Consider the following 72,089-nt stretch of genomic DNA (forward strand, 5'->3'; position numbering starts at 1 on the left):
AATTTGTCAAAACCTTCCGGAAAACCCCTACACATTCACGGCCACCTAGTTTTAAAAACTCAAAACTCTCTCTCAAACACACATAACACACACGACAGCACACACAAATTTGAGAAGGCTTTTTCGAAGGGTTCAAGGGAACAAAGCCAAAGTTTCGATCCGTTCTTCGTCGTCAACGTATATTCGAGCGTAAATTACGCAAAGGCACACCTTAATCTCTCTTTTCTCATCCATCATGTCATATTATTGTTTGAATTGTGTACGCAAGAGAACATGAATTATTTTCAAAAAATTTCGGTACATGGTGTTTATGCATGACAAATCTGTTTTTTGTGAACCCAAAAACATGTATATTGCTTAGTAAAGGGACTGCCATGATTAGGAAGTGATATGGTATTGTTTTACACGAAATTAAGGTGCCTTAGAACCACACAACACGCTGCACCACAAGCAAACCCAACTGAAATTGGTTTTCTGTCATGGGACTTGCGGGTGATCGGGTTTCTTGTTTTAGGGGCCAGGCAAGTTTTGGCTTGGTTCCAGGGCTAGCCAGGGCCGCGAGGGGTCGGAGTAGGGGTCCTAGCCACGCTAGGACTCGAGCTAAGTGGGCTGGGGAGGAGTCCACACCAGCATGGACTCCACCCGAGAGCCCAAGGGAAATAACGCACAGGTTGTACCAGCTTGGGCAGGGAGAATTGGCTCGGCCAGGGGGCTATGGGCTGGGTTAGGTTAGATCCCTAGGGTCCTTAGAAGGTGCACAAGGGGCTGGTTCAGGGTCTGGGTCGGTTGGCTAGGCCCTAGCAACTGAAACAAGTGTTATAGTGCATGTGGGTTTCTCGGCCAGATTAGGCGTGGGTTGGGGCAGCTTGTTTTCGGTTTAGGGGTGGATATCTTGACAAACTTAGAGTCCAGTAGGGTACTTTGGCATGTTGGGCAAGATTTGGTTCGACATGGCTCGAGAGTAACTCGTGGAAATTAAGAGATGGCTCGCGGTTGAAATATATGTGCCAAATAGGGTTTTTAAAAAGAAGAAAAATTGGAAAACGGCTCACGGGGGTCGAGTCGTGGTCCATAAGAACTAAAATAATATAAAAAGACTAAATTTAGAATTTAGGAATTTTATATTAAAGTTTAGTATTTTTCGGGATTAAAACACCGTTAAAACAATTAAGAAATGATAATTGAAAAAGTCTAACATTTAAGCAAAGTAAAATTAAGAAAAAATTCATGTAAGCTTAAATAATTATTTGGGACATGTTAGAGTCATGAAATCAAGAAAAAAGTCGAAAACGTAAAATTTCGAGCCCAGGGGTAAAACGGTCTTTTCACATCTAGAAATTAGTATAGGTCATGGTAGTGCCCTAAATGCTGTTTTTATGAAATTACGATTATTTTTAAATGTTTATGAATTTTTCATGATTAAAATATGATTTTTGAATGTCTAAATGATTTTTATGATTTAAGAAGACATTTAAAATACATGTTGCATGCTTGGTTTCAAAAATGAAAAATGTAAATATTACTCATGATTTTTCTAAGTGATGTGAATGTAAAATGTTGAAGGATGTGAAGTGATTGTGACTAATTCGTTAATGTTGGCGACGTCGTGAGGGTTATGGTCCCAGTGGGAGCCCGACGATCGTGTTTCCATCATTGCGAATATGTGGTAACGGTCATGTGGTAATGGTAAGAATGGGAATGTCGTGAGGGAAAAAGGCCCCAGAGGGAACCCATTTATGGGAAAAGGCCCCCGAGGGAACCCCGACGAGCGTATTTCTATTCGATCATGATAGGCCAGGGCCCAGTTGACCGGTGAGAGTGTTGCTGGTGTCCCCCGCCGCCCAGTACTGAGGTTTCACGTAGATGGATCCATCGTCATGTCATGTCATGTCAGGAAAGTCACAATTAACGATCTGAATTCAACAAAAGAAAAAAAAGGAAATGTTCATGATTATGTTTAAGGTTTTATGTCATGTCATGTTGAGGAAAAAGAAATTCATGTTTGCATGTCATGAAAATGTTTATGTTTAAAGTTTTATGCATCATGAAAATGTTTACGAAAATGTTTATGTTTATGTTTATGCATCTTCATGAAAACGATATTTTAAGTACAAGTATTTTTCACCGTTATATGTTGACTGTATTACGTATTACTCGTTATAAAGATTACGGTGTGTTGAGTCTTTAGACTCACTAGATGTAATGAATGCAGGTGGTATTGAGGGAGGACTTGATGAGTGATTTGACTGGACTGAAGGCGCACACAATCCAAGGACCAGCGCTACATTTTCCGCAATATACTTTATGATTTCATTTAAAGATTTTAAGACTATTTACTTATGCTTTTGAGAGATTTGAGAGGTTTAGTATGAGCTTTACTTTTCAAATTATTGTTTTTTTGGGTTTGGTAAAACATTAGACGATTTTATTTTATGAATATTTCACTTGAATTTTTATATACTAGTGGGTTGAGGTTTTATTCTAGAAGGGCAAAATATTTTATTAAAATATTTTAATAGTTGGCCTTAAAAAAAAAAAATTCTAGTACTTTTAAAGCAATAAAAAAGGCAGGACGTTTCACGAACCATCGCTGGGTTGATGCAAATTCTTGTATTCAATTTCTCCCAAGTCTGTTGGTAAACTTGGAATGGAGAAATTACAGTTTCATTAGTACCAACCTTAGCTTTTCCCCTGTCAGTATTGGGCCTAAGGTTGATGTCTCTCTCTTCAATCCCCGAGGTAAAGGGTTGACTTGAAGACTCGATATTGAAATCTGGAGTTTCAATTTTTGTTTTGGTCGACTAATTAGAAGATGATCCCGGCTTAACACTTGTGCTAGGGGTAGTTGAATCCCCTGCTCCAGATATAGAGTCATGTACTCGAAAACTCTCCATTAGGGAAACCAATGTCTTCTCGATGCCTTGGAGGATAGGCCTTTGTGTTACAGACCATAACTGAGTATATGCTTGTAAACATCCTGTAATTCGGTCAGAGACAATTCTTTTATCCGCTTGTTGAAGCCTTCCCTCAATTTCTGCGTTTAGTGATAACTTGTTAAACTCGATTTGAAGCATTTCATGGTGTTCCATCAAATGCCTCTGCATCTTGATAATAACATCAATGTCAATGCTGTCCATTTCTTGTTAAAAAATCTGCAAGAATATTTTTGTGAGATTTAATAATAATTATATCAAAGATATAGTTTTGACATAAAGCTTGCCATCTTAAAAGTCTAGCTTTTTTTGGTTTGGATTCAATCATGTTTCTCAGAAAAGCTTTTACCTGTATATTATCAACTTTCAAAATAAATTTCTTTGCAAGTAAAAATAATTGCCATTTTTCAAAAGCCATTTTTACTGCATAGAATTCTTTTTCGTTGATATGTCATCTTATGACTTCTGCATCTGAGTCCACTGCAATATCTGCATGGCAGTTCTCCATTTGGAGTGAGCTTTGTTAAGACTGCTGCCCACCAATGATCACTGGCATCCGTATATAATACCAGACCATCCTCATCTTGAAGAATAGCCATTTTCGGAAGATTTTTACAAATCTCCTTTAACTGGGCATGTCCTTCTGTGTGTTTTTTTGTCCATATAAATCTTGCATCTTTCTTTAATAACGGACTAAACACCTTCCTGTGTTTTGCTAGGTTTTTTATAAACATCCCAACAAAGTTAACAACTCCCGCGAAACTCTGAAATTGTTTATTTTCTTTTAACTCGTTTGGAAAATTTTGCACCTTTTCTACTATATGATCTTGCAAAATTATTCCAGACTGATCGATTTCTATTCCGAGGAATTCAATCTTTCTTGTGGCAATGACTGCTTTCTTTTCTGATAGAACCAATCCTTCCTTTTTACAAACATTAGAGAAAACCTCTAAATGCTTAATATGTTCTTCCATATTTTTAGATGCAATTAAAACATCATCAATATAGACAAACATAAATTTGAAATAATCTTTAAATAGATCCATATTTCTTTGAAATATCTGTGGTGAATTAGCCAATCTCATTGGTAAAACTTTCCAGATATAGTGTCCTTGTGGTGTGGAGAAAGCTATGAATTTCTTGCTTTCTTCCTCCATTCGAATCTGATAAAAACCAGACTTACAATAAAACTTTGAGAATATCTTTGCATTGCGTATGCAACTGATTAGATGTTCTCTGCTAGGTATAAAGTACCCATCAAACTCCAAAATCTTATTAATCTCTTGATAATTAATAACCAGTCTGGGTTTGTTCCTTTCTATTTCACCATAATTTCTTACCAGGATTGCTGCTGTATGGTGAAATTCCTGCTTTGATTAAACCAAGGTCCAAATGTTCCTTGATTATAATTTTCATATCCCTTTGATCAATGATATTCATTGGGATAGGCTTACAACGGACAAATTCATACTCTTTGCCCTCCTTAATTTTAAGGCAAGCTTTGAGTTGATTTTTATCCTACCATGCCAAGGGATCTTCATTGTAATTTTCTTTGATCCTTTTCTTGACATCTTCCAATGATACCTTAGATTCAAACTCTACCTTATTCTTATGTAGAGCTATCTTAAGCTATTCTATTTCCTCTGGTTGGAGTTTTTTATCTGCTCTTAATTGGAGCATTGTTTCTCCAAACTTTCTGGAATCCTTCCTTTTTGGGTTCAGAAGTTTTCCTTCATCACCACGCTTGCTGCGAAATTGAATAGGCAATTTTCTGTAAAATGCTTCTCTTAATCGCTGGACTATGATTTTATGATCACATGGTGTTGTGAACATTAATCTTCTAGTCTCATTTTCTTGAATATAGGATTTGAACATTTGTATAAAATTATTTCCTAATAATATGTCAGCTCCTGTATCATGAAAATAAATCGGTGGTGTTTTAACCTTATACCAAGCTGTTTGTCTCGCACCTCCGATCATGATTTCAGTCATTTTAATCCCTTTACATAAGATTAAGATTCTCCTGGAAAAATCTCTTCCAGCAATCTTTGGTAATTTTTCTTCCAAATTAGTTGGAAAAACTACTCGTTTTGCTGTACAGATTCCAGCTCCTGAATCAATATAAGCAGCAAAATATTCTGCTATATATTGTTCATACTAGAATGTATATGGAGAATGGGCTTGTGGTCATTGGATTTTTAACATTCTATCATCTGCCATAAATTCCATATCATACTCTAGACGTTTCCAAGGTTTGTGTTCCTCGAGAAACAGTAGTCCAAGAATCAGTCGATCTGATTCTTTCCCTGAAATTCCTTTGATATGAACTTTCAATTCTCCGATATTGATCATTCCTTGGTAAGTTTCTATCATAGATTGTTCCAAATAGTATATGGTATTACAAGGAAATTGATTCCTTTGTTTCGTAATATCAAATACTATTTCTACTTCCTTCCACCCTTCTGGGCATCTAAGCTTTCATATTGTAGAAAAACTTTTTAGCTCCTGTTGGGTTTCTGGGACAGGCGTTTTTCCCCACCTGTAACTTGTAATTCTATCTCCCTGGAAAGATAGTCTTCTTGATTTCAATCTAAGACTTTGATTCCTTTGTAGAATCGGTTTGTCTTGTATTTGGATATCTGTTTCCTGTATTAAAGAAAACTCAACTCTTTCTGGATAAATTGTCTGGGCAACTTTTCCAAATTCTCGGTTATTTCAATTAACTCATTTCTAATAAACAATTCTGAATGATGTGTATTAGATAGAACATATGAAATTTGATAGGTAATAGAATATGGTCTATTACCTTCTTTCATCAGCCTTTTTTCCTTGTAATTTTGGTGCAATGTCAAAACTCGGCTGAAATATCGATCTGCCAGGTTGTAGGCAATTCTCGGATAAATTACTCCTACAATCTTTCCTGCGCAGAGATTTCCTGAGATAGTTCATAGTACTGAATCTTGAAGGTTCCCCATTCTTTTATCACATATAGCAATATCAATGGGTGAATCTATTCTTTCTTTAAAAGTAGCTTTTATCATAATCTGGATTGCTCCGATATGAATCCAGGACATAGTCCTTGCTACCTCTATCTTGAGTTTTTGTAATTCCTCCTTAATTTCTTCAAAAGGAATTAATTGCATCTCCATTCTATTTCTTGTAAGTTCCATAGGAATTGCCATTTCCCTTCTGGAAACTTTATAGATTAGATGATGCTTTCTGTTTCTTAGGCCCAGACTTCCTAAGAATTTTTCTACCTGTCCTGCAGAGAATCCTTGATATCTCTGTAGACTAGGATTTTCTCTCATGATTCTTTGAACCATATTATGAGATATTATTGTCTGGCTAAAGAATCCAGAAAAATCTTCATGTGTTTCGTATCGAAACACCTCGTCTTCAATCGGATTCTGATTCAGTTCCATCTGATTCTTCCTGACTCAAGACTTTTTCTTCTTCATATATACTTTCATCTGAGGCAATATCCTCAAATCGGTATACCTGAATAAGATCTTGGTAAAAAAATGCTTCTTCAATATCCGGGGTTGGATCGAAGCATTTAATACCTCTTTTTTCATTTTCTGGACAGTTGGTCGAGATATGCCCTCTTGCTCCACATGTCCAGCAATTACAATCTTTGAAACTTTCATCAGCTCGAGTACGAGTTCTTCTGAAAGTTTTCTTCGCAGATGTTCTTCCTGTGCTTCGAGATGTACTCTATGCTTGGATGATATCCTACTTCTTGATGGTCCACTTCTTTGTCCAAATTTGTAAGATCTGGCTTTCTGTCTAGACCAAACTGTTCTTGGTTTCCAAGAACTTCTTCCACTTCTAGCATAAGGATGAGTTCTAAAACTTTTCCTCTTATGCTTCTGTGGTTTACTTCTAATAATCGTTGGAAGACCATTTTCCTTACAACACAAAGGAGTTCTTTTATTGATACCCCTTAAGCGTTTGTAATTCTTTTGTAATGCTGCCATATGGCACAATTCCGCAAATTTTCCTTTAAGGAAAGAAGCTCTTCGTGCCAATGTATCTGAATTTCCAGGTACATATTCCCTTATGAGCATTTCTCTCTAGGGACTTGGCATCTTGGCGAAGAATAGCTGTATCGCTCTATCTTCTTCGACCCCTGAATTCCATCTATATTTAGTGAATAACATAATGTATTCGTCTACTAAACATATATCATGTAATTCAAGACTATATAGAGCTTGAGTATATTTTCTTCCTCTTCTCTGTATCTTGACTGTTAAAATAGTATACCCCTATAAATTGCGGTTTAAATAGGGTAGCCATTTTTCCGGCTATCTCGATCAGAGATTCTCCGGCCAGGACTGACTCTTTGGTTTCTATCGAAGTCATATCCGAAGCAAATTTCACTGATCTCATAAGACTCATTTCCAGTAGTTTAATGAATCCTTCTCTGTTGAGATCAAGCGTTCCTGCTGCTATTCTCATAGCTGATTTCCAATCATCTATGAGATCTTCTCTGTTTTTGAAATCTAATACATCTAGGCTAAGCATAACCCCATAAGGATGTATTGGTTCTAAAACAGATTTCCCATAGGGTATTTGGTGCAAGGGAATTTGACTTTTTCTTGTCCTTGTTCCCGCTGGGTGTGATGCTTCACCAGTATGTAAATCAGGTTGAGATTCTCTCATATTTATATTCTGAGATCCCACACTTTCCCTTGGTCGCTCCTGAGAAGATGATGAACAGGTTATAGCAGGTGGTTCATCTCCTGCTGTGTTCATCTTTAGATCTACCACTTTGAGATTTGCAAAAGATTCTGCAAATTCTTGTAGATCTTCTAGACCAATCCTTTCTAAAGTTGTCATCAGATTAATTTCTTTTCTGAGATAGATTTAATTAGATTAATCATTTTTTCTTCTTCAGTAAATGGTTTTGACACCACTTTGGCCTTTCCTTGTTGATGTAACAAAGGTTCAGTACCAAATCATGGTGATAACCTTCTTCCTGAAGTTCTTTTACTAGAACTTGATTGTCGTTCTAGTTTTGAATTTTTGTTTGAATATCCTTTAATATTCCAAGAATTTCTTCTTACTTTTCAAGGATTTTTTCAACTCTTTGATGTACAAAGTATAGCATAATGCCATAATTTTGTACCGTTTTCTGGATTTCCCTAAGATCTGAAAAGAGCTTAGAGGAATCTGATACTATCTCCAAAAACTTATTAGATTGAATCATATGTTTACCTGAGGGTGCTGTAGCGTCCCTTGCTTCTCCTGATATCTAACCAAGGTTAGATGCTCTTGTATGTATTCCAAAATATTGGAATAGTTCTTGTAAATTATTTTTCTCGAACCCGAGTTCGGATTCATAATTTTTTCGAAATTCTCCTCCTCAAACATTTAATTACATTGTAATAATAAATTTGTATGTTTGAAATAATTTTACCTCGGCTCTGATACCATTTTCGGCCCAGAAAATAAATCATTAGAAATTACACTTCTAAGGGGTATTTTTGTCTTTTTTAACCTTTTAGGGAGTTTAAACAAATTTTTTTAGGTGTATGGAGTTGGAATAAATTTGAGTTGAGTTTTAGGGATTTATCTACAATTTACCCTTTAAACAAATACAATACAATATTGAAATAAAAAAAAATCTTATAAAATTGTACGTGACAGAGAGAAATAATGTTTTAAATCTTCAACCATTTAGTTAAATGCGTTTTGTCTATGTTAGATCGAAAATTTCTCAGCTGTCTCTGGTTCACATAAAAAAATTTCTTCACTCCCTAGGTCCACAATTATTTTTTCCGATGAAATTCGGTACAAAATTGTAAATGGTGTATGGTATTTTTGAAAATGTAAACTTTTGAGGTGTTTTTACGTGTCGAGTCGTATTTTAAACCAGTATTCGATTTTCGATAGAAATATGAACTTTTCGAGGACTCAGTTAATAATTTCACGAACTTTTCTAAAAAAAATATTTTAAATATTTACTGATGGGCTGTTTTTCATACAAAAATTTTTTTTGAATTCCCGGATATTCATTGCCTTCCTCCTCTGACTCTGACAAAAAGGCAGTTAAGGAACAGAAGGTTAGGCCGACGACTTTAGTAGAGATACACAACTAAGTTATTCAGTAATTCCTTTTAGCTATCGCTTTCGCTACGGCTCCGCTGGGTTCCCTTAACCTCTTTCTAGGAGAACATAATCAAGAGGATCAGAGCGAACAAAATCCACTTTGGAGCGTAGAACACATTATGAGAGATGTTGAAGGGGGCTGAATGAGCCTATTATACCACATTAATGAGTCTAAGCTTACACCATGTGTTTTATTTAGAATAAAAAGCCTAAAAACCTCACTTTACCTCACATAACACACGCACACAAGCCCCACAAGGACTCTTCCCTCACACACCACTCGGATGCACACACCACCCTTGAGAAGGAAAGTCACGTTTTCTTGAAGGAGATCAACAAGGGTCCATCCCCGCCGACGTTCTTCGCATCGCAAGTCGTATTTCGAGCGTAATATACGCAAATGCATGCATTAATCTTTCTTTTCTCATCGTTCTCACCATAGTACGTGTGAATATATATATAGTTGCATGAAAAAGCTGATGCCTCGTTTCTAATTCTCGTTTTTATGATATATACATGGAAAAGCTTGGTTTTGAACATGAAACTCATAGTATGGTTCTTGCACAAGGGGATGCCAAGCTAGGACCCTTAAGGGCCCAAGTTAGGGACTGTCTAGGAGCGGTAGGACAGGTCAAATGAACGTTGTACGACCGGGAGACACGGCTCGAACGAAAATCCTAAGTTGCATGTGTTACGATTTCGAACTCGGCTACATGGGAGGAAACGGCCTGGGTGCAGTTTGGGCGTGACCAGGAGACCAAAGGAGGCTGTGTGATGGTCCTAGGGTGGCTTCACAATGGTAGGAGCAAGGGGCTAGGGAGATCGCGGGGATGTAGAACTGCACGTGAGAGGATGGCTGCGGATGTTGAGGCTGCGGCTTCTAGGATGGTTAGATTATGTCCAGAAGCTTACATATGGTTCGATTAGGGTCCTAAGGGGGTGGCCAAGGGTCTGGACGTGGGGCTAAGGGTATGGGGTCAAAACTAGCCTAGGTTAGAATCCTATTAGAACTAGGACACCTATGCAGAAAACCAGCAGCTGTAGGGGACGTGTTCCAGGGACTTTGTGGGCTTGAATTGAGTTCGACAAGGCTTAGTTATGTGCTAGGAAGCTTTGGTTCATTTTTGATAAAATTTGGTTATGTTTCGAGTCCATATGAGGCAAAACCGGGACGTACGTCTAAGTTTAAAAACGAATTGAGAAACTGTTGGAACATTTAATGTTCGCAATCTTGATTTTCATGTTAACAAAACTTGCTATTTTGTTTCTACTGATCTACCTTAGTGCGCACGTAGCTTGAACTGATCATGTTTCTAACTGATCAATTAAACAAGGTAAAACTGAAACTAACAAGACGATCAACTGACGAGACCCAGTGATCGACCAAACTTAATCAGCTCAACTGATATCTCAAAGAGCGGTTCAACTGATTGTCCAGCTGATAGATAGTTCAGCAGAAGACCTTCAGAAGCCCGGCCAGCGGATGAAGAGCTCAACTGATGAAGAACCTAGCTGACCAGTTCAACTGATGAAGAACCTAGCTGACCAGTTCAACTGAAAGAGTGAAATTAGTTCAACTGACGAGTCAACTGATTTCAGCAGCCCAACTGAAAATCAGTTCAGATAACCAGTTAGGAACACCAGTTAGGGACCATTCAGTTGCAGATCAAGGCAAGTTTATCTCAGTGGACTCCAGCTACGCACAAAGATTCAAATACCAGTACAATCAAAGGTACAATAATAGACATTGCAGCAAAGATTAAAGCCGAGAGATTCCTGGAGGCATGACAGAAAAGTCAAGACACATATACCAAGGAACACATTCAAAGCTGCAACCATCACATGTGATGAGTCTTGAAGTACGGTCTCAATACCTCTATATATACACGCTCAAGACCATCAGCAAAAATAACAAGAGAGAGCACATACTAGAGTGTGTGAAGATAAAAAAAAAAAAGGGCACGCATATTGCATATCAGCTTACAAGAAGCAATCAGCCCAGAGGGAACACTTCATCGTGTTATCAGCTTAGTTTAGAAGCATATTTCCTTCAGTGTGTGAGAATACTTTCGGGTAGTTTTCGGAGATCAGTTCTTACACACACACACACACAAACCACCACTCAAATACAGTATTTCACAAAGACAATAAACTTGTGTATTTAGTCTTGCTCACATAGATGTTAAAGAAGTGTTGGCTGGAAGGTTCTGCCTTCAGTCTAGTCTAGGAGTTCAGTTAGGCAATAGTGTGAGTTCTAAGCTGAGTGGGTTGGTACAAAGAGTTGTATAAATCAAAGTCTTCTAGTGAATCCTATCCGAGGGGGTCGAATGTGTGACGTAGGAGTAGTTGAAGTCTCCGAACATCCATAAACATATCTTGTGTATTTTTCTGATTAATTGTTGTTTTCAAACTGTTTAGATCAGTTAGAGTATTTGTCAGTTCAGTTGTCACCATAACTGAACTGATGAATGCAAAAGCTAATCTACCCTTTTTCAGTTATTCAATTACACAGGATATACAAAATATATCAGTGTTTCTTAACGAAGGATTATTTCGAGTGTTTTCCGCTTGGTTTTAACTCCAAACTCGATCTAATTCATCGGTGTATACATTCTTAATACTCGAGCTATTGCAGCTCTTGGAGAATATTTTGTTTGAAGCACCTCAAGGTGTTCTGCAAACGATCCTTCAATTGGTATCAGAGCCAGCTGTTCTAAGAAGGACATTTGAAAACTGATATTTTAAAATATGTTTCAAAATGTTATTTAAAATGGATTTCAAAATCTTCTTAAATATTTTATGCGTTTGTCATGAGGACAGAGAAGGTTCTTGGTTCAACAACTAACATTGTAGCCACTTCTCTCGATTCATTAACTTTGTTGTTTTAAGTAGCTTGCAGGGCTTTGAGTTCAGCTGACAGCAGTTCAACTAAACTGCTCAACGGACAAAATTTCAGTTGCCAGTCTACCAGTCCAACTGATCAACAGACGAAACCCAACTACCAGCTGAAACTGATGAGTTAAGTGGAATTTAATCATCAGAAGTACTGCCGTTTCATTGCCATATCAGATCAAATATAGATAATCAATGCGGTTCATCATCAGTTGAGTCCAGTTTGAGTCAGCTCGACCAGTTAGCCAGCACAGAGATCAAGTCCAAAGGCAAATTAGCTGATCTTCTGGCAAAAGAAACTCAAAACTTTGCAACATTAAAAGCATTCAAGGCAACCAATTGTTAGTATATTAAGTTCTATTATGTGTAAACTAACTGATGTTTGATGTTATTTAAAGTCTGCCAGTGAAGTGGCAATTTCCCTTACACTTGTTGATGTGCGCAAAAGTATAATACAAGGGACGCTTATTTGATTAAATAAACATCTTGTTCATCCAGTTAGCCTTTACATAATTGAACTGCTATCTCAAGATTTGTTGGCCAAAGTGCTTGATTGATACTAAAACTTCATTAATCGCGTAAATGATTATAATTTTTAAGGGGAGTTTTTAATTCAGTTTCTGAGGGGGAGTTTTGTTTAGAATTATCCCTCGAACAGAAAAACTGTTTTCAAATCACTTCATTCAGTTGTTGAGGGGGAGCTTTTATTTCAGCTATTCCACAAACTAAAAAAAAAAATTTTTTTCACTTTCTTCAAAATTGTTTTAACTGTCCAAGTTTTGTGATCATCAAAAAGGGGTAGATTGTTAGAACATTTCATGTTTGCAATCTTGATTTTGATGTTAATGATTTACCTTAGTGCGCAGGTAGCTGGAACTAATCAGGTTTCTAACTGATCAGTTAAGTGAGGTAAAACTGAAGCTATCAAGACGATTAACTGATGAGACCAACTGATCGACCAAACTGAATCAGCTCAACTGATATTTCAAAGAACGGTTCAACTGATTGTCTAGTTGATAGGTAGTTCAGCAAAATACCTTCAGAAGCCCGGCCAGCTGATGAAGTGCTCAACTGATGAAGAACCCAGCTGACCAGTTCAACTGAAGACTCAATTGATTTCACCAGCCTAACTGAAGATCAGTTCAGATGACCAGTTAGGAACATCAGTTAGGGACCATTCAGTTGCAGATCAAGACAAGCTTATCTCAGTGGACTTCAGCTACGCACAAAGATAAAAACACATGTACAATCAAAGGTACAACAATGGACGTCGCAGCAAAGATTAAAGTCGAGAGATTCCTGGAGGCATGACAGAAAAGTCAAGACACATATACCGAGAAACGCATTCAAAGCTGCAACGATCACATGTGATGAGTCTTGAAGTACGGTCTCAATGCCTCTATATATACACGCTCAAGAACATCAAAAAAAATAACAAGAGAGAGCACATAGTAGAGTGTGTGAAGATAAAAAGAAATGGCACGCATATTGCATATCAGCTTACAAGAAGCAATCAGTCCAGAGGGAACACTTCATCGTGTTATCAGCTTAGTTTAGAAGCATATTTCCCTCAGTGTGTGAGAACACTTTCGGATAGTTTTCAGAGATCCGTTCTCACACACACACCACCACTCAAATACAGTATTGCACAAAGACAATAAACTTGTGTATGTAGTCTTCCTGACATAGACGTTAAAGAAGTGTTGGCTAGAAGGTGCTGCCTTCAGTCTAGTCTAGGAGTTCAGTTATGCAGTAGTGTAGGTCCTAAGCTGAGTGGGTTTGTACAAAGAGTTGTATAAATTAAAGTCTTCTAGTGAATCCTACCCGAGGGAGTAGAAGGGGTGACGTAGGAGGAGTTGAAGTCTCCGAATATCTATAAACATATTTTGTGTATTTTTCTAATTAACTGTTGTTTTCAAATAGTTTGGTTTAGTTAGAGTATTTGTCAGTTCAGTTGTCACCATAACTGAACTGATGAATGCAAAAACTAATCTACCCTTTTTCAGTTATTCAATTACACAGGATATAAAAAATATATCGGTGTTTCTTAACGAAGGATTATTTCGAGTGTTTTCTGCTTGGTTTTAACTCCAAACTCGATCTAATTCATCCGTGTATAAATTCTTAGAACACGAGGTATTGCAGCTCTTGGAGAATATTTTGTTTGAATCATCTCAAGGTGCTCTGCAAACGATCCTTCAGAAACCTATCGGCAAGCTAAATTTTATGCCTAAGAAATATTTATGGGAGTATTTTAGGGCATTAGGATAATTTTGGGCCGATTTGGGACGTCGTTATGAGGTCTAGGGATAAATACGAGAAAATATGCTAATAGAGGTAAAACGATCATTTTACACCCAAAATTTATTAGTCGCCTTTGCAGTGCCATGAATGTTGTAAAATATGTTAAGATGTTTTTTTTAATTGTATATAAAATTTTTATAATGAAATGTTAACGCTAAAATACGTGGTGGATGATTTGTTTCAAAATTGATACATATATGATTAAATTTTTATAAATGATGAAAATAAGAAAAGTAGAAGGATGTGAATTGATTGTAGCTAATACGATGATACGATGATATGATGATATATATGGCCAAGGCTCAGTTGATGGGTGAGAGTGTCGCTGATGTCCTCACCGCCCGGTACCATGGTTAATACGTAGATGAATCCATCGACCTTCAGCTGATACGAAAGTCACAATTAAGGATCTGAATTCAATGAAAAGGGAAATACGAATATGTTTATGAAGACATGAAAAAGTACATGTGTAGAGCCCAAAATCAGAACACGTAAAGCACATGCATTTATTTAAATTATTAAACTATTTATTTAATTTTAAAAAGATTTTATCAATGCATGATTTATGAAATTGCATTATTTTAAATTATTTTTGTTTATGTGATGCACGTTAAAATATTTTTTTAAGTTTCATGTTTTAGGCAGATATTCGATGCGGGATCGAGGTAAAGAGAGCGGCCACGATTTAGGCGATTTTAAAATATGGTATTTTATTCCAAGTTTTGATAGTATCATTTTAAACGATTTATTTAGTTTTGGATTTTTAAGGCCTAATTTAATTATTAGGTGATTTTAAGATTTTGAGCCTTCCAAAATATTCAGTTGATTTGTTGGAGATTTTAAACTTTGAAATTGAGACATGTGTATTTTATTACATTTGGGGTATTAGCATTTTTAATTATCATGTTAATTATTTAATTAAGCTAAATTACCCCTAAATAAAACTCACACACACGTTAACACTTTTTTACACACACACACTCTCACGGCTTACACACACTTGCACACACACTTGTTTCATTTCATTTTTTAAAAAAAAGCTTGGGTTCATAGGTTCTTTCAGCACCCTCATCTCCTTGAAAATTTCTGAAGAATTCAGCTCATTTTCAAGCAAGAAAATCGTGCATCTTCGTCTCCCGGTCATCCCCCGTGATCCACCGCGTCGGTATTCGTCATCTTCGAGCGTTTAGACGCAAAGACATGTATAATATTTCGTTTCTGCATCGATCTTGTCATATTATATGTTTTGATGTTTATTGTGTACCAAAATTCATGTGGGATATGCAAAGTTTGAGCAAAAATGGTTGGATCGATTTTGAAAAGCTTTTAGATCTGAAAAACCGAGGTTTTTGTCATTTTGACTACTCTGAATTTTTGGTTGATTTTCTGGAAAAACTTTAACATATAAAACGTAGTACTCTTTGATACCTTCGATTTGACACTAAATTCGTAATTTTGGGACAAGAAACGAGTGAATTATGATCATTATCGTGTGAGTGCTCAAACTGTGTTGGTTTTCAAAAAGGTTCGCGCATGGCGGCGCTCGGGCGCGAGATTTTACCGCCCGAGCGCCAAGCATTCTGGAAAAAAAAAATTAAAATTTTTGTGTTCGGCAGGCATGCATAATGTATTAGTATGTTCGACGTGTAAAATAAAATATTTTATTTTGGAGGTATGCTAAATGTCTTGTGATCAAATTATGAACTAGTTTGGAAGTCGGTGAACGTGGCCGAGGACCTCTCCATCCCGGTAAAGCATGACTGTGTTTAGATCAGGATTGGAAAGCGGTAAAACATGATCAGGGACCAATCCACCTGGTAAAGCATGACTGGGGATCTCATGTATGTGGTAGTGGACTTCCCTGCCAGCCCAGTACTGTGGTTTAGTCTGATCAAACGCATTTATGTATGGGTCACTTGCTTTGAAACATATCTCTACGCAAAATGATGATGTTTATGTATGTCCAATGATGATGTTTATGTATATCCAATTATGTATGATGCAAGTATGTTTATGAAAAGTTTTACGATATGTTGGCACGTCTACGTTTATGAAAGTAGGTTCAAGTTTAAGTATGTATGCTCTACTTTAAAATGCAGGAGTACCTTTTTAGCAAACTTGTAATCGTTTTTATTTCAAATATTTTAGACAAGCAGTTTATTTTTATCGCAATTTGAAAGATTATTATTTATTTAAGAAAATTTTTATTTTTCCGCAAATTTTAAGTATGTTTAAAAGTACGGTACATTACAGTTGGTATCAGAGCGGTGTTCTTGTAAAGGGTTATGCCTACTGCCAATTACGAGAAGATCACGAAGTCACACCTCAAGTATGTAAGTTTTAAATTCTTTCATGTTGTAAGCATCAAGTCATGATTTAAGCATGTACCTGTTTTAAGTTCAAATTGCATGCATCTTATGATATTGATATTATGTTCATGCATGCTGGGTTTACGTGTTGGGAAAATTTTGGAACAGTATGCCTCCCAGACATAGGATTGTGCGTGAAGCAGGCGATGAGAATAGAGAAGCTCAGGATGGGGAGAGGGCCACTCATCCTCGTCCACCCCCAGATATGCAGGCTCAGATGCTTGCAGGGATGACTCAGTTCTTCGCACAGTTTGTGGGAAACCAGACTGCAGTAGACACAAGGGCGAGGCCTAGACCAGAGGCAGTCTACGAGAGGTTTAGGATGATGGATCCAAAAGAGTTCTCGGGGACTACTGAGCCGATGATAGCTGAAGGATGGATTAAGTCCATCGAGGAAATTTTTGCGTTTATGGAGCTGCAGGATGCAGACAGGGTTAGGTGTGCGACATTCCTTCTAACAAGAGACGCCAAACTGTGGTAGGAAAGCGCATCTGTGTCAGTGAACCTGCAAACACTGACTTGGGGTGTCTTTAAGGAGGTATTCTACTCCAAGTACTTCATTGAGGAAGTACGATCCAGACTGACCAGGGAGTTCATGATTCTGCGACAAGGAGATAGTAGCGTTGCAGATTTTGTCAGGAAGTTTGAGAAAGGATGTCACTTTGTGCCCCTGATTGCAAATGATGCCCGGGAGAAGTTGAGGCATTTTATTGATGGATTACGGCCGATCTTACGCCGTGATGTGAGAGTTGCTGGTCCTACTACCTACGCCGTTGCTGTGTCTAGAGCCTTGGCGGTAGATCAGGATCAAAGGGACATCGAGAGTGATAGGCAGAGCAAAAGGCCCTATCAGGCACCTCAGCAGCAGCAGCAGCATCGACCCCAGTTTAAGAGGCCTTTCCAAAGACAGCAAGGGAAAAGGCCATTTCAGGGACCGCCGAAAGACAAGGTTCCTATCCCTCAGCAGAAGGCTCCTCAGAGGCCAGGTGAGCACCCGGTGTGCCCGAAGTGCCATCGCCAGCATCCGGGACACTGTTTATGTGTATCGGGCAAATGCTTCAAATGTGGAGCCAACGGTCATATGCTGAAGGACTGCCCACAGTAGAGGCAGCCGACTTAGGGGACAGTGTTCGCCATGCAGGCAGAGAAGGCGAACCCAGACACGACCCTGTTGATCGGTAACTTATTTAATTCAGCACCGTATTATATTTGCTATGCATGTTTCAAATTTAATTTGGGTTTATTAGTGTGCTAGTTAGTATTTTTGGTGAATTTGTGTAGAGATTTTCTACTATGCATAAGGTTAAGAGTAGAATTTTGGGTTAAGAGGGTAGCCACGAAGGCCTTGATAAAGTCCTAGACCACTCACTCTTTTATTTCGGAGACATTCGCTAATCATCTAGACGTCAAGTCTATGGGACTCGATGTGAGCTATTCAGTGACAGTCCCATCAGGGGAAGAGTTATCAGCTACTAGCATGGTCAGATACATTGATCTGGAACTGCAGGGCCACCTAGTGTATGCCGATCTGATTGTGTTGCCGATGCCAGAATTTGATATCATCTTGGGAATGGACCGGCTGACGAAGAACATAGTTCTTATTGGCTTTCAGAAAAGGTCAGTTTTAGTAAGACCGTTGGGCATGGATCAGTTTCTATTTGATCCAGATTGATGGAGCAGTTTCCCTCGCATGATCTCTTGAATGCAGGCACGAAGACTTATGCATAAGGGATGTCAGGCCATCTAGGCCAGCATTATTTTCTCACCTGACGTACCCACTCCGTCATTGTCTGAGGTACCAGTAGTCAGACATTTTCCTGACGTTTTTCCTGATGACGTCACAGGCCTTCCACTAGAGAGAAAGGTGAAGTTTGCCATCGATCTTATGCCAGGCACTATTCAATCTCTAAGGCACCGTACTGTTTAGCTTCAGCTGAGATGTTAGAGCTCAAACAGCAGATTCAGGAGCTCCTAGACAAAGAATTCATCCGCCCTAGTTTCTCACCATGGGGCGCACCAGTGCTCTTCGTTAAGAAGAAAAATGGGAGCATGAGGTTGTGTATCGATTACCGAGAACTGAACAAGGTAACGATCAAGAACAAATACCCACTACCATGGATCGAGGACTTGTTCGATCAGTTCCAGGGAGCTAAAGTGTTCTCTATGATAGATCTACGATCTGGGTATCATCAATTGAAGGTAAAAGATGCAGATGTTCATATGACAGCCTTTAGAATCAGATACGGGCATTACGAGTTCTTAGTGATGTCATTTTGGCTGACGAATGCTCCAGAAATTTTTATGGACCTAATAATTCTAGTATTTCAGCCATACCTATATCAGTTCGTCATAGTATTCATTGACGATATCCTTGTATACTCGAAGAGCCATGAGGATCACAATAAGCATTTGGGTACAGTTTTGCAAGTCTTGCAGAGTCGTAAGTTGTTTGCAAAATTCAATAAGTGTGAATTCTGGTTGGAGAAAGTAGCATTTTTGGGTCATATAATATCTAGCAGTGGCATTGAGATGGATCCAGCTAAGGTGGCAGCAGTTAAGGAATTGGTTGAACCGAAGAATGCGTCACAGATCCGCAGTTTCCTAGGCTTAGTAGGCTACTACCGGAAATTTATTCAGGGGTTTTCCTCAATTGCAGTGCCACTCACTTCATTGACTAAGAATAATGCTAAATTCGTTTGGAGTGATAAGTGTCAGAAGAGCTTTGATACTTTGAAGCAAGCTCTTATCACAACGCCAGTTTTAGCCATGCCATTAGGGCAATGCAATTTTGTGTTGTACACCGATGCATCTAAGCTCGGGTTAGGCACAGTTTTGATGCAGCATTGTTGGGTTATAGCTTATGCCTCCAGAAAGTTGAAAGTGCATGAAAAGAATTACCCAAATCATGATCTCGAGTTAGCTGTCGTTGACTTTGCGTTGAAGATTTGGAGACATTCTTTGTACGACGAGAAATGTCAAATATTCAATGATCACAAGAGTCTCAAGTACTTCTTCACGCAGAAAGAGCTGAATATGAGGCAAAGACGGTGGTTGGAGTTGGTAAAAGACTACGATTGTGAAATTAGCTACCACCCAGGGAAAGCTAATGTTGTGGCAGATGCTTTGAGCAGAAAGGTTGCAGTCGTAGCTCAGCTGCCAGCGCATAGATCCCTTCAGTCAGAGATTCAGAGGTTTGTCTTGAAAGTTTACCCTAAGGGCAGAGCTCCTAAGCTGTCTAATCTGACAGTCTAGTCTTCTTTGCTAGACCGAATCCTTAGAGGTCAGCCTTCAGATAAACAATTACAAAAATGGAGACTAAAGGATGAAGCCAAGGGCAGTATACTCTAGACTGTTTCTGATGGTATTGTGAGATACCGAGGGAGAATGTGGGTGCCTAGTGTTGATTCGACCAGAGAGGATATCTTGTCAGAGGCACATGCATCTCCGTATTCCATACATCCAGGGGGTACCAAGATGTACAAGGATTTGCAGATGCTGTATTTGTGGCCAGGTATGAAGCGAGACATCTGCCGATTTGTATATGAATGTCTCACTTGCCAGCAAGTGAAAGCAGAGCATCAGAGGCCAGCAGGAATGCTTAAGCCGCTCCCTATTCTCGAGTGAAAATGTGAGAATATCACCATATATTTTGTTGTTGGGTTGCCGAGGTCAGTTAGAGGATCCAATGCCATTTGGGTTATAGTGGATCGACTTACTAAGTCTGCACACTTCTTGCCGGTGAAAACGACTTTCTCCATGACTCAGTATGCAGAGCTCTATATCAGGGAGATAGTTCGATTGCACGGGATCCCAGTTTATATTGTGTCTGACAGAGACCCGAGGTTCACATCGTCCTTTTGGAAGAGTTTACATGCAGCCATGTGGACGAAGTTGCTATTCAGTACGACATTCCACCCTCAGACAGGTGGCCAATCTGAGCGTGTGGTTCAAATTTTGGAAGACTTGCTTCGAGCTTGTGTGATCGATTTCCATGGGAGTTGGGAATCAAAGCTACCACTAGTGGAGTTTACCTACAACAATAGTTTCCAATCATATATAGGTATGGCTCCCTACGAGGAACTATATGGAAGGAAGTGCAGATCGTCGATTCAGTGGGATGAGGTCGGTGAGATATCAGAACTTGGTCCATAGATTGTTCAGCAGACTGCGGATGTAGTGGTAAAGATCCGAGATATGATGAAGAACACATAGATTCGTCAAAAGAGTTATGCTGATAAGAGGATGAGAGATCTTGAGTTTGCTGTAGGTGATCACGTTTTCGTGAAGATAGCACCTATGAAGGGTGTTATGAAGTTTGGGAAGAGAGGCAAGCTTAGTCCGAGATTTATTGGACCGTTCGAAATTCTTGATAGAGTTGGGACACTAGCTTATCGTGTAGCCTTACCGTCAAATCTGGCCGGTGTACACAATGTGTTCCACGTCTCGATGCTGAGGAAGTACCTAGCAAATCCTTCGCATGTTTTGAGCTATGAGCCGTTGCATCTTGCTCCGGATCTGTCGTATGAGGAGAGACCTGTCCAAATCCTAGACAGACAGGAGCGGAGGCTTCGGAACAAAGTGACCAAGTTGGTCAAAGTTCGAAGGTTGAATCAGTCAGTCGAGGAGGCCACTTGGGAGGCCGAGGTAGACATGAGGAATCGCTATCCGGAACTGTTTGGTAAGATTTAATTTCGAGGGCGAAATTTATTTAAATGGGGGAGGAACTGTAGAGCTCAAAATCAGTACACATAAAACCTATGTATTTATTTAAATCTTTAAATTATTTAAGAAATTGCATTATTTTAAATTATTTATGTTTATGTGATGCACGTTAAAATGTTTTCTTAAGTTTCATGTTTCAGGCGGATATTCGATGCGGGATCGAGGTAAAGAGACCGGCCACGATTTAGGCGATTTTAAAATGTGGTATTTTATTCCAGGTTTTGATAGTGTCATTTTAAATGATTTATTTAGTTTTGGCATTTTAAAGCCTAATTTAGTTATTAGGTGATTTTAAGATTTTGAGCCTTTCAAAATATTAAGTTGATTCATTGGAGATTTTAAAATTTGAAATTGAGACATGTGTATTTTATTACATTTGGGGTATTAGCACTTTTAATTATCATGTTAATTATTTAATTAAGCTAAATTACCCCTAATTAAAACTCACAAACACCTTAACACTTTTTACACACACACACTCACGCCTTACACACACTTGTTTCATTTCATTTTTAGGAGAAAAGATAGGGTTCATAGGTTCTTTCAGCAGCCTCATCTCCTTGTAAAATTTTTGAAGAATTCTGCTCATTTTTGAGCAAGAAAATCGTGCATCGTCGTCTCTCGGTCATCCCCCGTGATGCACTGGATCGGTATTCGTCATCTTCGAGTGTTTAGATGCAAAGGCATGTATATTCTTTTGTTTTTGCATCGATCTTTTCATATTATATGTTTTGATGTTTATTGTGTACAAAAATTCATGTGGGATATGCAAAGTTTGAGCAAAAATGGTTGGATCGATTTTGAAACGCTTTTAGATCTGAAAACCGAGGTTGATGTCATTTTGATTACTGTGAATTTTCGATTTATTTTTTGGAAAAACTTTCAATAAATAAAACATAGTAGTCTTCGATACATTCGATTTGACAGTAAATTCGTAATTTTTGGACAAGAAACGAGTGAGTTGTGATCATTATTGTGTGACTGCTCAAACTGTGTTGGTTTTCAAATATGTTCGCACATGGCGGCACTCGGGCGCCAAGCAATCAGGAAAATAAAATTTAAAATTTTTGTCTTGGGCAGGCATGCATAATGTATCAGTATGTTCGACGTTCAAAAGAAAATATTTTATTTTGGAGGTATGCTAAATTTCTTGTGACCATATTATGAACGAGTTTGAAAGTCGGTGAACGTGGCCGAGGACCTTTCCACCCGGTAAAGCATGACCGGGTTTAGATCAGGATTGGAAAGCGGTACAACATGACCAGGGACCAATCCACCCGGTAAAGCATGATCGGGGATCTCATGTATGTGGTAGTGGACTTCCCTGCTAGCCCAGTACTGTGGTTTAGTCTAATCAGACGCATTTATGTATGGGTCACTTTCTTCGAAACATATCTCTACGCAAAATGATGATGTTTATGTATGTCCAAGTATGTATGATGCAAGCATGTTTATAAAAAGTTTTACGATATGTTGGCACGTCTACGTTTATGTAAGTACGTTCAAGTTTAAGTATGTACGCTCTACTTTAAAATGCGTGTGGTTTTATTACGTATTATTTGTTATTCTCATTTTATACATGTTGAGTCTTTAGACTCACTAAATTTTATCGATGCAGGTGAGGACGAGTTCGAGGAGGCGGGAGGTGGGGACCAGTGAGTCGGCTCGGACTGAGTGGAAGCTAAAACCGAGGACCGCCTATGTTTTCAAGAATTTTCAAGCATGTTAATTTAGTTACTCTGATTTTATGAAACTATTTTACGATGTTTAAACGAGTACTTTTTTGGCAAACTTTGTTTGTAATCGTTTTAATTTAAAATATTTTAGATAAGCAGTTTATTTTTATCGCAATTTGAAAAATTATTATTTATTTAAGAAAATTTTTATTTTTTCGCAAATTTTAAGTATGTTTAGAAGTACAGTACGTTACAACATGAGACATGTTTATGATAAAAAGGTTTAAGGTTCACGTTTACGAAAAGCTATTTTACGTAAAAGTATTTTCACTGTTGCATGTGGATGTATATGTATTACTTGTTATCATGGTTAAGATTTGCTGAGTCAATAGACTCACTAGGTGTGTCGATGCAGGTGAGCATGATATTGATGTTGTGGAGGGACTTGATGGTTGATCTTGTTGGACTGAAGGTGCACACAACCCGAAGACCAGCGCTAGTTTTTTGCAATTTAAATTAAGTTTACGTTAAAGATTTTATGACTTTTATGATGCTTTTGAGAGGATGTTAGGGTTAGTTTTATTTTGAAATATTGCTAAATTTAGGTTTGGTAAATGATTGACGATTTTATGTTTTGAATTACTTTTCTTTGGATTTTCAAATATAGTTGGTTGTTTTATTTTTGAAATTGTGTCAAATATAAATATATATATATATATACTCGATCGAAGGTAATGTAAAACGCAAAAACAAAATTCTAGTACTTTTCTTGAAAAATAAGTAGTGGACGTTTAAAAAACATTGAAAATTTAGAACATATATATGATATTGCTGAACAAATTGTTTTAAATATAGTACAAAATATAAATTTTTTAGTTTAAAATTGGAACAACTATATTAATATAAATACTTTCTACACTTATTTGTATGCTCAAATATCTTATATTAGTACTCGATCTAAAAGAGTTTATATTGAAATATCATATATTAGTACCACATTTTTAATGTTTTGTATCAATTTTCATTTAGAAAAACATGTGTCATTAATACCAATTTTTTTATACATGTTTGATTATTCAATATCATATATTTAATACTCAAATATCATATATTATAGCTTTTTTCAAGGTTTTATACATAATTTTCATATGAAAATACGCGTTATTTTTTATACATATCTGTGTACTCAAAATCATATATTATCGTGTTAAGATAAAATTTAAACATAAGATTTGGTGATCACAAACTAAAACTGTGAGGCCCGGGGCCGAAGAGGGCGGGGGGTGATCGCCGGTGCCATGAGGTTGCACGGACAATGAGCGGCTCATGGCAGGCTTCTAGGTGGAGGGAACTTGAATGAACCAATCTCACACCGGAATGAGGGGGATTCCGAGACTGTTCAATGTAATGGACTATACAGTTGAAGAGGGCTTAAAAGATTTGATTTGTACTACTTATATCACGAAGGTGTATCTTCTTTTCGGTAGCTCATCACATAAGAACTTCAAAGTTAAGCGTGATTGACTTGGGAAAATTTTGGGATGGGTGACCTCCTGGGAAGTTCCTAGGGTGCGTGTGAGTGAGGACATAAGCATGCTGGAAAGACTCGTCTTGGTACAGTGAGGACAGTCGTCAAATCTGGGACGTTACAAAAACTGGACAGAAGCTAAATTAATAAATGCAGATCACCGAACTGAACCGATAAGACCATCGCTGAAAGAATATCAAGTGTGCAGATCAACTTCTTTGTTACGTGTAAAAAACGGACAGACAATTCGAGCAATCCAACTATTTCGATATGAAGAGTATCTACATCAGCTTGAAGTGAAGCAAGTTGTCCACAATTACTTTTTAGCAAGACAGATCAACTCGCAAACTCACCTGACAACATTCTCTGAAGACAACATGTTATCTCGAGTATATTTCAAGCGTTGACAGCAAAGACAAAATAAAAGATTTGTTGGTTACCTCCTTTTAGCTAGTGTCCAAGAAATTTGAATAGCTCGTTACTATTTTCGGAAATATGATAAAGACACGTGGCACTCTCTGCTTAATTTTCGTCTACCCAGTACATTTGGGAGTAACGTATTTATGTATGAACGTTGGGGACCAACACCTATAAAATGGGATGCATGAAGAATGAAGAAAACTACCACAATAATTTTTTATCTTCATCACTCATTCTCAAGTTACACATCTCTCCAAAAGATTTACCTTAAGTTGTTTTTTTTTTTTTTCACATGCACAAAGTTCTATCAGATTGATTAAGGATCATATTTTGCACATTTTATTCTCACTTATCTTTTGTTTACACGAGTTTCATTGTACTGTGAGAATAACTAACTGTTAGAAGGTTGTTTATGAACATATTTAGAAAAAAGTTATTAGAGTTTCAGTTTATTAGTGTTTGTAAATCGATCTGAAGTGGGCTTGTACAAAACTTTCTACAGATCTAATCTTCTAGTAAATCATTCTGGAAACCTTAAAGAAATTTTTGCGTCCCTTTAGTTCATAAATTTTTTTGTGTTTGTCAGATATTGCTGAAAACAAATAGATCTGACTGTGAATGAATACACATTTAACTATTGTGATGAAGATTTATTGATCATTTGCTCAAATAATAAATTTTTTAAGAAATTTTTTAGCTCTCTGCCCTTGCCAAGGATAGACATGGCATCTGCTTAGGGTCCACTTTGAGTGGATCTTAATTAATTTTAAATAAAGAGAGCACCTTAATAAGGATATCAGTCTCTTTTTTTTTAATAGGTGTAAGACTTCATTCAAGATGAAATTTTGTAGTATAAGGTAACTAAAAATTGCTAAAATATAATTAGATATTTGATAGGATTTTGATCATATCATAAATATTTTCTCCAAAAATAGGTGTCAACTAATGAAATGGTGGAGAAATTTGAGTGGGTTTATATTTTAGATGATGTAATATAATATTCTAATTCCTTGTAAAGATGATTTCCTTTGAATATTCATGACGGTTATGACAAGTCGATAAAAAATTGTTGCACTGCTTGTTAATGGGTCGGGTCAAGATGTCGAGACCAATATAAGGCTGAACATATATAAGAAGTCTGAGACAATATCGATAGTTGCGAGAAGGCCATAGAGATCCAGATTGATAATACGCGTCCAAGCATACCATTATTAAGATTCTGAAAATAAATGCAATCTAATATGATGATTTGAGCTGTTTGAAATCCAAACTCAAATGAACAGTTGTAGGTGAAGACATACTGAAAGTCGAGCTCAAATGAAGAGTCAGGGATAATAACCCGCTAACAACTGAGTTTAAATGAAGAGTCATAGAGAATTATCTGCTAAAAAACAAGCTCAAATAAAGAAATTATAGAGATAATTTACTAAAAATCAAGCTCAAATGAAAATATACATATAATAGCCTGCCTAAAACTGAGATCAAATAAAGATATAAGTATATTTTGTGGGGCCCGGGTCCGATATCTAATACTAATAATTATAATTGTAACAAACCAAATGATTTAGTAAATACATAATTTGTGGTTCACAAAATCACATAAACATCATCAAAATAATTTAATGGTCTCAAATGTTTGAAATATAATTTTCAACATGCCAACAAAAAGTAGTGAATCAAAGAAATCCAAACATCATCACATAGCTCCTAAGACCCGAGAATCCCACTCTAACTCATATCTCCTCGCCTGGAGCTGAACTCTGGCATCCCAAGCCTCGCCTCACCTACCGTCAAGCACATGAAAACAAGAGGTAGCTGACGTGCCGGTGAGTATAAACCCAGTATGATACAATCAATAACATATGAGAATTAAAATTTCAAATATCTCATATAAAATTCATAAAGATGTAATATAATGCAATGCATGATCAGAAGCTGTGGGCTATCAATAAATCTCAAGATCAAGTGAATCATCTGGTCATAGGGTACCCAAGGGAATAGAATCACCCAGCAACATCCACCGACTCATCCGCTCGGGGTGGTGTGCTATGTTCTACCATCCCAGGACTATGGTGCGCCTATAGAGAGTGTTCAGGCCATAGCAGCGACCTCCGCATACACTATGCCAATTCAACTATAGCCCCATACGTCCAACAAATCAATAAATCAAGGCGACCTCCGCCATATCAAATCTGAATCAAGGTGGCTCAATATGCAATGTAATGATGCAAATCAATATCATCATTTCGATATCATAATCAACTCATCTCAATACAACAATCATCATTAAATCAACAATAGTTCATCGAGCCATAGAGTTTTCAATTTAAAATAAAAATGATACTTTTACGCCGTAGGTTACCGACCGTAACATACATTTAAAATATTACCAAAAGAAGATCGAAATGTGTAGGTGAGAAGTCTTGAACCTTTGAATTCTACTATAACTCAAGAACTTTGATCATTTATCAAAACAGAGTAGTTTCTGTTCAAAATTCATAATTAATTCAATACTGCTTCGAATCAAGATCCGTAAATTTCTTAACCGTAATATGTCATAAAAACATTTATTGAATCATTTTATCAAACACATGACATGCATGCTAAAGAGTTAACTCTTTTACTTTGCCCTTACCTTCAATTCCATTTCTTTTCAAAATATCAATAAATATAATAATAATACCATCAATTATTATATTAGCAACTTTACCTCAATACTCAAACCAAACAACACATTGTTTTCCCTTCAATCACTAAACCAAGGAAATAAGCTTTCTTACCTTGCTTATACACTCTTGAGGAGAAGAACTTCTAATCTCCCAGCAAATATTAAGGCTTCAATCAAAGATTAATGTCTTGGAAGAAATTGGATTGAAGGAGAATGAAGAACCCTAGCTCTAAACCAATGGAGAGGAAAGAAGTAGAAGAAAAATGAGTAAAAAAAATGATCCCATTCGATTTATGCCTTCCCAAACACCAAAACACGTTTTCTTAACTTGCTGGGCACTCGGACGGACATCTTTTTCCGCTCGGGTGCGGAACTCTCGGCCATAAATATAAAATTTTCGAACTAGGCCCGCGCGGGCGGACATCTTTTTCCACTCGGGCGCGCTCTGCGCACAGCTACGTCAAAGATTGCTTCCGAAACGCCTCTTCCCTTCAGAATTAGGAAAAGTGGTAAACAGGAAAGTTGTAGCCATATGTCTTGGATTGCATCTCCAATTGGCATCATGTCATTTGGAGGTCTGAGTAAAAGGTTATGCTCAATATCCCAACATGTGTCATTGTAAGAATGACGATACGCACGACACACTTCGGGGCGCTTTTGGCTCGTCTTCCCTAATGATTTGAACAAAACTCAAAACAGGAAAGTTATAGCCTTATGGCTTATCTTTCTAATGGAAGTGGCCTCACATCAAATGGATTAATATACAAAACATTATGCTAAAAACCACAACTACTGCCACATTTTTCATACCGTTTCTGCACTTCCATTATCTATTTAGCTCAAATTTCACCTTTGATTCTACCCCTCCATTATCTATTCCATTCTATAACATTCATTACCATTCATACCATAACGTAAAGCCAAGAACCATCACAACTACTGCCACATTTTTTTAAAATTCGGGCATTACATAATCTATTAAAAAATGAGCTCAAATAAAGAGCTATAGATTAAGGACATAATTAATGTTACCAAACATGATTTCGGGCTTATTGAGGTGTCGAACGCAAGGTCGGGCTTACTGAGGTTGCCAATTAAGCAAAGTTGGGCTTAATAAGTTCCGCTACACAACTCGCATCACCGCATTTGTTCAGTTGGATCACCAAAGCAGCGGTGATGAAGGGCGACACGATTGATCGGAACTGGAGTCTCATGAGGCCAGTAGGAGTTTCCGTCCGTAATGAACGTGAACCTTGAAAGCAGTCTACTTCTTTGTAAGAAATTTTTACCATGTGATCAAATCAAGTTCCAATCTCAGTCTAAGTTACTCAATATCCAGTGAATATCACCTTCTTTGGCCAGATCTTCCAATATAGGGATGACAATAGGTCCGGTAGATATGATTTCATATCATCCGTCTCCATCTCCATTTATCATATTCATCCCTATCCTCATCTTTATTCTCATTGGATATTCAAATTCATCTTCATTCTCATACCCGTCAAAGGATTGGATATATATACCCTACTCAAATATCATATTACCACTTATAATTGTATTTTCTCAAATTTGAATTATTTTGACTAAGCTATAGATATTTACTACATTATTGAGATAATAAGAGAAAAAAATATAAAAATTAGAAAATATAAGTAATAGAAAAAATAAAAAATATATTTGAAGCAATTTATCATAACATCATTATTAACAAAAATAGCATCAACTATTTACTAATAATTTTCTTCAATACGTCCAATTAATATCATTCAACAAAAGCATTTATAATTAACATCATAGCCAAAAAAATCTTATACACATACATGCAACTACTTAAATTATAATTCACCCAAGTGTAGGTTGTCTGCAAATAATATATTTCGTAAGTACGAGATCGATCCACAGAGAGTGTAAGGCCCGAGAAATTTATCCGGTTAATCTAAAAGGATTTGGCGATAATTATTATAATCTATTGGGATGATTTCTTGATTAATTGAGATGATTAAAGACGGAACAGATCAGACCGGGACAGATGAGAAAAGACACGAATTAGGTGCGAGGGAGGTGCCACTCGAGCACATGTGCAACGTAATGCGCGAGCTGTGCGTGAGTTGGGCAGAAGATCCCGCGCATATGCGCGGAGTGATTGCGCGCATATGCGCGAGCTGTAGTATGCTTTGTCCAGAGAACCTCGCGCATATGCGCCGAGGTGAGGCGCGCATATGCGCGAGAGATGCCGAGACACACGCGCCGAGAAATGGTGTCTCGCGCATATGCGCGATGTCAGTGCGCGCATATGCGCGAGTAGTTCTGTAGCCAAAGTTTTGAGACAGAACCTTTGGCGCATATGCGCCAGAAGTTGTGAAGCAGCGCATCGAGACCAGTAGGTCTCGCGCATATGCGCCGGTTGGGGTCGCGCATATGCGCGAGTCATGAAGAACAAGAACATGACACGTTTCTATCATGCACGAGTTATGTATATATATATATACATACAAACGTTTAATTATCTTCAGATTTGAGAAAAGGGTCGAGAAAGGTTACGAAATAATCCTTACGCCTTTTGTGAGAAATTCGTTCGTCCGATTTTAAATCCGACTTCAGTACTGGGTTCCTATCCACGTAGGCTACAACTGGACGTAAGTTTTGTTACATTTAGATATCGTTTGAAATTATGATATTGCCAGAATTGAATGGAATTCATATATGATGTTCTTGACATGTTAGACATCATAGAATCGAAGTCAGATTAAGAAACGGACTGATTATGGAATTGTTATGATTTTTTGAATTGATTAACTGAGATTCGATATCAGATTGGTGTTGTTATTGAAATTATGAATTGCACCGATATTGATTATGAGTTCTGGTATTATATCTGTGGTGTTGAAATTGACGGGGTTATCGAGACTATATTGTTATGCCGTCGAAACATCAGTTGATTGATATTGATCAGATTATGTTTTGATTTGAGTATTAATCAGAACAGGTTTTGAACTGAGTTATATACTGATATTGTATCTATTCGATTGTCATTATCAGATTGGGTATGAACAGAGTTGACTTCGATACTTCGTCTTCGTCGGACCGAGAAGATAAAGGTATAAATTAATGTTGAGTTGGGATTGCACAACTCGAGTGAGGTTTGGCTCGAGTTTCCCTAAATCACATACTTTACCTTATTGTATTGATTTGATTGATGTACTTGTTCTCTTGATTTATAGACAGCAGGTATTAGACGAGTAATTTTGTGACAGAAGTGCCTGATAGTGGTGGGATCGTCACGGGCACATTGCACGATGTCACAAGATAGTGTATTGGCGATTGTGCCAAAGTCTGTCACCGGATGTTTGGCTATCGATGTGGATAGAATTATAACTTCTTCTATTACTGATGATCGATATTATATCGATGTGGATAGAATCGGAGCTTCTTCTATTACTGGTGATCGGTACCGTATCGATGTGGATAGAATCATAACTTCTTCTATTACTGGTGATCGATATTATATCGATGTGGATAGAATCGGAGTTCTTTCTATTACTGGTGATCGATACTATACCGATGTGGATAGAATACGAGCTTCTTCTATTACTGGTGATCGATACCATATCGATGTGGATAGAACTGGAGTCTTTTCTACTACTGTTGGTCGATATGGGAATGCTAACTTCTGGAAACCGGGATCCCTAGACTAGGATTGAGTCTAGTCTTAAATGTGACGTCATGAGTCTAATTGACAGTTATATTGATTCATGTTGATTATGTTCCTGAATATGGTACATATTGATTTATGTTCCTGATGATGGTACATGTTTAGAATAGGATTTATTCTTGATATGGATTTATATTCTGATTTGAATACATGTTAGACATATCTGTTATATGCTTTTATATTGTTTTTATGATTGCATGTATACATGATTTATACTGAGAATGTAATTCTCACCGGAGTTATCCGGCTGTTGTCTTGTCTGTATATGTGCATGGCAACAGGTGGGATAGGATCAGGGTCAAGAAGAGAAAGAGGCTGGACTAGATAGCGTGGAGATCCGGGCTTCGAAGCAACTTAGGATTCAGCACTGAGATATAGTTGAACCTAGTTGAATTCTTGTAGATAATACAAGATTTGTATAGTTATGTTTAATATGTAATTTGAATTGAATTACATTACGTTTCCGCTTTGTATTTAAAAAAAAAATTTAGACCTTGTGTATTATAATTGTTTGAATTATTCCTTAAGACGATTAAGGAATGAATTAGCGTCCGGGTCCCCACAACAGGTGGTATCAGAGCATTAGGTTCCAGAACAGTAGGTTCTAGAACTGTAGGTTCTTGAGATTGAGATAGAAGAGAATGAGCGGGGTAGATTGAGTTTTCTTTCCTTGCATGTGATTGCTAGCATGTAATTATTATAATGTTGAATTACATGGTGTGTGCTAGCATGATGTTATGTGTTATTGCTTGAAGTTACATGGCACATATTGAACTATAATGTTGAAATTACATTGTATATGCTAAGATTCCAGTATGTTTTTACTGTATATTAAGCTACGTGTTACCTGAATATCTGAGTTGATTTGGTAATATGTACTATTTGAAACTGGATCAGAACCAATTCTTGATCAGAGGTAAGCTGATCAGGATTCGGATTGAGACGGATTTTTCTCCTGTTATTACTAACATCTGTGATTATCATATATTCCTCCTAGAAGAGTTCCAGAAAAGGGTAGTACTTCGTCTGATCAGATAGATGTATCATAAACGCAGATGGAAATAAAGTTGAAAGAGTTTCAGTTATTTCAGCCGCCGATTCTGAGTGGTATCGAGACGTCTGAAGATTGTGAGAACTGATTTGATGACATAGAGATACTGTTCGATTTACTTGATTGTACAGATGAACAGAGAGTTAAAATGGTGCCTAACCAGTTATGAGAAGCCGCCAGGAGTTGGTGGATTACAAGTAAAAGAATGCTAGAACAGAGAGGTACAGTGATTTCGTGGGAAATATTCAGAACTGAATTTTATCGAAGATTTTTCTCAATTTCGTACCGAGAGGACAAGAAAGCAGAGTTTGAGAATTTGAGACAAGGCCAACTGGATATTGAAGAATATGTTACTAAATTCTCTACTCTACTGCGTTTTGCTCCTAATATAATTGGGAATGATGAAGCTGTAGCGGATCAGTTCATCAAAGGATTGAACTCGGAGATAGTTGCATTGATGAATATGCAGCGACCTTATCATTTTGCTGATGCCTTGAGTAAAGCGAAGAGAGCGGAGGCGAGTCTGATTAGACAACTAAAAAGGGTGTGTGCGATGCAACCCTAGACACAGCAATCCCCTCTCCGATTTGATCGCGGCAGCACGAGTGGAAAGCAAGATTTGCTGAAAGCTCGAAAGAAGCAGTTCAAGAAGTTAGGGAGAGGTTCATCTAGCTCCAGTGGTTCTAGTCCGAGTTATACTGGAGTTTATTGCAGGATTTGCGGATGGAGACATCCCATGGAGCAGTGCCAGGGAGTGACTGGTAGGTGCAATATCTGTAAACAGCAGGGACACTTTGCTAGAGTCTGTCCACAGAGAGGTTCCCGAAGATTTCAGGGAGCAGAATCATCTGGTGGTAGTGATCGAGGAACAGACCCAGGACACACGTGATGATATAGTGGCAGGTAATAATCTTTTATGATTATGTAGCATAGGTATTGATATATACTAATGCATTCCCTACGATTATCTTTGACTGAGTTGTATTGATATATGTTATACCTGGTGGGTCTGTATTACTGTAGTATTGATCTTTGTACCTTTTGGGGAGAGGAATTGATATCAGTGAATTCTGTGATATATTGTGTACTGCAGTAAAAAGAGAATGAGATTGAATTAGATTGTATTCTACTTGTGTTATCTGATTCTGATTACATTATTGATATTAATATGCTAACAAGTACAGAACTATTATAGATTCTTGCCAGGAGATGGTAAGATTCGGACCTGAAATGGCCGATGAACGAATGATATACGGTAAGGATTCTCGATTTTGAATTCCTTGATATCCGTATTGTGTATGATTCGATGATTATTGAAAAGAATGGAGTAATTCCTTATGTATTCAGTTGATTACTGAAGTGAGCCTATCTGGAAATGATTTGTCAATAGCAGGAGAGTTGCTATAGTCGTTCAGGATGAAATTCAGGGTTTGTCTTATATCAGGGAGAGCGACTTCAGCCTTGATTTGATATCAGGTATGGATTTCAGCTTAGACTTCTGTACAGAATGATATTGATTGAATTGAAAGAATTGAAATGTCAGTTAGAAGATTTACTGCTTGAGAGTTAGAGTTACATCTGATTATGTGTTTCTCTGGGAAATACTTCAGTTCTGTGTACGGGTTGATAAATCCTTTGTTCTGAAGTGTTCTGATGACCTTATGCTCGTTTTATCTCTGATATTGTGATATATTCGCAGCGTAGGAGTGATTGAATCGAACAGTTAAAATTTGTATTGAATATTCTGGGAATTGAGATTGTTGTATACAGAATTGTTCGGCTATGAATCCAGATTGCAACAGATTGTATTCAGAGTCTATGATATCTGAAGATAGTATACTGATTGATTGTAGCACAGTTGAGACAGTGATCAGATTGTTCAGAACTTGATTTCGATAGTCAGAACAGTGTGTCAATCAGAATACCAGGTAGGTAATGCTTTATTTTATATAATTAGCTGATCTTTTTATGCCAGATATTTCGAATCTGAAATGACAGGTATTGTCAGAGGCACACAGTAGTAGATTCAGTATTATTCTGGTAACATGAGATATGTGATAATACGAACGGACAGTTTTGATATAAACCAATGAAATCAGTTTTGTCAGAATTTATATTGAAATGTCTAAATCGCTGACAGATGAAGACAGGAAGATAGAAACCAGGAGATTGGTTATACAGATTATCGATTCCTGAATAGAAATAGAGGTACATTTCTATGGATCTGGTGATAGACTTACCGAAATCGTGCCCAGAATGTACCAGGATGTGGTTGTGATTGAACGATTGTGCCAATCGGCTTATGTATATCGTACCGGATGACGTACAGATATGACAAGACGACTGAGAGGTATGTCAGAAAAGAGGTCAAATGGTATTGAATGCCAGAGTTAATTATATCATACCGTGATTTTTGGTTGCTTTTAAACTTTTGGCAGAATGTATAGCATGATTTGTTATCTATGGTTTATAGATTGACGGATAGTCGGAGCGAACTATCTAGATACTGGAGGATATCCAAGAACTGTAGTGCTGGATTTTAGCACTAGTGACCTGATGTCTTGTCACTTTATGAATTATTGTATAATGATAGCTATCAAACGAGTATTGAGATAGCCACAGACAAGACATTGTACAGTGAGTACTGCAGATTTCCGCTGAATGGGAACGATATTACGGTGATATCTGAGATTGCATTGGATAACAGCTGATGATATTGATTGGGTATGAGCTGTTGATTGGTATATACGGATGTTGTATAGACAATATTTGCAAGTAATTTTATCAGAATGGTTTGATAGAATGAATTTGCTGAAGTAACCTCTATTATACATTCCTTCTTTATCTGATTTGATTGCCTGTGATTTCGAGGACGAAATCATATCTTAGAGGGGGAGAAATGTAAGGCCCGAGAAATTTATCCGGTTAATCTAAAAGGATTTGGCGATAATTATTATAATCTATTGGGATGATTTCTTGATTAATTGAGGTGATTAAAGACGGAACAGATCAGACCGGGACAGACGAGAAAAGACACGAATTAGGTGCGAGGGAGGTGCCACTCGCGCACATGTGCGACGTAATGCGTGAGCTGTGCGTGAGTTGGGCAGAAGATCCCGCGCATATGCGCGGAGTGATTGCGCGCATATGCGCGAGCTGTAGTATGCTTTGTCCAGAGAACCTCGCGCATATGCACCGAGGTGAGGCGCGCATATGCGCGAGAGATGTCGAGACACACGCGCCGAGAAATGGTGTCTCGCGCATATGCGCGATGTCAGTGCGCGCATATGCGCGAGTAGTTCTGTAGCCAAAGTTTTGAGACAGAACCTTTGGCGCATATGTGCGGAGTTGAGGCGCGCATATGCGCCAAAAGTTGTGAAGCAGCGCATCGAGACCAGTAGGTCTCGCGCATATGCGCCGGTTGGGGTCGCGCATATGCGCGAGTCATGAAGAACAAGAACATGACACGTTTCTATCATGCACGAGTTATGTATATATATATATACATACAAACGTTTAATTATCTTCAGATTTGAGAAAAGGGTCGAGAAAGGTTACGAAATAATCCTTACGCCTTTTGTGAGAAATTCGTTCGTCCGATTTTAAATCCGACTTCAGTACTGGGTTCCTATCCACGTAGGCTACAACTGGACGTAAGTTTTGTTACATTTAGATATCGTTTGAAATTATGATATTGCCAGAATTGAATGGAATTCATATATGATGTTCTTGACATGTTAGACATCATAGAATCGAAGTCAGATTAAGAAACGGACTGATTATGGAATTGTTATGATTTTTTGAATTGATTAACTGAGATTCGATATCAGATTGGTGTTGTTATTGAAATTATGAATTGCACCGATATTGATTATGAGTTCTGGTATTATATCTGTGGTTTTGAAATTGACGGGGTTATCGAGACTATATTGTTATGCCGTCGAAACATCAGTTGATTGATATTGATCAGATTATGTTTTGATTTGAGTATTAATCAGAACAGGTTTTGAACTGAGTTATATACTGATATTTTATCTATTCGATTGTCATTATCAGATTGGGTATGAACAGAGTTGACTTCGATACTTCGTCTTCGTCGGACCGAGAAGATAAAGGTATAAATTAATGTTGAGTTGGGATTGCACAACTCGAGTGAGGTTTGGCTCGAGTTTCCCTAAATCACATACTTTACCTTATTGTATTGATTTGATTGATGTACTTGTTCTCTTGATTTTTAGACAGCAGGTATTAGACGAGTAATCTTGTGACAGAAGTGCCTGATAGTGGTGGGATCGCCACGGGCACATTGCACGATGTCACAAGATAGTGTATTGGCGATTGTGCCAAAGTCTGTCACCGGATGTTTGGCTATCGATGTGGATAGAATTATAACTTCTTCTATTACTGATGATCGATATTATATCGATGTGGATAGAATCGGAGCTTCTTCTATTACTGGTGATCGGTACCGTATCGATGTGGATAGAATCATAACTTCTTCTATTACTGGTGATCGATATTATATCGATGTGGATAGAATCGGAGTTCTTTCTATTACTGGTGATCGATACTATACCGATGTGGATAGAATACGAGCTTCTTCTATTACTGGTGATCGATACCGTATCGATGTGGATAGAATTGGTATTTCTTCTATTACTGGTATCGATACCCTATCGACGTGGATAGAACTGGAGTCTTTTCTACTACTGTTGGTCGATATATGAATGATAACTTCTGGAAACCGGGATCCCTAGACTAGGATTGAGTCTAGTCTTAAATGTGACGTCATGAGTCTAATTGACAGTTATATTGATTCATGTTGATTATGTTCCTGAATATGGTACATATTGATTTATGTTCCTGATGATGGTACATGTTTAGAATATGATTTATTCTTGATATGGATTTATATTCTGATTTGAATACATGTTAGACATATCTGTTATATGCTTTTATATTGTTTTAATGATTGCATGTATACATGATTTATACTGAGAATGTAATTCTCACCGGAGTTATCCGGCTGTTGTCTTTTCTGTATGTGTGCATGGCAACAGGTGGGATAGGATCAGGGTCAAGAAGAGAAAGAGGCTGGACTAGATAACGTGGAGATCCGGACTTCGAAGCAACTTAGGATTCAGCACTGAGATATAGTTGAACCTAGTTGAATTCTTGTAGATAATACAAGATTTGTATAGTTATGTTTAATATGTAATTTGAATTGAATTACATTACGTTTCCGCTTTGTATTTTAAAAAAAAAATTTAGACCCTATGTATTATAATTGTTTGAATTATTTCTAAAGACGATTAAGGAATGAATTAGCGTCCGCGTCCCCACAGAGAGGTTATTTTAAGTTTAAATTTATTAATTTATAAATTATCAAATGCAATAATGAAGTTTACAAATTATAAATTTTGTTAAGGCTCAAGGATTTATTCTTGATTTATGTAATATTGGTTAACTAAAGTAGAACAAAGGAAACCACCATAATTAATGGTCCCATGAAAAAGAAAATTAAATATTTAAACACATACATAATATAATATAGTTCCTACTATAAAAAATCCCGAATTAATCGATATTTTATATATGGTAGCTACGATTATATATATAACTGTATAAATATAAAATTACATAAAATAAATGTTAAATTAAATCATTATATTTCATTTAGAACAACCGGCAGAGCCATGCTATTGCCTAAATGAAATATATGATTTAATAAGTTAGTTGCGGTAAAGTAAAAGTTAGTTGCGCAAAATAAAAGTTAGTTGCGGGAAAGTAAAAGTTAGTTGCAATAAGATAAATGTTAGTTGCAATTAAGTAAATGTTATATTGTTAGATGTTACTATTAAATCATAATAGTTCATTTAGAACAACCGGCAGATAAACAACAAATAATTTACAATAAATAATTCATTTTTATACCTACAATAAAAAGAAGTTAGCTAAATGAAAAAAAATAGAAAGAATATACAAAATATAAACAATCTTACTTCACCAAGAATTCATTTTCTTCACCTAGACATAGTAGATTTAGCTTGCCATGAGCTTACTTTTGATTCACACTAAAATCCTCACTCATAGTTGGGAAAGAAAATATATTAAACTTAGAACTTTTATACACACAAACTATATTTTACAATAGGATATGATATTCTTCAAGCTATCACAAGGCCTCTATTTATAGGCCAAATGAGAGAAAATGTCAAAAATTTCATTATTGCCATGTAGTTGTAATAGTATTTTTTGTCTCCTCCAACTTCAATTTATTAGCCCTTCTTCGAATGCTATGTTCCACGACCTTAATCTCCGAATTTGACTTTGTTCAAGACCAAAAACATGTGGAAAATTGTGTGTAGATGAATTTTGCCTTTTGGTTCACCCCATTTGGTTAAATATTGAAATAGTTATGATTTTTTACTGTATGTTGGTCATAGTAAAAGTAAATATATCATCCTTTTGATATTTGCACAATTTGATCGTCTTAATGAATTTTTTAGGCATTCATGTCTTCTGCAAAGTTGTAGATAATTCTTCAAGGATTCCAAACATGTTTGAATCACCTCAATTTGAATTTTGTAGCTTGAGTTATTATTATTTTACCAACGTGTAGAAAACAAAAAATAAAACATATTTAGTAAAAAAATTAAATATAAACAAACAATACTAAAATAACATAATTTTATAATTTTAATGAAATTTAAATTTTAAAATATAGGTTTTAACATATAACAAATTATTAATTTGAAGTTTCATCATACCCCAACACTCTTATTACTAGTCTCTTAGCAATAAAATTTATCAGAAAATCACAAGTTAGATTCTTTATTCCTTTTATATATTCAAATATACAAACATATTTACTTTAAAAACAAAATAATATACCGATTTATATATATATAATTTTCATTTAATATAATAATATATAATTAGATATGTTTTATTATTATTCTTATTTTCACATAATAGATAAAGTAGGAATATAGATATATATATTAAATTTCTAAATTTTTTATAATAATATAGTCAAAAAGATTATTTACACCACATACCATAACATGTATAATATCAAGAATATTTTCGTAAAAGGCTTAACTCCATATTCTTTCAGGTCAAAATATTTAATGAATAGTTGATTCACACTCATGGAGTTGGAATGAATATTAACTCTCATTGAAAAGGCTAAGTATTAAAGCAGACAATTAAATAAACTAATATTGAAAACAAAATAGGAAAATTTATAAAGAATAAAATCCCTTTTTTTCTTCTTTTTTTATTTTTTTCTATTTTTTTTAACGTGACTGCAAAGTTTTACAGTAACATAAATCGGATACCTCCGACTACCTTTGAAACTTATCCAACACAAACAAATCTTTTTTTTAGAACACACTTATTGATGTTTTTAGAATACATTGATAGTACATCAATCAAATCTAAAAAATTACAATGAATTAAGTGCTTTGCAGTCTGTTATTTACTTACTTTTTTTTAATAAATATATTTTTTTTAGTGGAGTTATATTCTTGTAATTAAAATTTTTTTAATAATCAATAAAAGTTTATTAATATTTTTCTTATTTCTAACCATTTACTCACAAAAGATGTGTGAGTATATATATTATACTTTTACAAAAAAAATTCTTTCAATTATACATGTTAACAACCATACAAACCATATCTTTTAACTATATTCTCATAAAAAATTTAGAAATTATTTTATTTGAAAACACACACAATTACATATATATAAATAAATAAACACATCTATTTTATATTTTATATTATTTTATCAAATATATATATATATATAAATTGGTACATAAGAAAAATTAATTTTTCTTGTTATCTGTAATTTGAATATAATGAATATTAAAATCTAGCGTATTGTGATTTTTCAATAATTATTAACTAATGTGTCTCAGGTGCATTTACTGATATTAACTAATGCGTCTCTGGTGCATTTTACTGATACCTTACTCGACATTGAACAAAAAATTATTATTATTATTACTATATATATGTATATATTTTATTTTTCATAAAAAAAAGACTAAGAGAAGAAGAAGAGGAGATTATTCATACCTAAAAAATATTAAAACATACCATTGAATCACAAGTTTAGCATTACATGAACTTTCTTTTCTTACTTTTGGATTTTGGCCAATTAAGTTGAGATAAGATTGGATCTGATTCATTACTAAATCCTTGCAGTAAACCAATAACTTCACCTTCACTTATAGCAGAAAATAACATCCTTTGTGTAGCTAATAAAATAAATCCCTGTTCCACAACATCATCAAAAAATGATAACAGTTTATCATAATAGTTGTTAACATTTAATAAACCAATTGGCTTATGATGGATATTTAATTGTGATCAGCAAAAAGTATAAAATATTTCCACCAAAGTACCGAAACCTCCTGAAAAAGCAATGAAGGCATCTGAATGTTCAATCATTTGAGTAATTCGTTCATACACGTTGTCCACTTTCATTTCTTCTTGGTCCAGTAAGATTGGCTAAGGTAATCAGAATAATGCCTAAGACTTCATTTCCACCTGTGCGCAGCTTTAGCAACTTTTCCCATGATACCAACTTCACCACCACCATATACCAAATGAATCTTTTTTTTTAGCAAGTGTTATTCCAAGCTTTTCTGCTACTTCTTCATAAATTGAATCTTTTCCTGCACTAGATCCAAAAAATACACAAATATTTTTGATTTTACTTACCGTGGATGTTGACATGTTGATAAATATGTTTTCTGTAATTGTTAGATCACAGCATATGTATTTTTAAGCTTAACATGCCAAAAATCAATATTTTAACTGGAAATTATTATTATCAAAAAAAAATAAGAATGACATAAAATTAAAACACACATACAACGTAGTTGTGATTTTAGCTCACATCTTCCTCTGATTTTACGTTCAGTAACGGCTTTAATGCTTTCTATAAGTCGAGGATATGCTTCCCATCTAATTTTCTTATAAATTGGCAAACATGGTCTTTTAACGTCAGATTCCCAAGACGAAATTGTATATATATACTTACTTATCTAAATAGATATGCGTTACTACAGTAGGATCTTTGTAAGGCTAATTCCACTGTCCATACTGATATTTCTCATGTTGAAATTGCCACCATAGTTTAAGAATTTTATTTGGAACGTACCCACTAGAATGCATATCAAGAACCTCTAGAAAATTATCCAAAGGCTCTTTACTCAGACCATTCTTAATGAATAAAATTTTATCTTCTCTATTCATTGATGTCATTCCAACATTTTTGCATTTACCTTAACAATTCCACCTTGCACATTTATAATATCCACATATACGTTTAGCTCTTCGCTTTTTGGCATATGTGCTTTTACCAAATTCTGGCATATATCTTATTATTATTTCACTTGCTTCTCCAAACAATCAGACTTTTGCTTCAATTATCAAACGGACATCATTCTGTATGCCATATGTCATCATCAACCTTAGTCGCTCACATCTAGCTTTATAAAATTTTTTTCAACGCATTATCAGGTAAACAAGCAAAATATTTACGAAGATTCACAATACACGCATCCATATTATTATTATTATTATTATTATTATTATTATTATTATTATTATTATATATTTCTATTATTTTGGGGAAACTGAAGAAACCGACTTAAAGAGTCACGGAGTACCGTTATCCGCTACTTAATCGGGAAATGAACTAGAATCTGCAAAAAAAAAAATGAAAATATCAAACAACTATTGTGGATCATATAAAGGCATAAACTCATCATTAAGAATTTCATTTTCTACAAAATACTTAACTCTTTTCCCATTAACTTTAAAAACGTCATTATTTTTAGGATTTTCAATATAAACAACACCATGAGGATAAACAAATTTAACTATAAATGGTCATGAACATCTCGATCTTAGTTTTCCTGGAAATTAATGCAAACGAGAATTATAAAGTAAAACTTTTTGTCCAATTTCAAATGACTTTCTTATAATATTTTTATCTTGAAAAGCTTTAGTTTTATCTTTAGAAAAATTTGAATTTTCATATGCATCATTTCTTAATTCTTCAAGTTCATTAAATTGTAATTTTCTTAATTTAGATGCATGATCTAAATTAATATTAAATGCTTTAATTTCCAAATAAGCTTTATGTTCAAGTTCAACCGGTAAATGACAATGCTTACCAAAAACTAACCTATATGGTGACATCCGTAATGATGTTTTAAATGCAGTTCTATATGCCTATAATGCATCAGTTAATCTTAAAGACCAATCTTTTTTATTTGGATTAACTGTTTTTTTCTAAAATTTGTTTTATTTCTCCATTTGCAAGTTCAACTTCAACTTGACCATGACTTTGAGGATGATATGTGGTAGAAACTTTACGTGTAATGCCATATTTTCTTAAGAAAGAAGAAAATGATTTATTCATAAAATGACTTCCCCCATCACTAATTATTGCTCAAGGTATTCCAAATAGGCTAAAAATATTTTCTTTTAAAAATTTTATAACAACTTTATGATCATTAGTTCTACATGCAATTGCTTCAATCCATTTTGAAACATAATCAACAACGAATAAAATGTAGGTAAATCCAAAAGATAATAGAAATGGACCCATAAAATATATCCTCAACTATCAAATATTTCAATAATTATGATTAAATTTAAAGGCATCATGTTTCATTTGAAATTGATCCCATCTTCTAACAATTTTCACAGGATTTGCAAAATTAATGTGTATCTTTGAATAAAGACGGCCAATAAAATCCACATTGTAAGATTTTTGTAGCTGTTTTATTGGATGAAAAATGACCTCCACATGCTTCAAAATGACAAAATTTAATAGCATTACTTACTTCATTGTCGGGTATGCATCGTCGAAAAATTTGGTCAGGACAATACTTAAACAAGGATCATCCCAATAAATTTTTTTAACGTCTATCAAGAATTTATTCTTATCCTATGAATTCCAATGAGAAGACATTTTATTTGTCACAATAAAATTAACAATGTTAGCAAACCATGACATAATAGTAGCATAAAACAACTGATCATCTGAAAAATTTTAATTTATTGGTTTTTCATTATGAGATGATTCAGTCATTATTCTAGATAAATGATCGGCTACAACATTTTCTTTCTTTTTTTTATCTTCAATTATAATATAAAATTCTTGTAACAATAAGATCCACCGTATTAATATGAGTTTAGCATCTTGTTTATTTGATAAATATTTTACGTCAGAAAGATCAGTGTAAACAATAGTAGTAGAACCAATTAAATAAGATCGACACTTATCTCATGCAAATACTACTGAAAATAATTCTTTTTCAGTAGTTGAATAATTTATTTGGGCACTATTTAAGGTTCTACTAGCATAATATATTGCATAAGGTTTTTCTTCTTTTCTTTGTCCTAACACAGCTCCTATAGCATAATCACTTGCATCACATATTAATTCAAATGGTAAAGACTAATCTGGAGGTTGTAAAATAGGTTATGTAATTAAAGATTAATTATTTTTTTTAAAAGCATTTTCACATTTTTGAGTCCATTCAAATTGTGTATCTTTTGTTAAAAGATTTGAAATTGGTTTAGATATTATACTGAAACTTTTTATAAACCTTCTATAAAATCCTGCATGACCCAAGAATGATCGAACTTCTTTAACTGTTTTTTGTAATGTTAAATTAGCAATAACATCAACTTTAGCTTTATCAACTTCAATTCCTTTTTCAGATATCACATGCCCTAAAACAATTCCAAATTTAACTATATAATGCCATTTTTTAATTTAAAACAAAATTTTTTTCTTCACATCTTTGTAATACTTCTTCTAGGTTTTTAAGACAATTTTTAAATGAGTTTCCAAAAACAGTTATACCATCTATAAAAACTTCTACAAATTCTTCAATCATATCACTGAAAATACTTAACATGCATCTTTGAAAAGTAGCCAGAGCATTACATAAACCAAATGACATTCTTTTAAATGGAAAAGTTTCAAAAGGGCAAGTGAAAGTAGTTTTTTCTTGATCTTCTAATGATATTGGTATTTGAAAATACCCCGAATACCCATCAAGAAAACAGTAATAAGAATTACCTGCTACTTTTTCTAGAATTTGATCTAAAAATGGTATTGGGAAATGATCTTTTCTAGTTGCATCATTTAATTTTCTATAATCAATACACATACGCCAACTAGATCGAATCCTAGCTTGTAATAACTCTCCCTTTTCATTTTTTATAAAGTGATGCCTGACTTTTTAGGTACTACTTGTGTTGGACATACCCATTTACTATCTGAGATTGGATAGATAATTCCAGCATCTAATAGTTTTAATACTTCATTCTTAACAACTTCCTTCGTATGTGGATTTAACCTTCTTTGTAGTTGTTGATATGTTTTAGCATTTTCTTCCAAATGAATTCTATGTGTACAAATTAAAGGATTTATACTTTTTATATCTTTCAAAGTCCATCCAATTGCATTTTTATATTTTCTAAGTAATTTAAGTAAATCTTCTTAATGATTTGGTAAAAGAGTGGAGGAAATTATAACAAGGAATGTTTTATTTTCACCAAGGAATACATATTTCAATTTTAATGGTAAAACTTTCAATTCAAGTTTTGTATTATCATCTTCTTTAAAATTATTTTCAGACTCAAAACTTTCTATTGAAAAAACTTCAAATTGTTGATTTAAGTTTTCTTCTTGTATATTTTCTTCCACAATTGTTTCAATTTCATTATCATATTCATTTTTATTAATACTTGGTTGTTTACATAAATTGAACACATTAAGTTCTAGAGTCATATTAACAAAAGACAATTTCATTATTCCATTTCGACAATTAATTAAAGCATTTGAAGTTGCTAGAAATGGTTGTCCCAATATTACTGAAATTTCATTATGTACTTCTATTAGTTGTGTGTCAAAAACAATAAAATCTACAGGATCTATAAATTTTTCAACTTGAACCAACACATCTTCTACAATATCTCTAGATATTTTGATTGACCTATCCACAAGTAAAAGAGTAACAGAAGTGGGTTTTAATTCTCCTAAATTAAGTTTTTCATAAACTGAATAAAGAAGTAAATTCAAACTTGCTCCCAAATCTAACAAAGCTTTTTTAATTTTATTTTCTCCAATAATACATGAAAGTGTTGGACAACCAGGATCTTTATATTGTAAACCAGAATTATTTTGAAGAATATAACTCACTTGTTCAGCCAAGAATGCTTTATTCTTCTCATACAATGTAATGCCCGAATTTTGAAAAAATGTTGCAGTAGTTGTGATGGTTCTTGGCTTTACGTTATGGTATGAATGATAATGAATGTTATAGAATGGAATAGTTAATGGAGGGGTAGAATCAAAGGTGGAATTTGAGCTAAATAGGTAATGGAAGTGCAGAAACGGTATGAAAAATGTGGCAGTAGTTGTGGTTTTTAGCATAATGTTTTGTATATTGATCCAATTGATGTTAGGCCTCTTTCATTAGAAAGATAAGACATAAGGCTATAACTTTCATGTTTTGAGTTTTGTTCAAATCATTAGGGAAAACGAGCCAAAAGCGCACTGAAGTGTGTCGTACGTATCGTCGTTCCTACAATGACACATGTTGGGAGATTGAGCATAAATTTTTACTCAGACCTTGAAATGACATGAGGACAATTGGAGATGAAAGCCAATACATAGGGCTACAACTTTCCTGTTTACCACTTTTTCTAATTCGGAAGGGAAGAGGCGTTTCAGAAGCGATGTTTACAGTAGCTGTGCGTAGAGCGGCGCCCGAGCGGTAAGAAACGGCCGCCCGAGCGCCACTGCTTCTTAATTTTTGAGTTGTGGGCAGTAAGTTCGGTGCTAGGGCGGTAATATGTGATCGCTTGAGCGCCCAGCAAGTTAAAAAGCGTGTTTTGAGGTTTGGGAAGGCATAAAATCGAATGGGATCATCTTTTTACTCATTTTCCTTCTCCTTCTTTTATCTCCATTGGTTTAGAGCTAGGGTTCTTCATTCTCATTCAATCCAATTTCTTCCAAGACATTAATCTTTGATTGAAGCCTTAATATTTGCTTGGAGATTAGAAGTTCTTCTCCTCAAGAGTTTATAAGCAAGGTAAGAAAGCTTATTTCCTTGGTTTAGTTATTGAAGGAAAAACAATGTGTTTTTTGGTTTGAGTGTTGAGGTAAAGTTGTTGATATAATGATTGATGGTATTATTATTGTATGTATTGATATTTTGAAAAGAAATGGAATTGAAGGTAAGGGCAAAGTAAAGGAGCTAACGCTTTAGCACGCATGTCATGTGTTTGATAAAATGATTAAATAAATGTTTTTATGGCATATTACGGATAAGAAATTTACGGATCTTGATTCGAAGCAGTATTGAATTAATTATGAATTTTGAACAGAAACTACTTTGTTTTGATAGATGATCAAAGTTCTTGCGTTATAGTAGAATTCAAAGGTTCAAGACTTCTCACCTACACATTTCGATCTTCTTTTGGTAATATTTGAAAGGTATGTTAAGGTCGGTAAAATACGAGGTAAAAGTATCATTTTTATTTTAAATTGAAAACTCTATGGCTCGATGAACTATTGGTGATTTGATGATGATTGTTGTATTGAGATGAGTTGATTATGATATCGAAATGATGATATTGATTTGCATCATTACATTGCATATTGAGCCACTTTTTGATTCAGATTTGATATGGCGGAGGTCGCCTTGATTTATTGATTTGTTGGACGTATGGGGCTATAGTTGAGTTGGCATAGTGTATGCGGAGGTCGCTGCTATGGCCTGAACACTCTCTATAGGCGCACCATACTCCTGGGATTGTAGAACACAGCACCCCACCCCGAGCGGATGAGTCGGTGGATGTTGCTGGGTGATTCTATTCCCTTGGGTACCCTATGACCAGATGATTCACTTGATCTTGAGATTTATTGATAGCCCACAGCTTCTGATCATGCATTGCATTATATTGCATCTTTATGAATTTTATATGAGATATTTGAAATTTTAATTCTCATATGTTATTGATTGTATCATACTGGGTTTATACTCACCGGCACGTCGGCTACCTTTTGTTTTCATGTGCTTGACTGTAGGTGAGGCGAGGTTTGGGAAGCCAGAGTCCAGCTCCAAGCGAGGAGATACGAGTTAGAGTGGGATTCTCGGGTCTTAGGAGCTATGTGATGATGTTTGGATTTCTTTAGTTCACTACTTTTTGTTGGCATGTTGAAAATTATATTTCAAACATTTGAGACCATTAAATTATTTTGACGATGTTTATGTGAATTTGTGAACCACAAATTATGTATTTACTAAATCATTTGGTTTGTTACAATTATAACTATTAGTATAAGATATCGGACCCGAGGCCCCACATTAGGTGGTATCAGAGCGTAAGATATTTGGGAACAGAGTAGATCGAGTCAGTTCGAATTTCTTGATCATGTGATAATTTTGATAGCATTTTCATTATGCCGTAATGTGAAATACATGATCATAATTGAGATACTATATTGTTGAGCTTTATTTGAGATTTTTGAGATTGTTGAGTCTCGAGAGCCAGAGATGATTGATACAAGATTGAGATGATTATGATATTGTGATTTTATATGTGTTTGATCTATTTTATATCAGACATGGCTACTTGAGGTAGAGGTCATGGTAGACCTAGACAGGACATACCAATGGCACAAGATCAGGTCAGTGCTACTCATACTCAGATGGATATAACTCCGACTCTGATGGAGATACTGTTAGCCATATTTCAGTCTTTGCACCCACCGATGTTAAAGGGTACCGAGAATGCATTAGAGTGTGAGAACTAGTTGGAGAATATGGATCAATTATTTGAATCTCTTGAGTATCCAGATGATCGTAGAATCAAATTAGTTGTTCATCAGTTATTGGATGTTGCTAAGAGTTGGTGGATAATGACCAAGAAAGATTTAGAGGGTCAAGGTACGATTGTTACCTGGGATATTTTTAAATCTGAATTTTATCAGCGTTTCTATCCTACCTCTTACAGGAAAGATAGGGGAGCCGAGTTTGCAAATTTAAAGCAGGGAAATCTGAATATTGAGGACTATGTTGCTAAATTCTCGAATTTACTGAGATTTGCTCATCATTTAGCATCCGATGAAGAAGCTAAGGCCGATCACTTCATAAATGGTCTTAACCCTGATATCTTTACCTTGGTTAATACCGGAAGGCCTAACACTTTTGCTGAGGCTCTTGATCGAGCCAAGGGAGCTGAAACCGGAATCATTAGGCAGAGAGGTTCTCAAATGCAACGACCCCAACGGCCACAGTATAGACAACAGTTCAGACATGGTAATAATGGCGGCAACAGTGGCAACATAAGAGAGCAGTTTCGGGCTAGAGGCAAGCAATTTAAGAGGCATGGCAGTAATTTTTCGAGTTCTAGTGGATCGAGACAGTCTGGTTCAGTTCAGAGTACTGGTTATTCAAGTCTGACTTGTGGTCAGTGTGGTGGTAGACATTTTACCGATCAGTGTAGTGGAATCTCGGGAGCTTGCCACTTGTGTAACCAGGTGGGACACTATGCTCGAGTGTGTCCTAATCGTGGCAGTGAAATATCTCAGAGTGGGAGATCATCGAGACAGACACCTCACCAGATTCGTCAGACCCCTACAGTTTATTCTTATCAGCAATCAAACCGGTCAGATCAGAACCAACATAGTGGTGGCCACAGGGTAGGACAGCCACCAAGACAGCAGGCTCGATTTTTTGCACTCACTGAGGATGAGGCACATAATGCTCCAGATAATGTTATTGCAGGTAATTATTTTCTTTCAAGTTATCCTGCTTATGTTTTGATGGATACCGGTGCATCATACACTTTGTCTCGTTGCATTCATTGCATTCTATGCCATTATCATCTACATTATCTATTTCTACTCCACTGGGCAAAGTGATGAGGTCAGCAGAAATGATAAGTGGTTGTGAATTTTGTTATGAGGATAATGTCATTGAGATTGATTGCATTGTGATGGAGATGTCTGATTTTGACTGCATAGTTGGTATTGACATGTTGACAAGATACAGGGCTACTGTAGATTGTTTTCAGAAGATTGTTAAGTTTAGGCCTGATATGACAGATCACTGGACATTCTATGGTAAAGGTTCTCGAGCTAAAATTCCTTTGATATATGTTTTGTTCATGACTCGTTTGTTGCAGAAAGGAGCCGAATGTTTCTTGGTTTATGCAATTGATATTTCAAGGTCAGTACCTAAATTGGCAGATATTCCAATTGTTAGTGAATTTTCAGATGTATTTCCAGATGAAATTCCAGGATTTCCTCCAGTCCGAGAGATTGAGTTCAACATTGAGTTGATACCAGGTACACAGCCTATTTCTAGATCTCCTTATAGGATGGCGCCAATTGAACTAAAGGAACTAAAGGAACAACTTGAGGATCTATTGGCTAAAGGATATATAAGACCAAGTGTTTCACCTTGGGGTTCTCCAGTTTTATTTGTGAAGAAGAAAGACGGGTCTATGAGGCTTTGTGTCGATTATAGACAGTTGAATAAAACAACAGTAAAGAATAAGTATCCTTTGCCAAGGATTGATGATCTCTTTGACCAGTTGCAGGGTTCTTCAGTATATTCTAAGATTGATTTAAGATCCGGATATCATCAGTTAAGAGTTAGAGAGACAGATGTGCCTAAGACTGCTTTTCGTACCAGGTATGGACATTTTGAATTTTTGGTTATGCCTTTTGGGTTGACCAATGCACCTGCGGTATTTATGGATTTGATGAACCGTGTGTTTCAAAGGTATATAGATCAATTTGTTGTGATCTTCATTGATGATATTCTTATTTATTCAAAATCTGAAATTGAGCATGCCGAACACTTGAGAGCTGTTTTGCAAATTTTGAGAACTGAAAAGTTGTATGCTAAACTATCGAAATGCGAGTTTTGGTTGGATAGAGTGGTTTTCCTTGGACATGTGATTTCAAGTGCTGGTATATCAGTTGATCCGAGTAAAATTGAGGCAGTCATCAATTGGTCTAGACCGACATCAGTTCCTGAGGTACGTAGTTTTATGGGTTTGGCAGGCTATTATCGCAGATTTATTGAAGGATTCTCACAGATTGCGAGGCCAATTACCCAGCTGACACAAAAGAATGTACCATTTATTTGGTCGCAAGCATGTGAGGCTAGTTTTGTTGAACTTAAGCAGAGATTGACTAGTGCTCCAGTTCTGACTATTCCATCAGGTGTAGGAGGATTTACAGTGCACTCTGATGCTTCACATCAAGGACTGGGTTGTGTATTAATGCAGCATGGCCATGTGGTTGCCTATGCTTCACGACAATTGAAGCCACATGAGTCTAGATACCCAGTGCATGACTTGGAACTAGCAGCAGTGGTTTTTGCCTTAAAGATTTGGCGTCACTACTTGTATGGGGAGAAATTTGAGATATTCACTGATCATAAGAGTTTGAAATACCTCTTTTCACAAGCGGAGCTGAACATGAGACAAACACGTTGGTTAGACTTGTTGAAAGACTATGATTGCGAAATAAAATATTATCCAGGCAAGTCAAACGCAGCAGCTGATGCTTTGAGCAGAAAAATATGTAATATGTCTTTGATCACTAGCAGTGTATCTGATCTAGTGGAAGAATGTTGTATTTCTGGTTTGGATTTTGTGGTAGATACTCAACCTGTAAGAGTATTTACGATTCAGGCAGAGCCAGAGTTGTTTGTAAAGATTAAAGAGGCTCAAAGGTTAGATCAAAGCATTCAGAAATCAGTTGAACTCGTCAGATCAGGACATCGATCAGAATTTCAGGTCAATAATGAGGGTATTTTGTTTGTGAATGATCGTATTGTAGTTCCTAATATTTCAGAGTTGAGGATACAGATTTTGCGTGATGCTCATTGCAATAAGTTCAGTGTACACCCTGGAAGTAAAAAGATGTATAATGATTTGAAGAAATAATTTTGGTGGAAAAGAATGAAATCTGACATAGCAGAATTTGTATCTCGTTGTTTGAATTGTCAACTAGTGAAAGCAGAAAAAAAGCGACCAGGAGGTCTTTTGCATAGCATTAAGGTTCCAGAATGGAAGTGGGACCATATCACCATGGACTTTGTCACGAAATTGCCGAGGTCGTCGAGGGGTTGCGATTCAATTTGGGTTATCGTTGATAGATTAACCAAGTCTTCATGTTTTATTCCTTATCAGATGACATATAGGCATGATCAGATGGCCAGATTGTATATCAGAGAAGTTTTGAGATTGCATGTTGTGCCTAAGTCCATTGTATCAGATCGTGATCCCAGATTTTCTTCTCATTTTTGGCAGAGTTTACAAGAGACCCTTGGTACTCGTTTGCATTTGAGTACAGCCTATCATCCTCAGACAGACAGATAGTCAAAACGTACTATTCAGACATTAGAGGATATGCTGAGAGCTGTAGTTATGGATTTTGGCATTGGTTGGCAGGATTCGTTACCACTTGTCGAGTTTTCTTATAACAATAGTTATCAAGTGAGCATTGGAATGTCACCATTTGAAGCACTATATGGCAGGAAGTGTCGATCTCCTCTGTATTGGGACGATTTATCTGAAGCACCAATTGTAGGACCTGATATGATAAGAGATATGACAGAGAAGGTGAAATTGATTCAGAGCCGTATGAGAGCTGCTCAGGATAGACAGGCTAAGTATGCGAACATCATGAGACGGCCGTTGATTTTTGAGAAAGGTGACAGAGTTTTTCTGAGAATGTCTCCTTTCCGTGGTACAGTTAGATTTGGAAAGAAGGGTAAATTATCATCGAGATTCATAGGTCCGTATGAGATTTTGGAACGTGTTGGTGATTTGGCTTATAGATTAGCTCTTCCTCCTGCGTTATCAGGTGTTCATGATGTTTTTCACGTGTCCATGTTGAGGAAATATCATCCAGATCCTTCTCATGTACTTCCACCCGATGAGGTTGAGTTAGATCAGAATTTGAGCTACATTGAGAGACTGATTCAGATTCTAGACAGAAAAGATAAACAACTGTAACGCCCCGAAAATTTAAAGGTCCACGCGAACCAAATGCATACGATTTATTAAATTCTTTTGTATTTTAATTAAATCTTTTAATTGCATGAATTAATTATATTTTATACATGGTTGCATTAAAATGTATTTTTAAAGGTTATTCGAGTTGCGATCGAGGAACGGAGACCGAGGCTGAAAAAAATAGAAAATATTTTTATTGGTTAATTTTTTTTAATTATTTAAATTAAGGGTGATGCTTTTTCTTATTTTTGAAAATAAGGGGTTTTGAGATGATTTTATACGCCGGGACGTTTTGGCAACCCGGCTAATAAATTCACAAACTTTTCTACTCAAAATAATTTAAAATATTTTTTATTAAACACTAATGAGCTATGTGGGCCTAATTAACTTTCCTAATGGGCCCAAACTTTTGATTAGTGTTTTAATTCTTATTTAAGCCTAAACCTACCCTATAATCTCAAGAAAACTCACGCCCACACACCCCACAATTTACAAACTCTCCCCTCAACACCAAATACACGACACACACAAAATTTTGAAGGAAAAAGACATCAAAATTTGCAAGGATCTTCAAGCCATCGTTTTCTCGTCGTCGTTCTTCAATCATCAACGAAAAATCGTGCGTTTAAAATGCAAAGGCACGCCATATTTCTTCTTTTTCTCATCTTTCACACCATAGTAATTATTTTATTATGTTTTGCATGAAAAACAAGTAAAGCTTTCAATAAATTCGTTTATGCATCAAAGGTGAATTTTCAAAGCATGTTGGTGATCCAAAAATCATGAAAAACATGTATTAAGGGGCTGCCATGATTAGGGTTTGGATTAAGGGTTGTTTTATACAATTTTAAGGGCCTAGAAACATGCACATTTATCTGCACAAAAAAAATTACAGAAGATGGAAGCCATTCACGTATATGTTATCTTGAGGGCTCGGTTGATGGGTGCTTGTGGCTTGGCTCGGCTGGGGGCTGGACCAGGCTGGGTTAGGGTCATTGTGTGAGTCAAGGGAAGAGTCCTAGCCATGCTAGGACTCGAAAACCAGGGGCTGGGAGGAGTCTTTGCCAACAAGGACTCCACCCGAGAGCATGGAGGGGATGCGCAGGGTGTGTGCTGATCGCAGGGTTCAGGGGGCTCGGTCAGGGGCTTTGGGCTGGGCTAGGTCGAGTGGTTAGGGTCCTAGGAGGGTGCTTGAGGGGTTGGTTAAAGGTTGGCTTGGTGGTTGGAGCCCTAGCAGCAAAACGTGAGAATGGTGAGTTGTAGCAGCAAGTGATGCGCAGGAAGTGCTTCTGATCCAGGAGCTTCGGGCTTGGGGTTCCAGGGTAAGGAATGGTCTGGGCTTGGTCTGAGCATGGTCTAGGGAAGGTTATGGTCATGAGGGTTCAAGTGGTTAGGGGCTGAAAGTGTTCTAGTTGGGCTAGGAGTCCTTAATATCCTAGGAGAAACACACACGTACACATGCAGGTTTTGGGCCAAATTTTAGAAGTGTTTTGGGCGGGCCAAAGCTGGTTTTTCGGGATGGGCTTGCACAGTTGGGTCCCTAGATGGGTTGGATAGGTTTTGACTCAAGGTGGCTCGGGCGTGGCTCGAGTAAATCAGGAGATGGCTTGGTGGGTTCGTTAGGGTGTCAATTTCAAAAATTATAAGGCTAAAAATTAGATCCAAGGGTCCATGGGGGTGGCTCATGACTTGGAAAGGTAGAATAAATCTTAAAAATGTTATGCTTAAAATTTGGGGTCAAAGTAATGAGTTTTGGATTTATTCGGGATTTAATCGCCGCACGAAACGCTAATTAACGAGTTAATTGAAACACCTAGTTTTAAGCTTTATAAAATTATGAAAAATTAGTTTTAAGCTTAAATAATTATTATAAGTCTAAGTTTTTAATTTGGGAATTTTCTATTAAATTTTGGTTTAATTCGGGATTAAAATGCAGTAATACGTCTCATTTAAAGATTTATTTAAAAGTCTTCGTTTTAAGCTAAATAAAAATATGAAAAAATTCTTGTAGGGTTAAATAATTATTTGGGACATGTTAGAATCAATGAAATTAAGAAAATGTCAAAAACGGAAAATTTTACGTCTAGGGGTAAAATTTCCAGTTTTTGACATTTACGAATACGAATATGTTAATACGTTGGCCAAGGCCCAGTTGAAGGGTGAGAGTGCCGCTGGTGTCCCCGCCGCCCAGTACTGTGGTTACATGTAGATGGATCCATCGCCGAATACGTTTAAGAATACGAGTCACAATCACGATCTGAATTTAACAAACACGAACATGAGCATGAATATGAATATGAATATGGATAATAATATGGATATGCATATGAATATGAATACGAATATGAATATGTTTATATTTTTATGAAAATGTTTTTATGCATCATGAAAATGTTTACGAAAATGTTTAAGTTTAAGTTTATGCATTTTCATGAAAATTATATTTTAAGTACAAGTATTTTTCACTGTTATATGTTAACTGTATTACGTATTACTTGTTGTCAAGGATATGACGTGTTGAGTCTTTAGACTCACTTGGTGTAATTGATGCAGGTGATTATGGTAATGTTAATGGAGGTCTTGATTGTTGATCTGACTGGACTGGAGGTGCACATAACCCGAGGACCGACGCTAGTTTTCCGCACTAGTTATGATTTATGATTTTGAGTTATGTTAAAGATATTTTTACGACGTTTTATCTATGAGTGATTTTTGAGAGGTTATAGTATGTGCTATACTTTTCAAATAATGTTTTTAGGTTGGTAAAATGTTTGACGATTTTATGCTTTAAAATATTTTTCTTTGGATTTTTAAATGGCAGTTGGATGTATATTTTTAAAATGATGTCAAAAATATTTTATGGTTCGGCCGATGCTAAGTGAGGTTTAAAAAAAAAATTCTAGTACTTTTTAAGAAAACGATTAAGCAGACGTTTCAACAACTCAGAAATAAATTGATACCATTGGTTAAAGTACAGTGGAGCAGACATGGTGTCGAGGAGGCAACTTGGGAATTAGAAGATAAAATGAGACAAAAATATCCAGAGTTATTCAAATGAAGTATGCTTCTATTCTCGGTTTTATTTTCAGTATTGATTATTAAATGTTAGACTTGAAAGAGATGATTGATTTCGAGGACGAAATCTTTTTTAGAGGGGAGGAATTGTAATGCCCGAATTTTGAAAAAATGTGGCAGTAGTTGTGGTTGTTCTTGGCTTTACGTTATGGTATGAATGACAATGAATGTTATAGAATGGAATAGATAATGGATGGGTAGAATCAAAGGTGGAATTTGAGCTAAATAGGTAATGGAAGTGCAGAAAAGGTATGAAAAATGTGGCAGTAGTTGTGGTTTTTAGCATAATGTTTTGTATATTGATCCAATTGATGTTAGGCTTCTTTCATTAGAAAGATAAGACATAAGGCTATAACTTTCATGTTTTGAGTTTTGTTCAAATCATTAGGGAAAACGAGTCAAAAGCGCACTGAAGTTTGTCGTGCGTATCGTCGTTCCTACAATGACACATGTTGGGAGATTGAGCATAACTTTTTACTCAGACCTTCAAATGACATGAGGCCAGTTGGAGATGAAAGCCAAGACAGGGCTACAACTTTCCTGTTTACCACTTTTTCTAATTCGGAAGGGAAGAGGCGTTTCAGAAGCGATGTTTACAGTAGCTGTGCGCAGAGCGACGCCCGAGCGGTAAGAAACGGCCGCCCGAGCGCCACTGATTCTGAATTTTTGAGTTGTGCGCAGTAAGTTCGGCGCTAGGGCGGTAATATGTGACCGCCCGAGTGCCCAGCAAGTTAAAAAACGTGTTTTGAGGTTTGGGAAGGCATAAAATCGAATGTGATCATCTTTTTACTCATTTTCCTTCTCCTTCTTTTCTCTCCATTGGTTTAGAGCTAGGGTTCTTCATTCTCCTTCAATCCAATTTCTTCCAAGACATTAATCTTTGATTGAAGCCTTAATATTTGCTTGGAGATTAGAAGTTCTTCTCCTCAAGAGTTTATAAGCAAGGGAAGAAAGCTTATTTCCTTGGTTTAGTTATTGAAGGGAAAACAATGTGTTGTTTGGTTTGAGTGTTGAGGTAAAGTTGTTAATATAATGATTGATGGTATTATTATTGTATGTATTGATATTTTGAAAAGAAATGGAATTGAAGGTAAGGGCAAAGTAAAGGAGCAAACTCTTTAGCATGCATGTCATGTGTTTGATAAAATGATTCAATAAATGTTTTTATGGCATATTACGGATAAGAAATTTACGGATCTTGATTCGAAGCAGTATTGAATTAATTATGAATTTTGAACAGAAACTACTTTGTTTTGATAGATGATCAAAGTTCTTGCGTTATAGTAGAATTCAAAGGTTCAAGACTTCTCACCTACACATTTCGATCTTCTTTTGGTAATATTTGAAAGGTATGTTAAGGTCGGTAAAATACGAGGTAAAAGTATCATTTTTATTTTAAATTGAAAACTCTATGGCTCGATGAACTATTGGTGATTTGATGATGATTGTTGTATTGAGATGAGTTGATTATGATATCGAAATGATGATATTGGTTTGCATCATTACATTGTATATTGAGCCACTTTTTGATTCAGATTTGATATGGCGGAGGTCATGATATTGATTTGCATCATTACATTGCATATTGAGCCACTTTTTGATTCAGATTTGATATGGCGGAGGTCGCCTTGATTTATTGATTTGTTGGACTTATGGGGATATAGTTGAGTTGGCATAGTGTATGCGGAGGTCGCTGCTATGGCTTGAACACTCTCTATAGGCGCACCATAGTCCTGGGATTGTAGAACACAGCACCCCACCCCAAGCGGATGAGTCGGTGGATGTTGCTGGGTGATTCTATTCCCTTGGGTACCCTATGACCAGATGATTCACTTGATCTTGAGATTTATTGATAGCCCACAGCTTTTGATCATGCATTGCATTATATTGCATCTTTATGAATTTTATATGAGATATTTGAAATGTTAATTCTCATATGTTATTGATTGTATCATACTGGGTTTATATTCACCGGCACGTCGTCTACCTTTTGTTTTCATGTGCTTGACGGTAGGTGAGGCGAGGTTTAGGATGCCAGAGTCCAGCTCCAGGCGAGGAGATACGAGTTAGAGTGGGATTCTCGGGTCTTAGGAGCTATGTGATGATGTTTGAATTTCTTTGGTTCACTATTTTTTGTTGGCATGTTGAAAATTATATTTCAAACATTTGAGACCATTAAATTATTTTGACGATGTTTATGTGAATTTGTGAACCACAAATTATGTATTTACTAAATCATTTGGTTTGTTACAATTATAATTATTAGTATTAGATATCGGACCCGGGGCCCCACATACAATTTTCTCTTCACAGTACATAAGTCTTTTAAAAATTTTGCATAGGAAGGTACTTGTTTAATGGCATCTAATAATGGAATATTTATCTTTACTTGTTTAAAAATTTCATAGATATCAGAATCACTTTTTTGTTTTTTATGATTTGTTAATGCATGAGGAAACGGTGGAGGTTTATTTGACTCATTTACTATTTCAGATGATTTATCATTCACCATATTATTCTTAGAATTTAAAGTATCATCATTCTCAAAAGTATCATGATTATCATCCTTACTATTTGATTTTAAATGATCCTTGTTTTCATTGTTATATGGATCATTAACTATTTTACCGCTTTTAAGGATAATAACAAAATTTTTTTGATCAATTTTATTATTATTTAATTCTTGATTTTGATTTTTAGAATTAGGTTGAGGTTGAGATAGAAATTTTTCTTTTTCATGAATATTAAGTGTAGATGCAAATTTTGCAAGAGTTTCTTTCAAATCACTCATAGATTGATTGTTTTGAATATTGATAGACTCTTGCTTTTGGATAAATGCATGAATTACGTCTTCAAAGTTTTTTTTTGGAGGTGTAACATAGGGAATATTACCTTGATGATGATTTTGGTTATTTTGAAAATATTGTTGCGAGGGTTGTGCATTATTATCATTCCTCCAACTAAAATTAGGATGATTTTTCAATCTAGGATTATATGATGTTAAAAAGGATCTAATATTGCTTTTTTATAATTGTTAACATAATTTGATTGTTCATGGAGACATTCTTTAAATGAAGGTAATGTTGGACAATCTTTTGTAGTATGATCATGTATATCACATATATGACAACAATTTCTTGAATACTTTTTAATTGACCACTCTTTTTCATTTCTAATGACTCAATTTTTTTTTGCTAAAGATGCAAGTTTAGCTTGAATATCTATTTCATCTTTAAGATTATAGATATCACCCCCATTTGTTGAATTATTGATTTTAGTTGTTGGTGGTTCTATTGTACATATATTATCTCAATTTTGAGCATTTTCTGCTAATGAATCCAAATACTCTATAGCTTTATTTGGGTTTTTATCTTCAAAAGTTCCATTACACATGAATTCTACTGTAAAGGCCCGTATTTCGTAATCGTAATTTTGCGGAGTTATTAAAATTTTTCTAAATAAATAATTATCGTATCTCATTTAATTAAAATAAACATGTAACTATTTTTTAACTTTAAATTAACAGCGGAAGCAAATAACGTTTTCAACCAACAATTTAAAAATAATCCAACGTAAACATCAACTTAAAAATAGCCCAACGTATTAAAACTGAGTTTGGATAATAGAAGGTGCATAAATTAAATCATGAGGTCTTCGGGTTTACTACTGCTGTCCCAAGATCACTCACTGGTCTCGACCTCGTCAATACCTACAACAATCAAGTCTAGTGAGTCTAAAGACTCAACATGTATATATCGTGAATAACAAGTAAATGTATCATAACATCGCATGCAACGTAAAAATAACGTATCGTAACGCGCATGGTGAAAATCTAATCGTGAATAATTATAACAACGTGCATATCTAAAAATCATACGTAAAAGCTTTGCTCAATAGAGCTCTGTCATAACATATCATAATTTTCTGGTAGAGATAATGTTTCTAAGCAAGTGGCCCATAACATAGCGTAAGCGCCTGATCAGACTAAACCAAAGTATAATGGGCGGTAGAGATCAATCACAGCTCTTGGACTGGATGTCCGTACCAATACATAATCATAAACCGGTCGTAAGTCACCGGGCGGAGAGGTCGTCGGTTGTTCCTACCGACTTCCAAACCCATAAGCATAAGGTGGCCACAAGACATATCGCATATATCTCAAAAATAAATATTTTATATTTTTATGCACGTAATATAATTATAACCTTATTTTTACTTGATGAGTTGGATCGTTCCCAGGCTTGCTGCGACTTACTACTAATATGTGACACATGAAATAAATCTTAACTTGACAAAATCTTAACAATAGAACAAAAAACGAGACGATTCGGACCAACAACTTGATTTTTAACCATGGCTTCGTACCAACCCAAACCAACATTAAACCGACGTTTAACCATGATTAAAAATACCCCAAACATACTGAAAAATATGCATAATAACTGTAAAACACGAAAATGGGTGAAAGGAATCCAAAAACATAAAACACTCTTTCGAGAGTCATTTTGGCACCTTTCACCGTAAATTCTCGTACGACCTCTAAACTCGACCGAATCACGAACAGCCAAAAACATGACTTTCCTAACTCATTGAGGTACTGTCCAGTCCAAGGCCATGGGCTAAAAGCCAGCCAAGAACTCAAACCAACCTCATGAACCGAACAGCAAGTTGCTGTCAAATTACAGCAGGAGCAGCTTGTGTATTTGAGGGGAAATTCTGAAATTTAATGACCAAGGGCTTGAACCACCACCCAAAGACTCTTACCAACATCCTAAGGCATGGCTTGGACCATGGCTAAGGGCTAGAAGCCAACCACAAACCAAACCACCCCCCAAAACCGAAACACACTCACACAAGAAATGGAAAGACCGAAATATGCACTTGTGTTGTTGTTTAAAAATTTTGAGGGAACCATGAACCAAACCTTGAAAGGACACCTTGGTCACGTCCTAGACATGGTAAGTGAGGGTTATAACCATGGCTACAGTCCCTAGGACAACCAAGATTAGAACACACACCATAACCACCCAAATGACCAAAACCGTGACTCATTATTGCACCTAAGGGAAAGTTGCTGTCATTCTTTCGTTCTTGAGTGTATGGACTGAAACGCATGAACCAAAAACCCCCTAACATACTCTAAATCATGCATATAATCAGCCTTGGGATCCTGGAACCGAAACAACTCCTGAAATCACAAGAAACATCTCAAACAAAAACATAAGCCAATTCCGAGGATCTGTGTAGATTTTTCGAAAATGTTGCTGCCATAATTTCGTTTTGCCTCATGAATCTTTAACATATAATGTTTAAAAATATTTATAGGACTTGATTGAAGAGCAGAGAAACAATATATACATGCCTGGAAGTTGTTTTGAATAAAACAAATCAAAACGACAATACGATGCGACGGAATCGGAGTTGGCTTTTCCTTCTTGTTTCTGCTGTTGTTCTCTCGAATTCAGCAGCTTGTTCTTTCTGATATTTCGAATGTAGGGGTGAAGTTGATGTTAGGGATGAAGGTGTATGATATAGGAGGTGTTAAAGGGGTCTTGAAGTGCGTTTAGTGGAGAGTTACAAGTGCAAGAAGTTGAATGGGATTGAATTGATTTCCCTTCACCCCTTGCTGCCGAAGGATTCTTCATTATTTTCCTAATTATTGCTGCTATTCTTACACGACTATGGCAGCTGGTTTCTCTTGATATTTTCGAGCATATAGGTGTAGGATATGTAGGTGATGAAGATGAATGTTATAAGTAGTGTTAAATGGGTCATAACATGCATTAAGGTGGGAGGTTACAACTCAAGAAGTGGAATAGTTTGAAATGTTTTTTTATTCCTTGCTAGCCTATTCTTTTCCCTCATTTTTGTTGCATATACACGTTGGTATGCTAGGTAGTAAGATAAGGATGAATGTGATGTGCTATAATATTTGAATTACCATTACTTGGTGAATTAAGAGGGTAAATGAATACACGATGAAGTGTAATTAGGAGTGGTTTAAATGGGGTGTTACTAACCTTTGAATTATTTTAAATGTTGGACTCAAAATTATTATTGCTAATTTGCATGGTATTTTATTGTTTAAATCTTGTATTTTAATTGCTTAAAGTTTAGCACTCTCATTATATATTTTAGTGAATTTACACATTAAATTTGGGTTAGATTATTGCATGGCATTCATGACTTCAAATTTAAATATTCAAATGCTATAATTAATTTCTTGACTATATTATACCTAGATTAATTTATCCCCACTTGTTTACCTATTTTAATTTAAGCTTTAATTAAATATTAACCTAAAGTACTTATTTAATAACTTAGCTCTAATTATTTAATAAATCCTAAAACATTCTTTTTCTTTAAATTAAATTATTCCTTGACTTAATTTAAATTTAGGAATATTTTTCTTATTATTAATCTTATATTTAATCTTCAAACTCCGGTCCGGCCTCGCGTATAACCCCCCCCCCCCCCCCCCCCCCCGCAGATCTAGAGAAAGCTTTTTGACTTCCTGCTGATCGGGAGATGGAACTGAAAAGATAAAACTAAACATCTATATTTTTTTTTATAAATAATCATGACTCAATAAATTTAAAAGAATGAATTTAAACTCTCATGCATAAAAATCATTTTTATTTAAATAACAGTAATTATGCATGGCTTATACGTAGTCTGATTTTCGGGATGTTACAATCTACCCCCTTAAATTGAATTTCGTCCTCGAAATTCGCTTATCCTTGATAATCAAAAATTTTATATTCTTAATTCTATTATCCCAGCAATTTACGCTACCGTTGCGCTACTCTGATAAAAATTAAGTCCTATGCTGTCTTTACGTTTCTTCAATCCTAATTAGATTGCCTACCAAACATCTCATTTGCGAATCGCAACTTAAAACGACTTATAGTAACTTATCTTTACTTTACTATGACCTCGAATTCTGACTTTTCTCATCGTTCCCAATATTAGAATTGGTGGTTCAAACTTATCATGTCTTACCTTCCTTATACTATACCCGTAATGTTCAACGACCTATTACATTAGCATTTACGCAGTTCAACTTAAAGACTCTTAGCACCAAAGGTTACTGATCAACTTCTATCCTCGGTGATACACTTAAAAGTTAAATCTTATCTCAGCTCCATAACAAAATTAGTCTAAGATCCTTGAATCGAATCTTTATCTTACAGCCCAAACTTATATAACTTAACTATTTACGAGTATACCCCAAATATAAAATTGTTGCAAATCTTAAACCTCAAATAACGTTAATCCATAAAACCCAATTATACAACATCGACCTTCTACCAATATTTTAAAGCCCTTCAAGTCTCAATTATATGCTTAAACCATTTTCTTTCCAATTACAATATAGTTGAGGCCTAAGACTCTGGACTTTCCTCATTGAAACAAATGTCGCATTCTTAAGTATCATCAATGCTTAATTAAGTCTAGTGTATAAAACTTAATAATTTATCTCATGTTAGCGATAAACTTACTCTAATAATTCAACTTCGCTCATATCACCCATAGAGTTCTAAAATTCCCATATCAAGATTTCGGATTTCTTACTCAATTAAAATCTTAATGTTAGTTCATTGGTACTCTATGTTGAACGCTTCTAATTCTCTTTTTGTTTTTATTTCACCCAAAACTTATGTATGAACACCTATCTTATAAATCTTGAAATTCAAGCTTATGCAACCCAAATAATATTAGATAGTATAACTTCAGCCCACATATCCGCTTAGTCCCAAATTTCTTAATGACTTTCAAAATTCCTCAAGATAAGGTGTCTAATTCAATTCTTACAAGCGTCTATCGAGTAACCTAACCATCCATCATACTCAACTTTCTAGAAAAATCAAATCCCCCCAAAGGTATAATTCTAACTATTAAGATCCTGGTTAAAACTTACGACACATCAAACTTAAATTCCCAAAAAAATTCGCTAACTCAATATTTACTCTTATAACTTAGCTAACCGATAAATTTTTACTTTAACTTGTCTTCACTTTAAATTCTTAATTTGTCCCGACGTTATATCATCAACGCTTAAATTTTCAAGCCCAAGATTTATTCATCCTACAGTGTCCTTGATTGTCATTCCTTATAACATTATAATCCAGCTATTTCGAGGTTCTAATCATCTTTCCAAGCTTAAATTACCGAAAATTCTTATCATTTAAACCTTTCAATTCTCATCTCAAGAATTTTTTTTTTAAATCCCGAAAATTCCACAATTACCCATGAGTTCTCAGTATTCCCAATTTCATTTATAGATTTCCCGTATCATAAGGTTCAATAGCCTTAAGTTTATTAAACCCAAAATTAATTCCCATAACACGTCTTACATTTCTATAAATACTCAAAATCCCAAGTGTTCATCAAAAGTTTGCATTTAATCCTTAAAAATTTTGAAAATCGCAATCTGGCCCTTACAGTTCTCCAAATTTACATTTTGGTCCTATAACTCTTCGAAATTTGCATTATTGTCCCCATAAAATTTTTCATCTTTACCTCATTAAACTTTTAAATTCTCGAACTCAAAATTTAATCCCCAAAATTTGGTAAATTCGAAAATAGTCCCTTAGAATTTTGTTTCGCACTTAGGTCCTCAAATTATTAGTAATTACAATTAGGTCTTTAAAATTATCAATTCTTGCAATTCAATCCTTAAATCCAACTATGTAGAGCATGCATCCTAAATAAATTCTCATAATTAATCTTACATTTTCATAGATACTTAAAATCCTCAAATTGTACATTTATAATCCTAAAGATTGTCGTAGTCTTCGAATCGCTATTGCTTATATGAAATCCTCAAAAATTTACTCGACTAGCAACCAAGAACCATCAATAATTTCTTAGAAATTCTACAAGTCCCAAAAGCATTCATAATTTTCAAGATTAACTTATGACCCATAAGGAGGACATCAGTACTACTGACCTAAAAAATTAATATAGTCAAATCATTTTCAACTTCTCCTAAAGCCCAATATTCGAATTCTTAGACATTTCCAATTCCAAACATAACCAACATGCATAATTACATTATTTCTTTAAATTTAAATAAATACTGCATAATCAAAATTTGAACGTAAAATATTTCATGAAAACATACTGTTAAAATATTTCATGGTTTAAACAAAGTGCGTAAACGTAAAACTTACAGACCGAAGGCGTGACTTCGTGAGCTTCTCAAGGTCAGTAGTAGTACAACCCTTTACAAGAACATAGTCTCTGATACCAACTGTAAATGCCCGTATTTCGTAATCATAATTTTGCGGAGTTATTAAAATTTTTCTAAATAAATAATTATCGTATCTCATTTAATTAAAATAAACATGTAACTAATTTTTAACTTTAAATTAACATCGGAAGAAAATAACGTTTTCAACCAACAATTTAAAAATAATCCAACGTAAACATCAATTTAAAAATAGTCCAACGTATTAAAATTGAGTTTGGATAATAGAAGGTGCATAAATTAAATAATGAGGTCTTCGGGTTTACTACTGCTGTCCCAAGATCACTCACTGGTCTCGACCTCGTCAATACCTACAACAATCAAGTCTAGTGAGTCTAAAGACTCAACATGTATATATCGTGAATAACAAGTAAATGTATCATAACATCGCATGCAACGTAAAAATAACGTATCGTAACGCGCATGGTGAAAATCTAATCGTGAATAATTATAACTACGTGCATATCTAAAAATCATACGTAAAAGCTTTGCTCAATAGAGCTCTGTCATAACATATCATAATTTTCTGGTAGAGATAATGTTTCTAAGCAAGTGGCCCATAACATAGCGTAAGCGCCTGATCAGACTAAACCACAGTATAATGGACGGTAGAGATCAATCACAGCTCTTGGACTGGATGTCCGTACCCATACATAATCATAAACCGGTCGTAAGTCTCTGGGCGGAGAGGTCGTCGGTTGTTCCTACCGACTTCCAAACCCATAAGCATAAGGTGGCCACAAGACATATCGCATATATCTCAAAAATAAACATTTTATATTTTTATGCACGTAATATAATTATAACCTTATTTTTACTTGATGAGTTGGATCATTCCCAGGCTTGCTGTGACTTACTACTAATATGTGACACATGAAATAAATCTTAACTTGACAAAATCTTAACAATAGAACCAAAAACGAGACGATTCGGACCAACAACTTGATTTTTAACCATGGCTTCGTACCAACCCAAACCAACATTAAACCGACGTTTAACCATGATTAAAAATACCCCAAACATACTGAAAAATATGCATAATAACTGTAAAACACGAAAATGGGTGAAAGAAATCCAAAAACATAAAACACTCTTTCGAGAGTCATTTTGGCACCTTTCACCGTAAATTCTCGTACGACCTCTAAACTCGACCGAATCACGAACGGCCAAAAACATGACTTTCCTAACTCATTGAGGTACTGTCCAGTCCAAGGCCATGGGCTAAAAGCCAGCCAAGAACTCAAACCAACCTCATGAACCGAACAGCAAGTTGCTGTCAAATTACAGCAGGAGCAGCTTGTGTATTTGAGGGGAAATTCTGAAATTTAATGACCAAGGGCTTGAACCACCACCCAAAAACTCTTACCAACATCCTAAGGCATGGCTTGGACCATGGCTAAGGGCTAGAAGCCAACCACAAACCAAACCACCCCCCAAAACCGAAACACACTCACACAAGAAACGGAAAGACCGAAATATGCACTTGTGTTGTTGTTTAAAAATTTTGAGGGAACCATGAACCAAACCTTGAAAGGACACCTTGGTCACGTCCTAGACATGGTAAGTGAGGGTTATAACCATGGCTACAGTCCCTAGGACAACCAAGATTAGAACACACACCATAACCACCCAAATGACCAAAACCGTGACTCATTATTGCACCTAAGGGAAAGTTGCTGTCATTCTTTCGTTCTTGAGTGTATGGACTGAAACGCATGAACCAAAAACCCCCTAACATACTATAAATCATGCCTATAATCAGCCTTGGGAGCCTGGAACCGAAACAACTCCTGAAATCACAAGAAACATCTCAAACAAAAACATAAGCCAATTCCGAGGACCTGTGCAGATTTTTCGAAAATGTTGCTGCCATAATTTCGTTTTGCCTCATGAATCTTTAACATATAATGTTTAAAAATATTTATAGGACTTGATTGAAGAGCAGAGAAACAATATATACATGCCTGGAAGTTGTTTTGAATAAAACAAATCAAAACGACAATACGATGCGACGGAATCGGAGTTGGCTTTTCCTTCTTGTTTCTGCTGTTGTTCTCTCGAATTCAGCAGCTTGTTCTTTCTGATATTTCGAATGTAGGGGTGTACTTGATGTTAGGGATGAAGGTGTATGATATAGGAGGTGTTAAAGGGGTCTTGAAGTGCATTTAGTGGAGAGTTACAAGTGCAAGAAGTTGAATGGGATTGAATTGATTTCCCTTCACCCCTTGCTACCGAAGGATTCTTCAATATTTTCCTTATTATTGCTGCTATTCTTACACGACTATGGCAGCTGGTTTCTCTTGATATTTTCGAGCATATGGGTGTAGGATATGTAGGTGATGAAGATGAATGTTATAAGTAGTGTTAAATGGGTCATAACATGCATTAAGGTGGGAGGTTACAACTCAAGAAGTGGAATGGTTTGAAAAATTTTCTTATTCCTTGCTAGCCTATTCTTTTCCCTCATTTTTGTTGCATATACACGTTGGTATGCTAGGTAGTAAGATGAGGATGAATGTGGTGTGCTATAATATTTGAATTACCATTACTTGGTGAATTAAGAGGGTAAATGAATACACGATGAAGTGTAATTAGGAGTGGTTTAAATGGGGTGTTACTAACCTTTGAATTATTTTAAATGTTGGACTCAAAATTATTATTGCTAATTTGCATGGTATTTTATTGTTTAAATCTTGTATTTTAATTGCTTAAAGTTTAGCACTCTCATTATATATTTTAGTGAATTTACACATTAAATTTGGGTTAGATTATTGCATGGCATTCATGACCTCAAATTTAAATATTCAAATGCTATAATTAATTTCTTGACTATATTATACCTAGATTAATTTATCCCCACTTGTTTACATATTTTAATTTAATCTTTAATTAAATATTAACCTAAAGTACTTATTTAATAACTTAGCTCTAATTAATTAATAAATCCTAAAACATTCTTTTTCTTTAAATTAAATTATTCCTTGACTTAATTTAAATTTAGGAATATTTTTCTTATTATTAATCTTATATTTAATCTCCAAACTCCGGTCCGGCCTCGCGTATTTATCCTGAAAAGATAAAACTAAACATCTATTTTTTTTATATAAATAATCATGACTCAATAAATTTAAAAGAATGAATTTAAACTCTCATGCATAAAAATCATTTTTATTTAAATAACAGTAATTATGGATGGCTTATACGTAATCTGTTTTCGGGACGTTACATCTACCATTTGCCTATCTTTAGGTATTAGACCTTCATAAAAGTGAGAAATTATTCTCCATGTTTCAAAACCATGATGTGGGCATGTATTAAGTAATTCTTTATATCTACCATAACATTGATAAAATGTTTCTCCTTATTTTTGAGAAAAAAGTTGTAATTTTTCTATTAAAAGAGTTTGTTCAATGAGAGGGGAAATTTTTTTTGAGAAATTGTTGTTGCATTTCTTCCCATGATCTTATTGAACTTAATCTTAAATTTTGTAGCCATGTTTTATCTTTATCTTTTAAAGAAAAAGAGAAAAACTTTAATCGAACTATATCCATGCTACAATTTTGATCATTATAAGTGTTACAAACTTTCTCAAATTCTCTTAGATGTAAATATGGATTTTCAGAATCTAAGCAATGGAAATTTGGTAAAAGTTGAATAAATTGAGGTTTAAAGTTGAAATTAGATGCATCAGGAGGAAAAACTAAACAAGATAGGGCACTAGTTCTAATAGGGTTCATATGGTGTCTAAGTGTTCTTAATTGATCATGTTCGTGATTATTATTATTATTATTATTATTTTGATTATTTGAATTGTCATCCATGTTTAAACTATTTTCAGATACTCGAATAAGTCTACCACTTTTTTACGACTCCAAATACTCATACAACTAAAAACAACACAATACTTATAAATAAAACATAAATAACAAATATAAACTTAATTTATTCCTCCCCGGCAACGGCGCCAAAAACTTGCTACTACTTAAATTATAATTCACCCAAGTGTAGGTTGTCTGCAAGTAATATATTTCGTAAGTACGAGATCGATCCACAGAGAGGTTATTTTAAGTTTAAATTTATTAATTTATAAATTACCAAATGCAAGAATGAAGTTTACAAATTATAAATTTTGTCAAGGCTCAACGATTTATTCTTGGTTTATGTAATATTGTTTAGCTAAAAGTAGAACAAAGGAAACCACCATAATTATTGGTTCCATGAAAAGAAAATTAAATATTTAAACACATACATAATATAATATAGTTTCCACTATAAAAAATACCGAATTAACCGATATTTTATATATGGTACCTATGATTATATATATAACCGTATAAAAATAAAATTGCATAAAATAAATGTTACATTAAATCATTATATTTCATTTCGAACAACCGGCAGAGCCACGCTATTGCCTAAAAGAAATATATGATTTAATAAGTCAGTTGCGGTAAAGTAAAAGTTAGTTGCGCAAAATAAAAGTCAGTTGCGGGAAAGTAAAAGTTAGTTGCAACAAGATAAATGTTAGTTGCAATAAAGTAAATGTTAGATTGTTAGATGTTAGTATTAAATCATAATATTTCATTTAGAACAATCGGCAGAGCCACGCTATCGTCTAAATGAAATATATTCATCTCTATAATTCATTTTTATACCTATAATAAAAAGAAGCTAACTAAATGAAAAAAATAGAAAGAATATACAAAATATAAACAATCTTATTTCACCAAGAATTCATCCTCTTCACCTTGACATAGTAGATTTAGTTTGCCATGAGCTTACTTTTGATTCACACTAAAATCCTCACTCATAGTTGAGAAAGAAAATATATTAAACTTAGAGCTTTTAGACACACAAAATATATTTTATAATGGGATATGATATTCCTCAAGCTATCACAAGGCCTCTATTTATATGTCAAATTAGAGGAAATGTCAAAATTTTCATTATTGTCATGTAGTTGTAATAGTAGTTTTTGTCTCCTGCAACTTCAATTCCTTGGCCCTTCTTTGAATGTTATGTTCCCCGGCTTTAATCCCCGAATTTGACTTTGCTTAAAACAGCAAACATGTGGGAAATTGTCTGTAGATGAATTTTGCCTTTTGGTTAACCCCATTTGGTTAAATATTGAAATAGTTATGAATTTTTTTACTATATGATGGTCATAGTAAAAGTAAATATGTCATCCTTTTGATATTTGCACAATTTGATCATCTTAATGAATTGTTTAGGCATTCATGTCTTCTGCATAAGTGTGGATAATTCTTCAAGAATTCCAAGCATGTTTGAATCACCTCAATTTGAATTTTGTAGCTTGAGTTATCATTATTTTACCAACGTGTAGAAAACCTGAAATAAAACATATTTAGTAAGACAATTAAATATAAACAAACAATACTAAAATAACATAATTTTATAATTTTAATAAAATTTAAATTTTAAAATATAGGTTTTAACATATAATAAATTATTAATTTTAAGTTTCATCAATACACACATACATACATACATACATACATACATACATACATGATTATATATTAATTTAATTCGATATTCGAGTCAGATATGCGTAGGATTTTTTAAAATCCGTTTCTATCATCATACATGAAAATTCCCATACATGATGACTTATTTATTTAACCGGGGTAAAAAATCTCCTCCATATCCTCATTCATTCGGACCGGGAATCGGATTCTCCATCGGATTTGAAGGAAATTTTCATCCCTATTCCAATCTTTTAAACTCAGCTTCCAGAGTAAATCCTATTTCGTATTTACCAACGATAGAATGAGAGAATTTATTACTTTGTTGTGCATTCCGGAATGGACATATTTTGAATAGGCATGAATACAAGACTGATAGGATAACTTCCATATTGAAATGTATGTCTCCCGAGGATTTTATCTATCTCTGCGTCAATACGACCTCTTTTTTTTAAGAGGCCATCTATTTAGTTTACTGTTGAAATCAGAATAAAAGGAAATATGCATCTTCAAGCACTAAATTCGCTTCATAATTCCAACATAGCAGAGCCATTGTCATTTGCCTCTTGATTTGCCAATGAAAAGTGGAAAACAATTCTATTGTAACATGAGGTATGGCTTTTATGAGTCTCAAGTATGGTTTTGCCTGAGCTAATAATAAAACCAAATAGGATTTTGCTCGAGCGGGATGTAATGCCCTAATTTAAAAAAAATAAAAAAAAATTTTGAAAAAAAAAGTTACTGTTCATCGGCACTATTCAAGCGCTGCGGCGCTAGAATAGTACCGCCTAGGCGCTAGTTTTGCGAAAATTTGGCGCTGAGACGCTATAAAGTGGCGATGCGGCGCTAACAGATACGAAAATTGATTTTTTTAAGCACACTTTGACTTCCACCATTCATCCTCCAATCATTTCTCCTTCTCCACGCAAATCCTCCTCCATCTCCTCTCCATTTCTACATTTATTCTTCAATTTAAGGGAGATTTGCTCAAGGAAATTTTGAAATAAGGATGGATTTGTGATCATCTCTTCAAGATCTTCAAGATGTTGTAAGTATATTACATTTTTATTCAAGTTTGGAAATGGGTTGAAGTTTAGAATTGATATTTAAGTTGATATTTGAGATATTAAAATGTTGTATTTGAGTTGGTTTGAATTTAAAATGGATATGAGCATGGTTTCTTGTTTCTGTGCAAGATCGGTTTTTATACCTTCAGTATTTTGAGTATATGGGACAGTTGTGTTTGGATTTTGGGGTTATGGTCTTCATTAAACTTGTAGTAAATCTAGTTAGCTTCGATTTGGTTCAAGAATCACTCAGTTCCATGAAGAAATGAAAGAGATATGCTATATTTACTAAACCTGATCTAGAATCCTGGTTTGTGTACATGCCTTCTGTTTATTCGAATTCTGGGATTTATTGGTTGGGATTCTGGATTTGATGTTCCAATGAAAGTTATAGAAAATTGTCTTGTCTTCGAAATGATATAAAATGGGCTTCATTCCATTGAGTATTGAGGGAGTTATGCTCGAAATACTAAACTATGCCAGATTTGTACTGATGCAGAATTTTGAAAATTATGTTGTATGTTTCAGATTATGAACGACTGAGTAAATTACTTTATTTGACAAAAGTTTGTGAAGAAGAATTGTTGGGCATTAAGTTTTCTTGCATATCCAATTTACAGTTCTTGATTTGAAGCTGTACCGAATTAATTATGAATTTTGTACGAAAATTGCTATGTGTTGATAAGTAATCCGAGTTCTTGATTTATGTATTGAAGATTCGGTTGAAGT

This window comes from Primulina tabacum, chromosome 5 (assembly GCF_025594145.1).
Source record: "Primulina tabacum isolate GXHZ01 chromosome 5, ASM2559414v2, whole genome shotgun sequence".
NCBI lineage: Eukaryota > Viridiplantae > Streptophyta > Magnoliopsida > Lamiales > Gesneriaceae > Primulina > Primulina tabacum.